Raw genomic sequence first — 72,089 nt, forward strand, 5'->3', positions numbered from 1 at the left:
CCTCTAAATAAGGGTCAGGCTTTAGAAAATGATAAATTTTGGGATAACCGGGCTTACAAGCTTGAGCTCTTAAAGATCAAGTTGTAAATATCCATTGCTTAATTATAAATGTTATTTGTAAAGTTATAAATATATAGAATTTAAAATTTGTGAGAATTTAGTGAATTTTATGGGATTTTTTGCTATTGAATTTTCATATCTGAGACTTAAGGTGTAATGTTTTCAAAGACTACAACAAGTAATCAGCAAGAAGTTGGCCGAAGCCCGTGGGCTCACGTAGTGGGAAACGCATGCATCGTCCTACGTGGAAGTTGAGGCCCTTGGGAGAGGACGTGGATGTGTGAAGTTGTCCGTGGATGAGAGAAGTGTGGATGAATTGATTTGAAATCTCTCTCTCTCTCTCTCTCTCTCTCTCTCTCTCTCTCTCTCTCTCTCTCTCTCTCTCTCTCTCTCTCTCTCTCTCTGTGTGGTCAATTGTCAATCATTTGGATTTATCTTTTTGGGGGCGGAACCAGAGTTTAATTTTGAGGGGGGCCAAATTTTTTAAGTTAATGAATATTATTAATTTAAGTAACTAATTATTACGTATATAATAGATTATATAGAATTCTTTTACCCAAATAAATTATATAGAATAAGATGCCATTGAACATTAAGATTGAAGAGAGGATAGAAACTTTTTTGGCATACGCAAGGCAATTTTAAAAATGACGTGTTATTTTAAATGATTTAATTTAAAAAGCTAAAGGAAAAATAGACTAATTTGTATATATAAATATTATGTATCATTCCTTTTTTATCAATAAAAAGTTAATACTACTTATGTCTCAAATCATAAGATATTTTAATAAAAATAAAATTTTGTTAATTATACTTTTTTAATATTATCATTCTCATATTTTTTTAATATTAATTGAAGAATATTTTTAGAAATTTATATATTTGTTTTGAAAAATAAAGTTATAAAGTATATTTAATGAATTTTATTGATATATATAATTTTATTTAAAAATATCTTATAAATTGATGTGGAAGGAGTATAATCAATAAAATATTTTAACCAACTAAAAATTTGTTTTATAATATATAAGATATACCACATATACTGGTTATGTTATATGTAAAAGGTATTATATATATATATATATATATCTATATATCCCCCTCACCACTAACGTGGTTCCGCTCGGTGCTGCAACTTTCATTACTGCATTTCTCTTAGCACTGTACGCCATTTGTGGCTAAACGTACGCATTTTGTGTGATTTGTGAAACTTTTCTATCATTTGATAATAGAAGTCTCGTGTTTTCAAATATTTTATTGTGTAACCGTGACATCAGGGCGAATAGATGGTAGTTGAATTTGAGTCACTATACTCAAAAGCAATTAAAGCCAGATGGGAATTCAATGATAACAATCGAAGGCTCACTTTCATCCATTCTGAGATAACTCAATTCAAATATGGTCATGTGTTAAATCTGGATTGATATTCATCCTCTGAGAAGTATATTAAAATGACCTATGCTATTTATTTTAAATTAAGTTTTAAATATTTTAATATTATATTTATTAAAATAAAAATATATAAATAAATTTTAATATTAAATTTGTACTGTGTAAAATATATTTAGACAATCAATTTATTAAAATTATAAAAGATTAATATTAAACTAAACTGTTCAAATTATATTTGTTTTGCCAAAACTACATATGGATAGCCAATTTGTAAGAAATAAAAAAATTAATATTAAATTGGCCATCCAGATTAAATTTGTACTTATTAGATTGATAATAAACAAATTTATGAAATATTTCTACATTTTTATTTTAATAAATATAGAATAAAATAAAAAATTGAAATCCGGATTATCCAGAATCAAATTTATCCAAAGGCAAGTCAAAGAATAACTACACCTAATATTCCTCTCGTACGTTACCACAATCAGGAATAAGTTCATTGTCTGATTTTTTTTCTCCCATACTATACTTAACAACCAATACTTGTCCGTTACCATGGTTTTTTTTTTTTTAAATACAACATAAAGTACATGAAGAAATCTTGATGAGAAAGAAAATGGAAGACAAAATACACAAAATATACAGCTTAGATAACACAATATCTGCTCTAGCACAAATATATTAAAAATCGTGTTGATTATATATAAGTAATTAACAAAATGATCATCTTAAAATCCTAGAAACATATGATATTACTTTACCACAATTAAACTTCCATTGTCCAACCATTCTCTTCTTCTCTCAGGAGGTGAAGGTAATTTTTCTGCTATAATTTTAGTGGCACTTCTGAGTTCAAGGAGAGCTGAGAGCAGAAGAGGTTGGTTGGAGTATTCTCCTAGGAGTTGCAGAGATTACAGTACTTCACGGGTTGATTTTGGAAGAACTGGGGATCAATACTCTGAATACAGAAGCGAAAGAGCAAGTTGTGGCTGATAGAACATTAAATATATGCATGAACTGAAAAGACCCAAAACAGAACACTTAATGGCAGAGAAAGGAAGAAAATGAAAACTATAATGATTAGAGGAAGGTAAATTAACAAATTAAAATTAAAAGAATAGAAGGGAGGCCATGATACTGAAACGGACTTGTGTAACCAAAAGCAAGAGTTTCCTTTTAAATGTAGGGCAATGGTTTTTCTTTCAATATCTAAACTTATATACTCCCTTCATTTAAAAATATAAAGTATTTTTTAAAAAATTAAATATTTAAAAATATAAAATATTTTTAGCTTTTTGAAGTGTAATTATTATCTTTTTTTAAAAAATGTCCCTATTGATAGTGACTTTATATTTATTATAAGATATTTAATAGAGATAAATATAAAAAGATAGAGTTAGTTTAAAAGTAAATAATTATTTTATTAAAAAATAAAATTCGATTAAATAAAAAAATAAATTTTTTTAAGATACAATAAAAGTAAAGTCAAAATATCATTTGACTTTTTCCTCCTTCCAGGAGCAACTCTAGTACTCTATTATCACCTATCCACAATATAATAGTATGTTATACATTCTTTCCCCAAAGGAGATGTAAGAGTAAGCCTTGCATTTTCATAATAACTAGCATCTATATTTTCATGCTACGTAGAAGCAGCTTTTTTCTGCTTTCACATTGCCTTTCTCTGATGTGACTACTTCATAATGTTTGAGGATCATGCTATCTCAGGCCAAAAACAAAAAAGATCATGGTATCTCTCTCCCCCTCCCTCCTAAAGATGGCAGATTGATAGACATGGTTTTGGATATCTTTTAGGCAAAAGTGCAAGAGCTTACTCTAAAAGTGTGAACATGTCTTGGGATGAGGCAAACAGTGTTTTTAGAGTTTGGAGGGTGACCACTCCCTTGTATGATTTTTTCACGGTTCGAGAAAGCATTATAAGCCTGTAGCAAAACATTATTTCTCAATTCTAGCACCCTAGATTCTCATACTGAGCCATTATCCCTAACATCTAGGTTTTGATTTCTTAGAGAAAAAAGAGAAAGCAAAAGCAGTTGAATGCTACAATAAACAAACCCAAAATTCAGAAGGACATACAAGTCTAGGAATCCAAGTGATCAGCCTAAAATCCTAAAGGCTTGTTGGACTCACTGTATACTTGAATTTGCATGTTATCAGTATACCACCTTGCAAAAGCGAAAGTAACAGCTAGCAAAGAGATATGCTCCCTCCGATCTTATTTAAAAATTATTTTTATTAATTTTATTAACATCAATATAATAAAAATATAAAGAATAAAATTTAATAAAATTACAAACATAATTCTTAAAAAATAAATAAATTATATATCTTTATTTTTTTGTTTTTCTTTTTTACTTAAGAATGATTTAAACATTTTATTTAAAATAAAATATTATTATTAATTTAATGACTTGTAAAGTAAATTACTTCATTCTTCTAAAATATAACTAATAAAGTAGACCAAAGTACCTCACTTTCAATCCCTTTTCTTGCCTGCCCTGTGTGCTCGTGCGTGGGAGGCATGCTTCTACATTACTTGAAGACTACTGCTCGACAAAAATTAAAATGACTATAAAAAACTTGCGTAACCAATTTTTTGCAGAAAAGATAATGTGCCGGCTACTTCTATTGATAGGCCAGCTTTTGATATCGTTTAAGTAATTGAGCAGAAGTTTACTCTAAATACAGGGCAATGATTTCTCTTTCAACATCTAAATTTATATTTTTTTAGTTAAAAAATATTTTGGTCAAAAAAAAGTTAAAAAATATAAAATATTTTTTAAAAAATTAAATATTTAAAAATATAAAGTATTTTTAATTTTTTAAAATATAATCATTATTTTTTAAAAAAATGCCCCTATTGATAATGACTTTGTATTTATTGTAAGGTATTTAATAGCGGTAAATATGAAAAGATAAGGTTAGTTTGAAAGTAAATAATTACTTTATTAAAGGATGATATTTGATTAAAAATATTTCATATTTTTAAACGGATATATCTTTTCTTGCTAAAAAAAAGTAAAGTCAAATCATTTTTCTTCTACTAAATATTGAAGAAGCACTGTCATTCGCATCCCAGGTTCATCTGAAGAAGAACAATAAACACCACTACCCCAGAAACATTGGAGCTCGCATTCAAGGTTTGTCAAGGATAGTATCATCTCCTTTGTGCAAAAAAAATTAATGTCATTCAGTAAAAGTCCTAAACTTTCATACAAAATATAAAAGCCTTAGATTATAACAAAGAAAAAGATGAGTAACTCCAAACCATAGCATGAACTACACAAACAGTTAGAAGTACTAATTGAGAAGGATGGACCACACAAGGAACTTTATATATCAGTTGAAGTTTTTACTGGACTACCTATTCATATCACCTCATTTTGGATGACAACCTAATGCAAATACATGAAAAAAAGTTTTGAGTGTTTCTACCAACTACAAAAAAAAAAAAAAAGTAAATAATGGAAAAAAGATATGTTCAGAGAAACAAAATAAGTAATGAGTAAAATTGTCAGTCGACATATCGACCTAACAAGGCTCCAACAGTCTAAACCAGCCTGCAGTACGTTAACCTTTCAGCTAAAAAATCTCATCAATTCCAGCAACTGTTGTATTTGATCTTGAGTTTTTATAGGCTCAAATTAATTATGTCTCATAAAATGAAATGACGTAGATGTAAAATATACCATCCTGCCGCAAATCCCATTGCTATCTCACTGAAGCTAACTTTGACACTAGCGTCACATCCGCACATGTGACGTGAACGGCATACAAGAGCAGAGATTCAACCTTCGAAACAAAAATCAATTTAAGAGAGTTATCATCAAAATTTTAAAAAAAATTTTAAAAAATTATTTAAAGGAAGTAAAAATGATTTGCAAAAACAAGATGGGTTTGGAGGTTGGCTATATATGAGAAAGATCTTAGACACCTCACAATATCTGTTTGTGAGAATAATTATCTTAAACTTATTGTGTGAAACTCATATGACCATTTATCTTAATTCCTATTTAATTGTTTATAAAATGCAAATAAATAAAATATTTATTTAATTATAAAGGGACTTAATTCAAAATTAAATTTTAAGATCTATGTATCCTTTTATAGGAAATAAAGTCCACATAATTCAAAATAAAGACTAGTGTCAATGATTTTCTTTATTTTTAATTTTCATAAAAAGAGAAAGTTAAATTAAAAATACATACCAATTGCAAATGAAACAATTTTTTAAAATGTGGATTGGTGTGTTTTAATTTGTAAAGATAATTTACCTTCACTTTCTTACTCCCATTTTATATTTTGAAAATATTTTTATTGTTATACTTTCTCTTATTTTAAAGATTCACTTTGGTAACATAGAAAAGTAAGTTTAAAAAAAGAAAGTTTCTAATGTGCCTATAGAGACTTCTTGTCACTCGTGGACATTCAAATGATCTTAATACCTTTTGAAATTCTATGTTTTCCTTACAATATGAAATCTTAAATTATTTACAAAATATTTTATTTTAATATTTTTTATATATTAAAAATTTATTCAATGTGCCAATAGGGACTTTTATTGCCCATGACAAAAAGCATGATAAAAATTATAATTATTATACCAACAGAATCTTATTAACTCACATAATAAAATGATTATCTTAAATGTGTGTGGAGATTTTTTTTTTTAAATCTCACGTGACAAGAGGATCTAACCATCTAAGTATGGTTATAATTTAAATACCTTAATTTAATTAATTAACAATTAAAAAAGCATTTATTATATTATTATTTACAATATCCATTTATTTAGTTATTATATAAATTAATAATCATGATATCTGTGAGGACTTATTATCCTACACAATGAGGCGATTAAGCTGAATATTTACAGAGATTCTTTAAATCTCTCATGATACCATTCAAATGTTTTAATTGATTATAATTATATTTGAAAAATAATAAGAACAAAATTGTTCATTTAAATAATGGACCATTGAAACTCATGTTTAATAAACAAGATTGGTTGTCACATCTACGAAATCTTATTAATTTATATAGCATGAAATTATGTCAAATGAGTTTTTTAAAAATTCTCACAAAAAATTAATAACAACTATGATACAAATGATTACATGTTTGTGAAACAATTCATTCATGAAAATCCACTAAAGGAAAGGGAACCAAACTACTTGGATATTTTATTCCTATTTTAACTTGAGGATGTGCTATATGAATTAGCACTCAAAAAAGGGAACAATAAAAGAGGAGAAAAATGGCAGCAACATCCACACATTTAAAATCTCCATATAAAAATGATGTCATTTAAAATTAAAATTATCTTCAATAATTTCTCAATTAATCTCAAATGAAAATTAAATGCAAAATAGTGTATGACTGTGAAAAATAAAGAAATAAAAATCAGACTTAGATTGATTAATACTCCTTCATGCTAAAAGAAAAACTTGAATCTAACTTATCTCCTTTGTGCTAAAAGACAAATTTGAATCTAACTTATCACTTAGGCCAACAATCTCAACAATTTTCCAAATGTTTGAACTAAAAACATTATGGGAAAGTATCATAACTAAATCAATCTCACTTGTGGAAGCAAATAAACATGCACTAGAGCATATTTAAGATGTTGAAATAAAGGATCAATCATGCAATATAACTTAGAGGAAGAAAACACTGATATAACTATAGTGCCTAGGTTCTACTCATGGATAAATAAGTTAGATATTTTGTTTCTAAATTCTGAATAGATTAACAACCCCAAACAAGATCTTGAAATAAGGCCAATCTTAGGATAGCTTTGAGTCTCTATTATGCAAACAATCACACATAATTCTCACCATCATCAAGATTAAACTGCATCATGATCTAAAACAAAATGTTCTATCATACTAAACAAAAGAAGCCTTTCAAATCTGTTTTTAAAAATAAAGCAATAAAATTTCAATATTTAATGTCAAACTACATACTGCAACGAGAACATAAATACATAGCATCTAAACCATAAATGATTTCCTCCAGACCACACATTCAAGCACACAATAACACAAGGTTAGGCAATTCTAGAAAACACTTTAATTAATAAAAAAATTGGAAGCTTTTCAACAACTTGCTAGCTATTAGATGATGAAACAATCCTTTAATCATAATCAGAAACATAATTCAAGGTTAAATTTCATCCACCACATAGCAAGGCAATCAAATCATATGAACAGAGCTTATGATCCATCCTTGTTCATACAGCCATAAGCCAGAAGTAATGCCACTTTTATGAACATTAAAAATAACTATATCAAAATGGGTGTCTTCTTCACCTTTAAACTCTTGATTCGATTAGCCTTAGGTTGCCTCCTTTGCTTCAGCCTAGATCACTCTCAATCTCAAAAGCAAATAATTTTCTCCAGACTCTTGGTCCTCTCTCATAAATCACCCTTTTGGGTCCCAGATCCTCTCAACTCTCAAACTCTCCTTAAAAATTTCTAGATCTTCCTCTCCAAAATCCTCATATTCCTAGGGAGTAGATGATTACTTACCATTATATGCTTCCATATTAGGTCGTCCTCTCTGTTATGCTTTTCCTGATCACGTGCATCTCTCTCTTTTTCTTTTTCCCCTTTCTTTTGCTGCGTTTTCTGTATGTGTGTGTGTTCTGCTTGCTTTCTTCATTTTCATTTGGGGATGGCTTTTTCTTTTTTTTTCTTTTGCTCTCTCTTTTCTTTGTGGTTTGGCTTTGAAATGATGAGCTGCTCTGCTCTCCTTCTATGTCTTTCATGTGTCTATTCTGTTGTGTGTGTGCGTCTTTGTCGTCTTTGTGCGTTTGTGTCTCTAGCTCTTTCTGAATTAGCCAAAGCATTTTTGGTCTTCCTCTTTTCTTCTTTGTGTGGCTGAATCTTCACTCTCTACTCTCTCTTGTGCGTATGCGTCCGCCTTCTCATCTTTTCTCTCTTCTGCATATGCATCTCTCTGGCCTGCTAATGAGAAGCCTTTTGAGGTTGTGATGAAAGTTTCATCCAACCTATTATTTTTTTTTTGCTTTTAATATTTTTTAATTTTAGAAATTAGATTAAGGGATTTAAAATATATGTTTTTTTTGAAAACAATAAGATTTAAGGAGAGAAGATTAAAACAAAAAAATTAATTCTTAAAAGTTGATTCCTAATATTTTTGAATGGTTGGGATAATTTGGGAGAGATTTTTAAGATTTAAGCAAGATATTTTTTTTTATTTTTGTTAGATTATTATTATTATTTTTTAAATATAATCTTAAAAAGGATTGAATTTTATTTTTGTAGAAATAAAATCTTAATTAACAAAGGATAAAATTAAAGCCTATTAATTAAAATTTTTTATTTTGAAAATATAATCCTAAAAAAGATTATATTTTGTTTTTGTATTTTTATATTTTTTGGTTGGATTTATTATTATTTTTATTAAATGTAAAATATGCCTGAATAAAATACAGTGTTCACAGTTGCCACTCTTTACTTGTTTCTTATGTATGTATATGAAAAAGTGTATTTTTAAATTCTTACATAAGTGACCAGAAAAGATAGAATATATATTTTGGTCGGCCATACAATACCTATGAAAAAATCTAATTGCCCCTGATACAACAAGATATGATTTGCGAGACTATTGGATAACAAACATGATAAAATAATTTTTTTTGTTTTAGCAATGTGATACAAATAGAAATGACCAAATAACATAGAAGGATGTTACAAACAATTGACAAAGATCCAAACAAAATGCAAGATTATTAGATAACAAATGCAAATACAATGAACTAATCCAAACAAAATACAAGATTATTGGATAACAAATACAATGAACAAAATGATTTTGTTTTGGATTTTAGCAATGTGATGCAAATGGAAATGATAACAAATACAATGAAATGATTTTGTTTTGGTTTTAGCAATGTGATGCAAATGGAAATGACCAAATAACATAGCAAAATGTTATAAGCAATTGGCAAAGATCCAAACAAAATGTGTGATGACTATATGCCCTTTTTTATTTGCTTTCTAAGTGAGGATTTTATGAGATGACATTCTCTTCTTAGAAACAAATGAAAAAGGAAACATGTATTTTGTTTGGAGGAGCAAGACTCTTAAGTAACTATATAATAAAATGAAAACTTAGATCCTTTGATTGACAAGCACATATCTTTACAAGGCTGCAAGCAGTTAGGAAGTACCTCCCCAAGTAGGACTTTTGGTAAGTATCTATCTTTACAGGGCTTCGATCAATTAGGAAGTACCTACCCAAGTAAGGCTTTTGGTAGGTGCCTGTCTTTAAAGGGCTTCAAATGGTAAAGAAGTACCTACCTACATAAGACTTTCGGTGAGTTCTTGTCTTTATAGGGCTTCATCTTATAAGTGTGATATACCTTTTGTAATAGTAATTTTCATTTTATTATGTTTCCTCCTTCTCTTGCTTCTTTCGTTCATTTTTTTTGTTAAATCTCTTGTAAATAGAAAATAAAAAAAGCACTAACATATGTCTTCATACTAGGTAGAAAATATCATTACTTTATGTAATCATTTCATTTAACCAGCACATTCTTACAATTTAGCGGCAACATAGAGGATATGTGAATAAAAGAATCTAGTGTAATTTGGATGAAGTACATGCCCCTGATTTCATCCAACACCCTAAGAGTGAACCCTTTTTGGTTGAAACTTATAGGAATAAGAGAGAAAGTGTTGTATCACATGTAAAAAGTATAATACAAAGTGTTATATTTCTAATAAGGCTGATTTTATGAATAAGAAAGAATGTAATAAGGATTATGTGACTAAAGGACAAGCGATTAAATGAAAGCTAATTTATCGACTGAATAAACCACTTAGAGTTACAAGAAAGGGAGAAATTTAACAAGAGAAATCCTAGCAAAACAAAATATTAGGATAAAGAAACCTCCTCATTGGATTATTTACAATATTTGCAATGGATTCATATGTCACTATGGATACATATGGTTTAGGCACTGATTACATGAAGCATTTGTCCACCTCATTCTAGTAAGACAACAATCTTCCCAAACCCTCAATACAATATTTCAGTTTGTCATAACTTTTTTCCAAATCTTCCCCTCCTTTGCTTAACTTTTGCTTAGGTGCCTTTTCAGGTTTTCAACCTAGTAGGTATTTTCGCTTGATCTTTTTTTTTTAATTTTTTTCTTATTTTACCTTAACTTTTGCCTAGGTTGCCTTTTCGAGTTTTCAACCTAGTAGGCAGTTTAGCTTTATGCAAAATATCTCTTCACAGCATCTGAGTTTATGGGTTTGACAATTCTTGGCCCTTTATATCTATCAAAACAAGGGCGCCTCTTGAAAAGACTTGCTTCACAATGTAAGGGCTTTATATGAAGGAGCCTATTTACCTCAGCAATCCTTTTGATTTGAAGGATCTTTTTCAAGATTAAGTCTTCTAGCTTAAATTCTCTTGGATTGTACTTATTACTAAAAGCCTTTGCCATCCTCCTTTAGTATAATTACCCATGATATATGGCTGCTAATCGCTTTTCTTCTATTATATTCAAATGGCAAATTGAGTTTTATTTAATCCATTCATCTTCTTCTGAAATAGATTCTATGAACACAATTAATGAGGGTATCTATACTTCAATTGGCATCATAGCCTCTATGTCATACACCAATGAGTAAGATGTTGCTCCAGTTGACACACGCATAGTCGCTAAGTTATGTGTTTGACTTTGAACTGTTCACACAACTTCTAAACTTCAATCCCATTTAAATTAGGTGCATTGTCTGTGATAATCCATTCTTATAGACCATATCTATAAATAATGTTCATTCGTAAAAATCTAAGAAAGGCCTTTTGGGTTATGCTAGCAAAAGAAGCAACCTCTATTTACTTTGTAAAATAATCAATAGCTACATGGACGAAACAGTGCCCATCTTAGGACTTAGGATTGATTGGACTAATAACATCAAGTCTTCATAAAAAGAAAGGCTAGGGGCCATGAGGTTGTGAAGCAGTTAAGGCGGGGCATGTATTCGGTCAGTAAAAATTTATCATTTATGGCATTTTTTGACATATTCCATGCAATCTCTTTCTATGGTTAGCCAAAAATAACCATGTCTTTGAATTTGTTTGGCCATAGTATAGCCATTAGCATGAGTTTTACATATTCCTTTATGAACCTCTTCTAAAATTTTTCATGTGTTCCCTGAGTCAACACATCAAAGCAGTGTACCATCAAAAGTTCTTTTATATAGTACTTCTCCACTAAGGAAGAAATTCATTATTATACATCCAATGGTCTTCTTGTCATTTTCCATTGCTTCTAAAGGGTATTCTCTACTTTTTATGTAACTCTTTATATCATGAAACCATGGGTGGTGTTTCATTTCATTTTCAACATTCAAGTAATATGCGAGGTAACTTTGGCCTCAATTCTAATTGGTTGAACATAAATTCCACAATCCAACTTAACCATGATAGCTAATGTCATTAAGGCATCTGCGAATTGATTCTTATCATGAGTTAAATGATAGAATCTCACCTTGTCAAATTTATTAATCAATTGAGTGAAAAATTTTTTGATATGGGATTAACTTGGAGTCTTTAGTTTGCCACTTGCTAGTTGCTTTATAAATAGTAAAATCTCTGAAAACATCAAGTTCCTTAATGCCTAATGTCACAGCAGCTTGTAAGCCATTTAAACATGCTTCATCCTTAGCCATATTGTGTGCTACAGTCAAAGCTTAATTTGATGGCCAGCGGGAATTTTTTTCTTTTGGGGATACCAACATTGCTCCTAGCCCATTTCCATAGATATTCGCTGCTCCATCATAATACATCTTCCATTTCTCTTCCCTTGTTCTTCTTCCTCTGGAACAAGAACATCCACGCTTGGAAATTAAAAATTCATAAGTTGGTACTCCTTGATAGGATTTGTTGCTAAATAATCTACAATGATACTTCCTTTAATTGACTTATAAGTCATATATTTTCATATCATATTTCGAGTGTACTACTTGCTACTTAGAAACTCAACTTGACACATGAGGACTCTCAAAAATATATTTGATTAGATCCATTCATGAAATCAACCATGGTTTATAATACATCATGTATTGCCTTAGCCGTTGAGTACCCATACTAAACCACATGTTTTTTCTATTAGTGAATATCATGATTCACAATCATTAAATTTTTCTCAAAAATAAATTACTTTTTCCTTTTTTCTAGTTTTATCAAGTTGCCCTAACATTGCACCCATAAATGTAGGTCTTATGGTTAAGTAAAGAATCAAAAGTCGACCAGGTATTGGAGGTACTAATAAGGGAGGGTCAATAAGTAGTTCTTTATCTTGTCAAAAAGCTTGTTACAATGTTTATCCTACTGATCAGTATGATTTTTTTTGTAATAATTTAAAGAGTGGCTCACAAGTGGCAGCTAACTTGGCTATAAATCTAGATATGTAATTCAAATGCCTTAAGAAGCTGCAAGGGCAGCTAACTTGGCTATAAATCTAGATATGTAATTCAAATGCCTTAAGAAGCTGCAAACCTCTTTCTTTATTTGTGTTGGCTATAAATCTAGATATGTAATTCAAATGCCTTAAGAAGCTGCAAACCTCTTTCTTTATTTGTGGTGGCCTCATGTCACAAATTGCTTTAACCTTATCAGGATCTACCACTATGCCCTTCTTACTAGTGATGAAACCTAACAATTTTTTTGATAAAGCTCCAAATATGCATGTATTAAGGTTTAACCTAAGCTTGTATTTATGCAAGCATTCAAACAATTTTTGGGGAGTTACTACATGGTTTTCCTCTTTAGCAAACTTAATTGCCCTGTCATCAACATACAACTCAATCTCTTATGCGTCATGTCATGAAATAGTGCCACCATAGCTCGTTGATAAGTTGTACCTGTATTTTTCAATCTAAAGGACATCACTTATAGCAAAGGTCCCCCAAGATGTAATGAAAGTAGTTTCTGTTTGTCCCTTACATGCATAGGAATCCCGTTGTATCCTGAATAACCATCCATAAAGGAAATCTATAACTGCATGCAAATTATCCACAACTACATTGATATGTGATAAGGGAAAGTCATCCTTGGGTAGCACGATTCAAGTTCTATAATCCACACATTCTATTTGTCCATCTTTTTTAGGCACTGGCAACAATGTTGGCAACCCCCATTGTGGATGTTTGAAAACTTCTAAGAATCTAGCTTCCTACTATTTTTTTATTTCTTCTCTAATTTTAAGTGACATATTGGGGCTCATTCTTCACAATTTTGCTTCTTAGGTTTACTATCAGGATATAAAGGTAACTTATCTCTCAAGGAATAGTCTTAGTATAATTAAAAGTTATCTAGTGGAATAAATCAACCTAAGTTGTAGGAATTTAGTCACCTAATTATCTAAACTAATTATCTAATGTGCAAGTAATTAAAATGCTTGTGAAAGTGAGTGAAATGAACCTCTCTTTTCACAATAGTAGAACCTTAGGGATTAGTTGATTCTGAACTCATTATCTTCTCATGATTAGGCAAAGTTTATCTCTCCTTTTCTATTGACTAAAGCTATTATGACTTAAGAAAATTATCTTAAGTTAATTAACCTAATTAGTTAACTTCCCTAAGTCTTAGATTAAAATCTCTAGTTTAATTAACCAACTGGTGAAGAAATTAGCCAAGTGATTCACTCAAACCTCTCCCTCAAGTGCCATAGCCAAGACAAGGAATCAAGTAACTATAAGATTATGTCAGGCTACTTAGCAACTCAAGTATTAACATCACAAGATTATGCAATAATAACACATATAATTCACTAATAAAAAACACAAGATGATGTTCCAAACAAAGAGTGGCCAAATTTAGTCATGGCTATCTAAGGAAGAAATCAAATGAAACAATCCTCTCCCTTTATATTAACATCAAATTTAAATAAAATTTACAAGCTAAGATGATTAAACCTTAGCTTAAGGAATCTAAACATCTAGTAAAAAGAAAAGAGGAAAGGAAATAAAAGAACTTAGCCAATTTAAAGCTCAAGACTCATCCTTCATCTTCATCTCTATAGGATTTCATCAAAGAAATTAGCCAATCTTTATCATCTTCAAGAACCCTAGAACATGCTTGTGAAGGCCAAACTCCATAGCTCTTAAATGATGGAAATGAGCTTCAATCCTTGTGAAAGTAGGAGGGGGTGGCACAAAATTGAGGAGAGGAGAAGAATGGTGTGAGCTTTGTGGAGGTTTGGTGGTTGAAAATGAAGGTTAGGATGCTAGAAAATGAAGAACAAAGAGAGAAAATGAAGAACACTATAAACAAGAGAGAGAAAATATGGAAGATGAATGACATGAGTATTGAATTTGAATTGGGGAGCTGAATGGCGTGCTCAAGATGTTTCCCATCAGCTGATTCTAATTAAAAAAATAAGAAAAAAATAAAAAAGAAAAATGAAAGCCTTGTCATACTTGCAAGGTAGCAACCTCTTATTGGTTGGTGGATAATTCTAATGTGTGTGTAATTTTTCATGTGTTATCCACATTTTTAGGCTAACTTAATTCTCAAATAAAGACTAATTCACATAAGAATTTTATCTCAAGGCATGTTGACTTCAATTGTCTAATTGTGTTATCCACATTTTTAGGCTAACTTAATTCTCAAATAAAGACTTTCACATGTTTTATCAAGGCCTTCAATTGTCACATAATGTCACCTTGTCACATAAATTACAATCAATAAATAGCATATGATATAATAAAATATAATTAATGTTCAAAATTAAATTATAATTAGAAGGGAGAATTTATTAAGTAAACCAAATTCTAGACTACATAAAATTATATAAAAGTTTTTACATAAAGGCAAAATGAAAACTAAGTCAAACTAAGACACATTAAAAAGTGCTAATTTTTTATTTAATTTCTCCAAAATAAAATAAATTTTAAAAATATAATTTCACTACTCATTAACTGGACATAAAATGTACTTTGTCAATTTTTTGTATATTTTCTCAAAATTTTATTTTTTTTAGACCAAAATGCCCATAGTGCACTAAACTTAAAAACTTAGGCAAAATTTCAAATCTAATGCAATGTGTGTATTTTGAGGTGATAAATCATTAAAAAAATGTCTTAATTGACACATCCAAGTATAACTATGAAAACACATTAAGATAATCACAAAACAAGCTAATCATCTCCTCTTTCTTTGGATTATCAAAATTTTCAACTCTTTTATCTTCCTCTGTCCTTAAATTTATAATTTCAATTGACTCTTCATGTGGCATGATACCTCATTCAGAAGATTCTATCATTTTTGTAAATATAGGGTCTTTTTTTTCATCTTTGTCAGTTTCATAGTCATATGTATCCATAGTGAAACATGGTTTATTCAAATTGTGCTCAGGAACCAATGGGTTTGACAGGAGTTTCAAGAATTCTAATTTTCTGGAAGATTATCATACAAGGTAAATGAGCATTTATACATATAAGATAAAAATAAGAATATGAGAAAAATATTATGGATGGAGAGAGTAAGAGTGGAGAAAGAAAGAAAGAAAGAAAAGAAAGGAAGAAAGAAGAAAAGAAAAAAATGATGAAGAGGAAAATAAAGAAAGGGCAAATGGAGAAGGCAAATAAAAAAAAATATTGCATTCATTCCTTAAATAAAATGAGGTTCAGGAGTACACAGTTTAATTAACTTAAAAAGTAAAACAACACTTTGAAGTATTACTTTAGCGACATGAGATCTGTAATCTCCTTAGATTTCCAATTGTCCAACTCTTTTCTTGGAATGTTTGGATGTATCCATACTCCAGTTGAGCTCCCTTTGTCTTCTTCACTCATCATAGCTACCAAATCATTTGGATTGATTATCTCCGTAAGTGATAATCAATCCAAATGATTTGCTTCGTCAACTTCATTTGATTCTTTCCTTTCTTCAACTTCATTTGCTTTGTCATTAATGCTTCTAAGGAAGACTCATACCCTAGATCTTGACATTTTGAATTTTTTGGGAGTATTATTGGCTCTTTCATCCCTTACAACTTGTTCCTAATCCTTTTCCCAACTTAAATCCATGGTTCTTCATAATCTTACCCACGATTTGATTCACCTCCTTACTTGATTAGTCAATCTCGACAAAATCAAAGTTTTGATATGTACTTTTAAAAGATTGCTCATTATTCTTAATATAAGGTACCACACTTGGCTTATTAATTATCAATTCCTCTTCTCCTCTTATGGTAATAAGTCTTCTGTCATCAATGTACTTAAGTCTTTGGTGTAAAGTCGAGGGTATAGCTCTAGCATCATGAATCCAAGGCCTACCAAGTAATATGGTATATGTAGCATCAATGTCCATAAGTTAAAACTCTACCATGAAAGTACTTGGTCCAATTTGTAATGGAAGGTGGACATTACCTATGACTCCTCATCTTGTCCCATCAAATGCCCTAACTATCACGTCACTATGTTTCATACAAGATGCATCAACAGGTAAAAGTTTCATAGTAGATCGAGATAAGACATTTAAGGCAGAACCTCCATTAATCAAAACTTTGGCTATTACATAACCATAACACTTCAAAGTAATGTAAAGTGCCTTTAGGCATTGAGAAGCTATCGGGAAGATTTCATCTTTAGAGAATGCAATTAATTTAGAGTTTTTCACAGCATTAATTAGGAGTTATATTTGGACACACATAAGCCTTATTTAGAACATTTTATAAAGCCTTTCAATGCTGTTCAGAATTCAAAATAAGGGACAATATAGAAATTCATGCTGGTGTTTTATTCAATTGCTCTATAACATCATATTCACTTTGTTTCATGATCTTTAAAAATTCATCAGTCCCTTCTTCTTTCCCTTTCATAATAAATTCTTTAGTGCCTGAGCTTTCTATAACTTCTAAACCCTTATTTCCTTACATATAGTTTTCATTAGCATAAATTCGACCACTTTGTGTAATTCCACTAATAGTATTGTCAACATTACTAACTTTGTTTAGTGTCCCTTGGTTGAAAGGGCCTTTAATTCTTAAGCCATAATTCTAAGGCACATCATGATTACTATGATACGAGAATGTTGCTAGTATATGGAGGAGAGCCATGGGCTTCTTATCACTGACATTATAAGACATTTTGTTGATAAGAAAAAGGGATTCTTCAATTGATTCCTTCACTTCATAAATTAGCTTGTTTGTCTTAAGGGATAAAATTTCTCTTTCTGTAGCCTGCAACTTCTTATTGATTACAAAATAGGTAACCTTCCCATCTAATGCACATATGCTTCTCATATTTTTCTTGTCAATGACTATAACCCCTAATATTATCATTCTTTGAACAAGCTCTTTAAAGAGAATACATTTTTCAATGTCATGACCTATAGCCTCTTGGTGATATTCACAAAAAACAAGCATAATTTGAATGGTTCTTTTCTTGCTCCTAAAGCTTTGCTGAATGTAGCCCAATTCTCTTAAGTGCTCATATAGCTGCTTCATGGTGCAAGTAATGTCTTCTATTGCTTGTGAGAGGCTGATGTCATTATCTATCGTGGCAACTGGCTTTCCTTTTTGATACTCAAGTAGAGGATTGGTGGTAATATTAGGATTGTTACTTGTCTTAATCCTAATATGATTATTATCTAATAAAAGAAGTACATGTCTTCTAAAAGCATCACATTTGTCAATAGAGTGGTTGATAACCCTATATGGTATTCACATGTTGCATTCAAATCATATCAAATTAGGAAAGGTAGTTGGAAAGGTTTAACAGGTTGAGGCCCCATGAGATTCTTTGCAACCAAATATTTATACAACTCTATCCGTGTAACATTACAGTTAGGTAACAAGCACTCATCCCTAGGTGGCCTTATTGATCTTGATATATTATGGTTCTAATTACCCATCTAGTGATTAAATTGAGAATTTTGAGGGGTATGATAAAATTCTACCCTTGGCCGTGATGAATCAAATCATGCAAAGTTGTTAGGTTGAGAATATGAAGGATTATAGACATAATTGAAGGATTATTGGTATGGTCCTTGCACATAATTGACATCTTCTTCTTTTTTTCTTCCCAACTTGTCCTTTCTTGATTTTTGAAGGTGTATTTTCTAATATTCCTCTTCGTATGCTTGTATCAATTCATTCACCTACCTCAATAAGATTAGAAAAATCTCGAGCCTGCATTCCTAACATAATCTTATGATAAGGATCAGCTAGAGCGTTAATAAAATAGGTTCGCAATTCAAACTCAATCAAAGGAGGTTAAACTTTAAAAGCAACTAATCTCCATCTTTAGGCGTATTCCTTAAAAGTCTCTTTAGCCTTCTTCTTTATCCCTTCTAATTGTTCCCTTGTTGGGGCTATGCTTAAGTTAAACCTATATTGTTTCATAAATGCATCAACCAAATTATCCCATTTCTTATATTTGGAGCAATCAAATTTCATAAACCACCTCAATGCACTCCCCATGAGACTTTTCTAAAAGAAATTAATGAGGAATTTGTCTTCCCTCGACCAAAGTAACATCTTTATGCAATAAGTAACCAAATGATATTCAGAATCACCATTACCATCATATTTGGTAAACTCTATTATTTTAAATTTTTTGGAACAGGCACTTCAGGTGGCAAGAAAAGTTTGTCAATCTTAAAAGATGCCTAGGTGACTAGACCTTGTAAAGCTCAAAGTTGATCTTTCATTTTTCATATCTCTTCTTTCTAGCTATCTTTGGAATTGTTTTCTATGCCCTTAAGTGATGCATTATTAAAACCTTCAGTAGGAATTATGACCGGGATGTTATATGTGTATACATCTCCCTTATTCCACTCTTAGGAAGGTTTTTTAGGAGATTTTGCTATAGGATCAATCCTTTTATCGATTATCATACTATTGATGACTACCCTTTATGGCTGTAAAGACTCATTTCCTTGAGTACCACTAGGGGGTTGAGTGTTTCAAGTATTAACTGTCCTATTTGTATTCATATTTTGCAACAATTTCATCATTTCACCCATTTGAGCTCGTATAAGGGTCATTTAGTTTTTCAAAGATGATATTTCTTCTTCCATTTTTTCCTCATGCTCAAGGTTATGAACCTCCATCGCCAAAGCCTTAACTCGTGCACGAGTCAAAAAAATTTGGGTAAGGTGATGAGTTTGGTTAAAAGAAATCTTTATCAAAATAATGTTATCTTCCCTATTTTGAAAAAAAAAGATAAATTATAAATCATTAAAAAATAAAAAAATTAACATGGAAATTAGTAGATTGTCACATGGAGTTAGCATAAAAATACTAGGTCACTTAAATGCGAATCACCACTTATTTAAAGAATTATTGTAGTTTCCTTATTCCTTTAAGATACTTATTGTATTCATGAGAAGATAAGGTTGGCAATCAATTTATAAGAATTCTAGTTTCTTTATAAATGATGTCTATTACAAAAGAAAACCTCTTGATGCAAATACAAATAACTCAAATGTTTTACAAGAATGTTTACATATAATCCCCTTGCATGACCATGATTGGGCTAATGTCCTTATTTCTCCCATGACATCATCACATAGCATAATGAAATTTGATATTTTTGCTGAAGTATTAAAAGGATGGATCATGTGCTTCGCTTGTGTGTAGACCTCTAAGAATTTTAGAATGGTTATATTTGCTAATTGGATCCAACTTTTAGCATGATCTCTCCATTTCTCTACCACTTCTGCGATTCTAGAATAAAGTGTCCTCCAATTGTCTAATGTATCAGTTTGTTAGTGTATTTGTTCCAATAGATTTTGAATTGTACCGGATGTGTCTCTTCTAACTGTTGCTAATTCATTTATTTTTGCCTCCAACTGTTTAGTAACCATCCATCTCCATCTTTTGTGATAAACTCTTTAAAGGATGAAAGGCTTGTACTTCATTTTTCAGAGCATCTCTCTCTTTAGTGACTTTCATCAACTTAATCATGTTATCCTTCATCTTTTGATCATGCTCTTTAAGTTGTATATGCATGTCACACATTGTGCATTTGAGCTTCAAATTCTATTTCTTCAATTGTTTTATTTTTGTACTCTCTTTCCATACATCTCGTCTCTTCATCCTTTCTACTTGCTCTTGAAAAGAAGCATATTCATGTTGTAAGTGGGTTAAAGCTTCTTTGTTTTCATGATTTGCTTTTGTCAACCTTTCTATTTCTTTACCCCTTTTTTTCAAATTGCTTTGTTAATTCCTTTTGTGCTTATGTTACATTATTGCTGAGCAAAGGTGTGAGCAAATGCTGGATTAATTCCCTTAATCCTTTTCATTAAGCAGGTTAGGTAACCTTCATTTGCCCTTATCAAATGCACTCCTAACTCTAACTTCCCGCTATATAAAATTTTATATCATGCACTTGCCACCTTTTGATTTAAATCCTTAGTTATGGTGTCATCATGATGGAATTGAATTCCCTGAACTGTACCTCCTAAAGGGATTTTTTATTGGAAACTCATCTATCTCAACAATAATGTGGGATTATAGTTTATTCCTCCATATAAACCCATGAGTGGAATATTAAAGAAATTCCCATATTGATAGATTAGTTTTTCCTTGTTCCACCATATCAAGTTCCAATAAACTCTTCTTTCTCAAAGTTGATTAAAAACTTCACTCTACCCTTTTCAATTTAATATTGTCTTACCTTCTTGATTTTTGAATGCAGCAAGTGGATTATAAAAATCATGCCATTTTTCTTCTTGGAATTCTTCCAAACAAGTGATTCATAATCCACACATTTAATAAGTGAAGGCAACACCTCAATCTTCCCTTTTTCTTAGTATGGCAATAGCTTAAGGTCATGTAAGTTTCTGCCAAGATTGCTGATACGAGGTTAATTTAGTGATGTTCTACCATGTAAAATACACTAATTGCATGTAAACCAATTATACCTATAACAAATGGGAATAGAATTATTTCATAAATTACCATAACGAAGACCCTATTGAAAACAATCCATCTTTTCTGCTCAACCAATGTTACCAAGTGTTTCTCCATAAATACTCTTGAAATCCCTTCCTCATTTTCTTGGCAAAAAATTTTTTTTGACTTCCTCAATGTTTAAGTCAAGAAGCTTTATAATTTGATTTTTTTAATGGTAGATATCTTGGGTACTTATAGACCTGATCCCCCTCCTCAAGAGGCATCCCCAATAAAGCACCATATTCCTCTATTGTAGGAGTGAGTTGAAAGTCTGGGAATGTGAAACATCTCAATGTATCATCCTAATACTGTCCCAAAACAACCATTGCATTAGTTTAAAATGTTTCCACTATTGCCTCCAACTTTATCTTTTTGCCTTTATACACTACTCCCATTGGAATTGCATCCATAGAGAAATGACATGGAAGAAAAATAAAGTTTTCCTTTGTCCTGTACCAAATATTATCCTTAGTCGGGATATCTTAGAAGTATTCACTAACATACTATGGGGATACTGGTAGGTTTGTTTTATTATGTGCAAAGTTTTTGGGTTGATCTAATTATCTTAGCATGGGCAACCAAGCTATTTACACCATGAAGATGAAAACCCCATTTAATAAATTTATTCCTTCGAGAGCTTTTCAACCCTTGAGGGATTAAATTTAATAAATAAGTAGCAACTCATGCAAAATTTTCATAATAACCTCTGGAAATATGAACATTCCTCAGGAAAACCATTACCAACTTTTGCTAACCTAAGGCACCCTTAGACTTGGGTATAGGGACCATTATATGTGTGAGGGTAAATGTGTAAGTGTTCAATATGTGAAGAGAGTACACAAATCTGTAGACCTAATTATTACCCAAATTTCCATATGTAAACAAAACAAACATATAAGCAAATAAAAATCATCTTCAACCACATGTTATTCAAACAATAAATAGAGGATTATGTAGATTGTCAAAAAGAAAAGCAAATTATCTACTAATGCACCCATAAAACATATAAAATAGTATGTAAAATAAAAATTGGCCATGACATGTAACACAATAAGCTTAGATTGGCTTGACCCTCTAGGAAGGTTCCTCAGTGGAGTCGCCAACTGTTACATTTGAAAATGCAATGCGGATGGCTTATGAGAGCAGAGATTTGGCCTTCAAAACAAAAACTGATTTTAGAGAGTTGCCACCAAAATTTTGAGAAAAATATTAGGAATCCATTTAAAAAAGTAAGGATGGTCTACAAAAACAAGATGGATTCAGGGGTTGATTATGTGTGAGGAAGGTGTTAGGCACCCCACAGCATCCGTTTATAAGAATGGTTACCTTAAACTTATTGTGCAAAACTCATATGGCCATCTATCTTAATTCCTATTCAATTGTGTATAAAATTCAAATAAATAAAACATTACTTTAATTACAAAAGGACTTGATTCAAAATTAACTTTTGAAGCCTACGTATCCTTTTATAAGGATTAAAATCCACGTAGTTTTGGATAAAGACTAGTGTTAATGGTTTTCTTTATTTATAATTTTCATAAAAAAAAAAGAAAGTTAAATGAAAATAACTTACCAATTGCAAACAAAACAATTTTTAAAATGTGGGTTAGTGTGTTTTAATTTGTAAAGATAATTTAGCTTCACTTTCTTACTCCCATTTTATATTTTGAAAATATTTTTGTTATTATACTTTCTCTTATTTTGAAAATTCACTTTGTCAACATAGAAAAGTAATATAATTTTATAAAAAGAAAGCTTCTAGTATGCCTACGAAAATTTATTGTCACTTGTTGACATTCAAATGACCGTAATACCTTTTAAAATTCTATATTTTCTTTACAATATAAAATATTATATTATTTACAAAATATTTTATTTTAATAGTTTTTATATATTGAAAATTTATTCAATATGCCAACAAGGACTTTTATCACCCATGACAAAAAGTATGATAAAATTTATAATCGTTATACCAGCAAACTCTTATTAACTCACATGATAAAATTATTATCTTGAATATTTGTGAAGATTTTTTTTTAAATCTCACGTGACAAGAGGATCTACCCATCTAAGTATCGTTATAATTTAAATACCATAATTTGATTAATTAATAATTAAAAAAGCATTTATTATATTATTATTTACAATATCCATTTATTTACTTATTATATAAATTAATAATCACAACATCTACGATGACTTATCCGACACAATGAGATAATTAAGCTAAATATCTATGAAAATTCTTTAAATCTCTCATAATGCCATTCAAATATTTTAATTGATTATAATTATATTTGAAAAATAAAAAGAACAAAATTGTTCATTTAAACAACGGGCTATTGGAACCCATGTTTAATAAACAAGATTGGTTGTCACACTTACGAAATATTATTGATTTATATGAAATAAAATTATGTCAAATGAGGTTTTTAAAAATTCTTGCAAAAAATTAATAACAATTATGATACAAATGATTACATTTTTTGTGAAGCAATTCATTCATGAAAAATCCACTAAAGGAAAGGGAACCAAACGACTTGGATATTTTATTCCTATTTTAACTTGAGGATGTGCTATATGAATTAGCACTCGAAAAAGGGAACAATAAAAGAGGAGAAAAATGGCAGCAACATCCACACATTTGACATCTCTATATGATAATGATGTCATTTAAAATCAAAATTATCTTCAACAATTACTCAATTAATCTCAAATGAAAATTAAACACAAAATAGTGTATGATTTTGAGAAACAAAGAAAGAGAAATCAAACTTTGGCTAATTAATACTCCTTTATGCTAAAAGACAAACTTGAATTTGTAACATCCGAAAACTTTAAATCTGAAAAAATTTAATTAATTAAGGGATAAATTAGTTAAAAATGTGATTAATTTATTTAATTATGTTTTTGGGTTGCTAATTGGATTTTTGGGTCATATTTGGCTTTAAATTGAGTTAGGATGAAAGTCGGATCAAGTTGGGAGGCATCGGGGGGAGCAAAATCCACTTGTTGCTTGCTGTGTATTGAGTCATGACTTGTGTGGCGTGCGCTGCGGCGCATGGCATAGCAGGCAACTTAAAATTTTGCAAATCATCAAAAATTGACAACTTTTAGGGCAGAAAACCTAAAACACAAAAGGAAAAATTTTGGGCACTGCTAGGGCATCAATTTGGGAGGATTCTGAAGACAAATTGAGCCTTCAAACTCTTGAGTAAGTTTTCTACCCTTCTCCTTTACCTTTTTATCTCATTTTCCATGGGATTTGGAAGAGTGAGAATTTGGTCTGATTGAATTAAGCCACGAGTCTATGTTTTAAAGGTTTCTATTGACTCTAAAGGTTTGATTTAGGTTTTATTAATCTTAGATATGTGATAATATGAAGCTACTTTCTTGTTTGGTGAAATTTAGATCAAGCCCTAACTTGATCATGAGATTTTGAAGTGTGATAAGTTGAGATATTAAGTGTTATGTTGTGAGAGAGTTAGAGGGAGGCTTAAAGGGATTGTGTGAACAAATTCTAATCTTAACAAGCCTCTTTGTTGAGAATATGAGTGAGAAGTGGGAGAATTAAGAGGTTATTGGTAGCTAATAGTGCTTGTGTTAATTGAAAATTAACGTATGGTACTTGTTGATGTAGATTATGATGTGGGAAGACTTACCTTGATACAAGAAGAAATTTAGTACCACGAGTAACCCTTTTAGTAACAAAAAGGTTGAGATAACTAGATAATTTACATTATTTATTAACTTGTGTAAGTTATTCTCAAGTTGGTTTTCTATGATTTGTTAAGTATATATGTATAAATTCTTTAAAGGTTAACTATTTTAGAAAATGAGTGGAGTATTGGTTTGTGAAATTCTATATTTTTGAAGTAAATGGTAAGATTTTGTTATATTTGTTTGGAAAGTTATTTATGCATGGTCAAGTGGGGATATATAGTGAAATGTGGCATATTAGAGGGTGGGAGGTCACTCTAGTAGAGTTTAGTGAAGATTAAGTTCATATGGCATTGCTGGCACCTCCGGACGTCAGGTGCAGCATTTACTCTTCTTAGTGCCCGAAAATGGATGCGGTTTTAGAGACTCACTCTCCTTAAGTACCTAAAGGGTACAGAGTTGGAGATTATGCTCCTTAGCATCTGTAGGATGTGGTGTTGGAGTAACGACACCCCAATTACTTGTAATAGGGGGAACCAGTATTCCAGAAGTAGTTTAGGACACCTTGATCAGGTAGTTCTACCATGGATGGTGAGCTTAGGGACCATACATAGGGTTTGGTTCTGTAAAATTTCCTACCGGTTTGGTCAAGAATATTGGAGGACCGGATGGTTAGGGATCATGCACGTAACTTATGGTGATTTTATATGTTGTGCTTATTTTACTTGATTTAAGGCTTGTCTATAACTTGGCATGTTAATCAATAATGTAGATTATCTTAGTTATTGAGATTTTTATCTCACCCCGTGGTTATCATTTTACAGGTTCTACTACTGAGACTAAGTAAGGCAAGGAATCAGGCAAGGATTAGTAGATTTGCTACATCGAATAGTAATGCCCGATTTTGGTTTGAGTGGTATACATAAACTTGTTATATGATATTATATGTTGCCAACTAGAAATGCATATCATTTTGTTTAGTTGCACTTGTTCCATACTATGTTGTTTTGTATTTTAGCCCAATATTATATATGATGTGAATATATGAGAATTTTTATAGTGATGTACTAAAATACTAATACAAGTGCAAGGAATGTTTTATCTATGTGGTGACAATGTATATGTAGTGTAATATGTGGCAATAGAGGCCAAATAGCATATATGATGTTGATTTGGTGTTTTGACCATATTAGGCAAAATGGCCATTGAGTGGCCTAATTTTGTGTTTGGTATATTTTTGTATGTTTGAATATTCACTCAAGTGTATTTTGATCTATTGGACTTGGTTCAAGCCTGACAATGGGTTAATGGTATAAGTTATGAGTTTTGAGTACTTGGATGCTTAAAAATCACTTTAAAAACTGACTTTTACATCTGAGCATCTAAAATTCTCGTACGGTGTTAGATTGTAATAAAACTTGTACCATTAGTTAGCTTATCAAATAAACTTTGTGTGGGTACTTGAATCACTCCAATCGGACATCAGATGCAAAAATGGCAGGCGCTCAAAGTTCATCCAGAAAAGCTATCATGATAGCATTGCTGTTATGGACACGTGCGCCGCGGCACATGGTACAACGAGTGAATTTGCCTTTCTGTGCCACATGCTGCGGCGCATGGACCACGAGCCATGACACAAGGACCAAAACACTCAAAAATGACATTTTCGGCTTTGTTTTGAAGTGTTTTGCTTCCCAAAACTTTTCCATGCTTCCAATTCCCTTATAAATCATTAAGTTTGAGCTCAAACTATCAATTTGAAGGGTTTTTGTGGGATCCCAAATATTCCACAATTATTTTTAAAGGATTATTAGTTTTAACCCTTATATTTATAATGTGACCTTATGAGCAATCCTTGCTCCTAATTATAATTATTTGTTGTGATTTTGTGGTAAATTTTGGTAATGTCAAGGTGGACATTACATTTTGGTATTAATTTCTTGGGTTATGAGATCTGGTTGTGCTAATGTCTCCACTGCATTTATTCTCATTAGTTGGCAACTTTATGCACACAACTCTTTCCCTTTATCTCATTTCCTTTATTTTCCACTAATTCTCCTTTTTCTACTTGGTTTCTTCCTTAGGAGGGGAGAAAAATGTTTAGAAGAAGCATCCAAAATGCTAGTAATTTACCAGAGAATGATGGGCCTATACCAAAGATACAACCAGAGATACAAGTGGAACAACAACAAAGGCCCCAAGGTAATGATGCAATTCTTGAAGAATTGTGAGATATGATGAGGAATATTTAGAGAACTATACAAGACCATGACACTTTGCTTCGTAATAGAGGTCATGAGGAGGAACAAAGGAGATAAGAGGAAGCTCATGAGAGTAGATTAGAATCATCTCATGGTTCTGGTAGTAGACCTGGATCGTCTGGGATGAGAATGGATGGAGATGTTCAAGGGATGGCTATTGATCGAGCATAGAGGACTTTCTCTCGATTTAACCCTTCAACCTTTAATGGAACTATGAAGGAAGGAGAAGTAGAAAAATGGATAGAAAGAGTTGAAACCATCTTTGAGGCGGTATCGTGCTCTACGAAATAGAAAGTAATTATAGCCACAGTGTATCTTGTTGAAGATGCTAAACACTGGTGGAATTCTGGAAGATCAGTGGATGGACGTCAGCTGATATGGGTACAATTCAAGGAAATGTTCTTTGATCATCATTTTCCTCTAGCATTTAGAGATGAGAAGGAGGTCGAGTTTCATGCATTTCTGTAGGGAGATCTTGACGAGGAAGCATTTATTCAAAAGTTTAATTAGCTATCAAAATTTTTTACTTATTTGAATGAGACAAATGATAGTGAGTGAAAGGCTAAGAGGCTTTTTGGAAAAGAGGAGGCCTGAATATAGACAACAAATTGCTCTGCTAGAAGTAACCACATATGCTTACATGTGTAATCGGCTTTGAATTACAGCAAGAAGGGGTTCGGAAGTAGAAGCAGAAAAGAGACGAGATAGTTATGGGAGGTTCTCGTCTTCCCTAGGCCCTTCTAGTAGAGTCTCCAAGAAGATGGGTTATGGCCTGAGTAGTTCTGTAGCACCAGGAAAGAAGAGTTTTGTTAGAGGATCGCAGACTCGAGGAACATTTTAAAGGGGTGGATTTAGGAGTTCTAATGTTTCACAACTACCCGATAGGCTTCTAATATGCCTGCCCTGACCTTGAGTACAGCTCGACCACCACCGTGTGCTAAGTATGGGCGGTCACATCCTGGGAGGTGCTGGGCATGTTTTCAATGTGGGAAACCTAGCCATCTAACAAGACAATGGCTCGAGGGAAGAGTGGAGATGGCAGAGTAGAGATCTACCATTCCAGGACGAGTCTACACACTATCTTAGGAGGAGGCAAGAACGTCGACGAACTTGATAAAAGGTATTATTTTTATCTGCAAGCCAAAAATTGAAGCATTATTCGATTCTGGTGCTACATATTCATTTATTTCATATGAATGTGTAGAAAGGTTGGGACTTCCTTTACATGAATTGCTTTATGTGATTAAAGTGTCTACGCCATCTGGGTCATCTAATATAACTAGTAAAGCATGTTTGAATATAGAAGTGAGGTTTGAAAATCATTTGACCACTCTTGATTTGATCCTGATTCCTATGAAGGATTTGGACGTGATTATCGGTATGGACTGGTTGATGGCAAATAATGCCACCTTGGATTGTGCTAGGAAGACAATTTTGTTACCGGTACATACTACACCTTTCTGACTAAAAATTAAAAAATAATTAGCTATAATATTTATTAACAATAAGTAAATATTTAGTTAGTAATAGATATATGTATATAATTAAACTACTAATAAAATACTTATAAGAATATTATTATAGTTATTGCTATTAATAATTACTTGTATTACTTAATAATTATAATCAAACAAATATTAAACATTAGTATGAATAACAACTAAATATTTAATTAATAATTATTTATTAACATTTTGTATATTATTTTTTTAATAAATTATATAGAGAGGCTGACTAAAAATAAAAAAATAGCTATAATATTTATTAATTATAAGTAAAGATTTAGTTAAAAATAGATATATGTATATAATTAAAGTATTAATGAAGTACTTATAAAACTATTAATGTACTCATTGCTATTAATAATTACCTATATTGCTTAATAATTATAATCAAATAAATATTAAATAATAATAAAAATAATAATTAAATATTTAATTAATATATATTAATATTAATAATTATAATCAATAAATACTAAATAATAATAAAAATAATAATTAAATATTTAATTAATATTTATTTATTAATATTATTTTTTAATAAATGATAAAGAGAGGTGGCGTTTGTTTAAGAACAAACGCCACCTCTTTTACTAAAAATTAAAAAATAATTGGCTATAATATTTATTAATAATAAGCAAATATTTAGTTAATAACAAACAAATGCAACCTCTCTTACTAAAAATAAAAAATATTTGACTGTAATATTTATTAATAATGAGCAAATATTTAGTTAATAATATATATATATATATATATATGTATATAATTGAAGTACTCATAAAATACTATTAAAAATATTATTATAATTATTGTTATTAATAATTACTTATATTACTTAATAATTATAACCAAGTAAATAATAAATATTAGTAAAAATAATAATTAAAGATTGAATTAATCTTTATTTATTAATATTTAGTATATTTTTTTAATAAATAATGTAAAGAAGTGGCGTTTGTTGGAAGAATGAACGCCACTTCTCTAACTAAAAATTTAAAAATAATTAGCTAAAATTTTTTAAAAAAATTAGTAAATATTTAATTAATAATCAATATATGTATATAATTAAAACATTAATAAAATACTTATAAAGATAGTAATATAGATATTGCTTAATAATTATATTCAAACAAATGCTAAATAATAGTAAAAATAATAATTAAATATTAAATTAATATTTATTTATTAATATTTAATATATTATTTTTTTAATAAATGATATAGAGAGGTGGCGTTTGTTCACACCACCTCTGACTAAAAATTTAAAAATAATTGAATATAACATTTATTCAAAACAAATAAATATTTAGTTAATAATAGATATATGTATATAATTAAAATTCTAATAAAATAATTATAAAAATATTAGTATAATTATTGCTATTAACAGTTAGCTATATCACTTAATAATTATAATCAAACAAATATTAAATATTATTACAAGTAATAATTAAATATTAAATTAATCTTTATTTATTAATATTTATTATATTATTTTTTTAATAAATGTTGTATAGAGATGATGTTTGTTTATAGTATAAACACCACCTCTCTCCTTAACACAAAAAAAGAATTTATAACATTTACTAACAATAAATTAAAAAAATAATTGATTAATAAATAAGAGAAGTGATGTTTAAAAGGCCTACAAACGCCACCTCTTTCCTCAAATATAAAAATATTAAAATTAATTTTTAATATTATATAATAAATAATCTAAGTTTATTATAAAAATATTAAGAGCAAAAATATTTGTTTAATAGTTTAAAGATAGAGGTGGTGTTTTATTTTCAAACAAATGCCACCTATTTCAATAACGGTAAATAAAATATTATGATCGATTAAATATCAACAAAAATTATAACACAATAAAATTAATTTATTATTATGTAATAAAATGATCAATATTAGAATTTACATTATTTAAGAATATATGTATATTAATAGTGATAATTATTATATATTTTATTTAGTAATTTTTTTAAGATTGGTAGCATTTGAAGTTTTTAGAAATGCCACTTCTTTAATTTAGTTATTAACTTTCTTAATAAATCAGAGAGGTGACATTTTCATATAAAAGAAATGCCACCTATATTATTTTCAATTATTAAAAAATTGTTCATACAGATTATTTATATTTATTGTGTATTTATAAAAAAATAATTATATAATATTACAAAGCAAAATAATTACTTACAACGAAGTAAAGAGGTGGCATTTAAATACTAAAATGCCACCTAGTTGTTAATTAACATAAATCTATGACATTTCATTTTAAAAATGTCACCTGTAAATTTTACTATAATTATAAAATAAAAAAATAATTTAAAAGCTGTGACATATGATGAAACAAATGTCATCTTTTTTTTTTTTAATCTGATATTGATAGCATTTAATTTTTTATTGTTTTTTTGTAGTAGTGATGGCACATAATTTAAAAAGAAATTGGGAGCTCAATGTAAGTTCAAAGTGGAAGTAGTGGTCCAGTAGTTTTTTAAACTTCCTATTGGTATTTTGAAGGAGCATCTGAAACTTCCCATCAGGAACATTAAAGATGGCCATATTTTCTTTCTAAATTAAGGACCAAGGTAACCGGTGCTTCTCGAATGATCTAAGAAAAGGTAAGAACATGAAGATACATAGTTTGACAATTTTCCTTTCATTGTATTTATGACTTAAGTCGGAATCTAAACACCTTTTAATTACAAAAGAATATCATCAAATCACCCCTCCACGTCTCAAAGGGCTACACCTTGAGTAAGCTGCAACCTATGCATCACATAGAAAGCAAAGAAAATAACTATATTCTCAAATATTATTGCATTAAGCTTCAGCGCAAGGTCCTAAGAAAACTTCATAGAAATTAACAATTAACTTGCAAAATAACATAGAGAAAGACATTTGAAATCTTGTGATCTTCAACCCAGAAGAAAGCAGGCAAAACCACACTACCGCAGGTAAGAATCTGTAGTGAAGAATTTTAGAAATACGTACTATACCAGAATCTTTATATCCAAGGTTATAATTTAGAAACCTGGCCCTCTTCAAACACAATATCAAACACAAATCAGTACTAGCTAGCAATGGTTAATGAGATGCTGCGTGAGGCTGGGATGATATGACTAAGAAACAAAGAGCCAGAGCAGTGAAACCCACAAGAGCCATGGAGGTTAATTTGGCGGATGATGAGATGGGAAGTCAGGAGGAGGATTCCTGAATGCAAAAAACCAAAGGAAAAGGAGGATACTCACCGTCGCCTGAATACGATTGTAGTATACATGGAGATGAATAGCAACGACATAACTATCATGGTCGCATCCTCGTCGCTGACTCCTTACGGTCATGGCCATTGTCACATCGTTTTCCTTGGCTTGTTTCTCCATCATCACCGTGTTCTCCAGATCTCCCCACCATTTTCCCACTTCTACACAATGAACAAAGCAGGGGAGTCAAGAAGATGAATAGAAGAAAATGGACTGCACTGAAATAGGGTCACATATCTCACAAGTTGCGGACGGAATCCATGGAGTGCGTCGCCGGCTAGTCGAAAACAGTGGATCGATGATTCCCGTATTGTTGCGGTCATCAACAGAGAAGAAATTTGGTTGCGCCAAGGAGGAGGTTTGTGTGAGAGAAGGATGCGGAGGGAATTGGCTCCCCTGAACGAAGATGGGATGCAGACGGCGGAGCTGAAGGAGAGAGAATAAGGTCAGATGAGGGAGAGGTTGGTGAATAATCTGACAAAAACAATGAGAAAAAAGGAGGGGGGTGGGGAGAGGCGGAGTTTAAGAATAGTATCATGAGTGTAAAGCCAACATGAGCCATGCAGCGTGAACATAACGATGTTGCGTTTTGACATTCCCATCCACGCCTTCCTTGTTGGACTCCACCAAACACCTTTCCCTTTTACGAGAAGCACATGCTCACGTATACTCTCTCTGACTCCTCATACCAATCTCTTCGTCCCCCACTGTCATCCCCTCCCATCCTCTGATGCTTTAATGCAAGAGAAATAAACAAGCCGGAATGTGGGTCCTCTCATCCAATGATTTTAATTAAATGCAGCTGGGATGGTAGGGGCGAGTGGCGAGGTTAAGGGCACGTGCGAGGATGCGTCTCCCAAAGTCAGTGCTGACATCACTATTCCCCGCCTCGTCCCTCCCAGATTCGCTTCTCTCCTTTAGGTACTCCGTCTATTGCCCTTCCATGATACTGCCATAACAATATCTAAGCAGAGCCAGGCCTAAAAAAATTTTGTGATGGAGACAATATCTATATTTTAAAAATATAATTTTAAATACTTTTTCATTTAGAAATATAAGTTTTTTTGAGAGATTGAATATTAAAAAGTATAAAATATTTTTAATATTTTAAAAAATAATCATTGCATTTTTTTTAAAATGCCCTTAATGAATAAATAACTAATATTTTTTTAGTGTTAAATACTCTGTTAAATAAGGTTAAATAAAAAAAATATAATGTTAATTTGAAAATAAATAACTATTTTTTTGAGAGTAAGATTTAGTTAAAAATACTTTGTATTTTTTAACGAAGTGACAATAATTAAAATAATATAAAATAAATTATATAAGAAATTTAAAAATATATCATAACTAATTTAAATCATAAATTTCCTTTTATTATAAATAAAAAGGTAAACAATAGTTTTTAAATATCCATGCTTGATAGTTTTAAAAAAATGTGGGATAATTAATTTTTTATGAGGGCAATTACAATTTTAAAGAAGGGGCATCATAATTTTAACAAAAAAGTAAATGTACCTTTTGCAAACAATTAGCCCCTCTTTTTCCAACGTGGTTATGTCCTTAGATTTGTGTTATTCAAATTAAATTTAAACCATCTAAATTTAAATTTTTTTATTTTTATTTTATGCTTTTTAAAATAAAATTTGGACCAGAGACCGTATTTTAATGAGAGCGTTTCATTTATTCATTGTGATACGCTCTGCTCAATTCCTTTCTTTTACAAGGCATTTATTTATAAAACACAAGGCATTTATTTATAAAAGATTGAGCTAAACACCAAGTCAATATAAATTTTTGGATTTTGTCTGGGAGTGTGATATGATTAAGAATAATAAGCACAAGGTCAAAATCTTTTTTTCTTCCCCAATTACAACCGGTGTAAAACGTAACATTTTTTTTTTAAAAAAAAAGAGACACCTTTTGGATTGGAGGTTATTTAATCAAGTCCAATACAAAAAATCTCATTTTTTATCATTGCATATATTTTAATATATCTCATAATAAATAATAAGAAAAACATAATTTTAAAAACCCCTATATTTTGTTTGCGTTTTGCTACTAATCTTTGTACTTTTTATTTTTGGTGTTTTTGGCTCTTGTAATTTTGTTTCTCATTATTTTTGATTCCTCTAATATTCCTATACTTTGTTTACAGAAAGACCTAAAACAATGAAAAACAATAACACAAGGACCAAAAATATCAAAACAAAATTATAGAGACTAATAGCAAAACACAAAAAAAGTAGTGACCTCAAGTTACATTTTTCCTAAATAATAAATTACATAAATTCTGACAATTACGTAATTTTAATAACATTCAGAATACAATAAATTTTATAACTATACACAAAAAGAGTATGCATATAAACATAAAATTTTTCCTCTATTGAAACTCCAAATACACTAATTTTTAAATGGTAGAAGATAAAAACAAACATCAAATTGTAAGGTTCATAGCTCGTAGCGAAACTCAAAAACAATGCCATATGCTTTCCCCTTTTTGCATCAACTGTTGAAACTTTTTTTTTTTTTGCGGGTAAAACACTGTTGAAACTTGAAGGCGAGGGAGGGCTATGGTCACAAGATCATCATCACATTCCTGTAAAAGCATACAATTTTCAATAACATATTTGCAAGCTATAATTTTTAAATCATTCATATATAAAAGAAACTCATGATAATTTTTAAATCCATGCATATCATGCTATTCTGCAAAAAGAACAAGCACAAGCTACCACAAAATCACAAGTCACCTATTACTATAATCATTTTGGTCCAGCCACAAAATCAGTCCAATTAAATTTATCTTTCCACAAGCTACCACAAGATTCTAATTGCATCCATAGCCAAGGTTCGCTAAGTAAGTCTCTTATGGCTTCAACACATTGCTAACCAACAATGATGCCTCATCCTATTAGGTGGAAGGAAAGTAATGAGTCAAGTATTATTATCAACCATTGTAGGTACCTGTCAGAGGTAAAGCAGAATGGATATATGAAAGTCATATGCACATTCAAGAACTCCAAATCTCATCAGTAAATTCAAGCCCTTGAGTACTTGTTGCTTTATCAAGTTTCCTAACTGCTTTTCACTTTGAGATGATGCATATAAGCAGTCTCACCATATACTATATATGTTGGGATAGAAATCTTTTCCTTTATATTTACATTTAATAATTATTTATTATATAAATAAACTCGAGTCAATGTGATTCCGTACTAGTGATAAATGTGGATAAGAAATTCACCTATCAAGGGGACATTAACTGGATATTTTTTTCACTATCTGGATTATTCTATCATAATAATAAAGCAGTAAATGACACACTTCACAAGGTTTGAGAAAACCCCAGAAATTGGAAGGCAATAAACCAACCACACAATTTAGTCCCATGGCCCTACAAACCCATTAATAATAATTCAGAAATCTTTTTCTTCATATTTCAATCTCTCTTATTATAATGTATGAGTGGTGGGATTCTTTTGCTAGGCTGTAGAGGGGCAACATTAATAAAAGACAAGGTCTCCTCCACCGCACCACACACGCATCATCATAGATATCCCACTTTCAAAAATAATACATGAACAATAGGAATATATATTGTGAATCAGATTGTACCATAAAAAAATTATACTTATAAACATATATCAAAAATTAGAAACCATAAATTTATAAATATGCTTCACGGACAGATAACACGTATCAAACACTACTTGTACGAGTGTATAAAGCTATATAAAAGATATAAGATATTTCATCAATCTTGAAAGTTGTAACTGGGCTTATTTCCCCTGATATTTTGCTATTTTCATTATTTTCTCTTCTCCCACCCCCATTCTAAATTAGGAGATATCTATTATCTAAGATGGCTTTCTTATTAAAAAAGAAAAAAACTACATTCTCATATCCAATCAACAAGACAAGAGGAGGAAGCCAAGATCAGCATCGTCATTTTTTTAGTACAGATCATCAAAAAAAAAAAAAACGTTGTGGAAAACACAACTCTACAGATTTGAACACAAGAGAGAGTGGCAGATTCAGATTTCATTAGCAAAGATGCCTGGATGCATTAGACAAATTTCACAGACAAAACAAGTTGCAGTGATAGATAATAAATTCCATGGCATATTATTAATTAATAAAAAATAAAAAGAAAATAAACTCAAAGATAAGATTAAATTGACCTGGCCATATACTTGGCCTTCTCTGCATCCTCCCATGTTGCTGCACGTGTTTCAATGACACTTTTTGGTGCTGTTCAGCTGCTTTCGTTTTAAGTAAAGTGGAGCATCTTTGTCCTCCTTCTCTTTGCTAGCCCATGCCGCAATGTTCAAAGCATTAATAAATTGATAAAAGAAGATTGTATCTTAAGCCCATGCAGAACTTGATAAAAGAAGATTATTGAAACATTAGCATTTACTATAAGCATTCTACTGGACATACAGAGAGTACTTAAAGAAACCCCATACTCTGAACGCATAAACAGCGAGAAATCGAAATTGATCTTTCTGTCTAATCACTCAAGTAAAGCTGAAACCCCAACAACTTTCAGTCATCAGCCTTGAATTCTTATCCTCAATCCTCAATGTATCCCCAATCATTTGCTTTTCAAGGACAAAGATAATTTAGCTTAATAAGTCTAGCCTTTTACATAACATAATGCAAACACCTAGTGTTAGCTCAGCCAATTTTACTGTACAGGGGTAATGTATTCATGTAGCAAGATCTATAAAGAGATGCTAAATTTACGACTCCATGTTTCACTACAACTATAGGGTTAGTTTCAATCAAGCTTACAAAGCTACACCAGAACTTTACTATAGTGAAAATGTCATGCTTATTTGAGGTAGAATATACCATGGGCTGCAACTGTAATTAAAAGAATTACTACCAAATAGTCAAATACATTCTTGGATACATAGGGGCTACCTGCTTCAGTAAACAACTCAGCCATAACAGCATTCTGGCATGTAAACTCACCAAATAGAGGAATAGACAGGAAAGAAATAGAGTTAACATAATACTTAGCTTAGTTCTCAATCTCCATCAGCAAAAAAATGCACGCACATGTACACTTGACTTAAAACATTTTCTTTTATGCATACTTGCTTAAGATTGATGTATTAATCAGTGACTCATGAAATCATAAGGTCTTTAAGCGATTTTTATTGTTAGCAATACCTATTGGAAGGAAATAAAGGGCTTACAAGACGTTTATAACATTACTATGGGTAAGAACAAAGAGAAATATCTAATAAACTGAAGTACAGATTCAGTCAAGATTTTATACATAAGCATTTGAAATATCACATAACTTAAAAAGAAATTGGGAGCTCAACGTAAGTTCAAAGTGGATGTAGTGGTGCAGTAGTTTTTTCAAACTTCCTATTGGTAATTTGAAGGAGCATCTGAAGCTTCCCATCGGGAACATTAAAGATGGCCATATTTCTTTCTAATTGACCAAGGTAACATGTGCTTCTCAAATGATCTAAGAAAAGGTAAGGCCATGAAGATACATAGTTTGACAATTTTCCTTTCGTTGTATTTATGACTTAAGTCATAATTTAAATTGCATAGAAACTAACAATTAACTTGCAAAATAACATAAAGAAAAACATTTGAAAACTTGCGATCTTCAACCCAGAAGAAAGCTAGAAAAACCACAGTACCGCAGATAAGAATCTGTAGTGGAGAATTTAGAAATACGTACTTTACCAGAACCTTTATTTCCAAGGTTATAATTTAGAAACCTGGCCCTCTTCAAACACAATATCAAACACAAATCAGTACCAGCTATCAACGCTATGACTAAGAAACAAAGCGTCAGAGCAGTGAAACCCAGAAGAGCCATGGAGGTTAATTTGGCGTATGATGAGATGGGAAGTCAGGAGGAGGATTCCTGAATGCAAAAATCCAAAGGAAAGGAGGATACTCACCGTCGCCTGAATTCAATTGTAGCAGATATGGATATGAATAGCAACGACATCACCATCACCGTCGCATCCTCGTTGCTGACTCCCTACGGTCATGGCCGTTGCCACGTCGTCGTCGTTGGCTTGCTTCTACGTCATCACCGTGTTATCCAAATCTCCCCCGCCATTTTCACACTTCTAGACAATGAACAAAACAGGGGAGTCAAGAAGATGAGTAGAAGAAAATGGACTGAACTGAAACAGGGCCGCATACCTCGCCAGCTGCGAACGGAATCCATGGCGTTCGTCGCCGGCTAGTCGAAAACAGTGGATCGATGAGTCCCGTATAGCTGCGGTCATCGACAGAGAAGAAATTTGGTTGTGCCAAGGAGGAGGTTTGTGTGAGAGAAGGATGAGGAGGGAATTGGCTCCGATGAACGAAGATGGGATGCAGACGGCGGAGCTGAAGGAGAGAGAATAAGGTAAGATGAGAGAGATTGGGGCCAACATGAGCCATGGAGGGTGAAGCTGGCGGAGGTTTTGCTTTACAGGATATATTGATGGGAAAATTTCAGTCAGAGACCCTCAACAGAACTGAATCAAAAGGAGAATTTCAAAATTTTTAAAACTTCACTAAAGAACTCATTCGGAATTTTCTTGAATTTATGATGAAAATAGTAGATTATTTTCATTTAAATGAATAATATAAATAATTTATTTATTTTCATAATGTATGTTATTCATTTATTTATAGAATGTTATTTATTTTTTTATTTCACTTATTTATAAACCTAGTTTCACTTAATTTCATTCTGTATTAGTTTTATGATAAGATGACTTGTTCATTCGTATACTATATGTTATTCATTTATTTACCAAATGTTATTCATTTCTTTACTTTACTTGTTTATGGTTCTTAAAATAAATCAAGTGAAAATAAGCTTAAAAACAAGTAAAGTAGGTTAAGATTTCGTTACATGTACAAATTCATGTATTACCCTTCCTCTTTTTATAATTAATTTCTATCTCTTCTCTTTTCAATATATTCAATGATGAGTATTTTTAAAAATTTATGTTTTCATTTTAAAAAAAATAAGGTTGTTAAATGTATTTAATAAGGTTCATTGGTATGTGAAATTTTGTCTAAAAGTATCATATAATTTGAGATGGAGAGAATAAATATTAAAAATTTTAAAAATATAATTTTAAATACTCCTTCCCTTTAAAAATATAAAATATTTTTTGAGAGATTGAATATTAAAAACATAAAATATTTTTAGTGTTTCAAAGTATAATTATTTGATTTTTTTAAAATGTCTCAAATGAATAATAATTTTATATTTATTTTAAAGTGAAATGTTTTATTAAACAAGGGTAGATAGAAAAAAGATGGAGTTAATTTAAAGATAAATAATTATTTTATTGGGGTGAGATTCATTAAAAATATCTTATATTTTTAATGTTGGGAGTAATAATTAAAATAATATATAATAAATTATATGAGAATTTTAAAATATATCTTAATTAATTTAAATCATAAATTTATTTTTTTATGAATAAAAGGGTAAAAGATATTTTAAATATTTATGCTTGATAGTTTTAAAAAGAATGTTAGGCAATTGATTTTTTACGAGGGCAATTTCAATTTGGAAGAAGGAGCATCATAATTTTAACAAAAACATGAATGCAATTTTTGCAAATAATTGCCCCATCTTTCTCTAACGTGGTTATGTTCTTAGATATGAGTTACTTACTCCATTTAAAAATATAAAATATATTTAATTTTTTAAGATATAATTATTATCTTTTTTTAAAATACTTTATAATGACTTCACATTTATTATAAGATGTTTAATAGAGATAAATATAAAAAGATAGGGTTAGTTTGAAAATAAGTAACTATTTTATTAAAAAATTAAATTTAATTAATAATATTTTATATTTTTAAATGGAGGGAGTATTCAAATAAAATTTAAACGATTTAAATTTAAAATTTTTTATTTTTATTTTATACTTTTTAAAATAAAATTTGGACCAGAGACAGTATTTTAATGAGAGAGAGCACTTTTATTTATTCATTGTCATCGACGGCGATACACTCTGTTCAGTTCCCTTCTTTCACAAGGCCTTTATTTATGAAAGTTTGTGCTAAACACCAAGTTGCAATGTAAATTTTTGGATTTTGCATGGGAGAGTGAGATAATTAAAAATAGTAGTATAAGTCCAAGGTTAAAATCCTTTTTTCTTCCCTAATTAAGGGGGAAAAAATAGTGTCATGAGCATGAAAACTCTTGTACTCACTTTATTTAAAAATATAAAATATTTTTAAAAGTTAGATGTTAAAAATATAAGATATTTTTAATCTTTCAAAATATAATTATTATTTTTTTAAAAGTACCTCTATTGATAATAATTTTATATTTATTATAAAATATTTAATAAAAATAAATATAAAAATATAAAATTAATTTAAAAAAAAAATTATTTTATTAGGGGGTGAGATTTAATTAAAAATCTTTCTTGTGTATTAGTCTCCCATGTGTAAGCTTTTTTCTTCCGAAAATTCCAACGTTTCAAACTTAATGATGATGATGATGATCTGTTCTTTAGATCATGATCTGTTCTATTGTCGTCATTGGCGTTCAAATAAAGCCTTATAGAGGTTTGATCTCACTTTGCCAGGATGGCCTTGATCAGCAAACTTCCATTTACATTGGGCAAAAGGGGAGAAATGTAACTTCCTCTGCTAACATGGTTTAGTTTGGTAAGAATTTTTTTTTTTATTGTCTATAGTTATTTGTATTACTATTACTATTACTACTTAGATTTATCTACGAATTAAAAGAAACTGTGCATTTTTCTTGCCTTTAAATAGTAACATATTTAAAGAAACAAAACAATTAAATTACAGCATAGATCATAAAGAATTTCCACTACATGTATTTAGACAAGATCATATATATATATATATATATATCGTTTTACATACATCAAAATATAGCTGGTTTGCATGTGAGAGAAGAGGACTTTGTACTTTACTTCACCAAAAATATGCCAAAGTAACCCTTAATATAATACGTAAAAAAGGGTTCCACATATACACATGCACATTCCTAACTTTTTATGATATCTAAATATGCCCATTGGGCATGTTAGGGGGTGGAGGCATCATCAGGATTAGGGCTAACTACATATAGTAAGGTGTTGGTGGCCAGTGGTGGCATGAAACGAGGTGATAGCTGCATGAATGATGGTGGTGGCTACATAAAAAGTTGTAAAAGTCTGTTCTAAACTTGGAAATACTAGTTTGTGATTTTTCAATTAGATATGATATGATGTAAATTTAACTGCTTGGAATCTGCATATGTCTTGTGAGAGCATGGTCAATTAATATGTGGTTTTTTAATAAACATGATCAATTTGTGAGAGGGTGGGAGTTTCACTCTAAGGGAGGAGAATTTTATAAATCTATATGGTATTTACTGGTATCTTGGGTGGCCCCAATGCTCAGTCATTATTGTTTGAAAGTCCTAGTATTACCCTTATGGTAGATTAGGCATACGACACACTGAGTATTTGTAAAAGGGAGAATTGTTATTCAAGAATGGATGAAGATGGTTTTGGTCGGGTTGCTTACCTTAATTAGTGGGCTTAAGCTAGTCCAATCATATAGGCTTGGTTTCATTCAATTAATAGCCCACAGATTTAGTTGGAGGTAACATGAAGGATACAAGGTGATTGTGAGAGATCATGCGTTATCTGGATGTGCAATATGTTGTCATACTCTTTAATTGATTACTTGTGTTATGCCCACTTTACATGCTCATTTACTTTCCTAGTTGGCATGTAGATAGATTAGATTATTTGGTTATTGAGACATTATTCTTACTTCTATAGTTACAATTTTATAGGTGAAGGCTCCATTGGGAGCAAAAGGAAGGAAGAAGCGGCCAATGAATAGGACAGTTATTAATTGTATTCCACTTTTCTTTTAATTATATGTAATGAATATATATATTCGTCATTGCCAACTTACGACATGCATTATTTTGGCTGTACTTACATGAAGATTATGATATTCTTTTGGTGTATTTCAGTCTAGGATAATGTGTATGAATTGATTGTATGATGAGAGATCGAAATGCTAATGCAAGTATATGCTTGTTTTGGCTAGAATGTTGCGATTGTTCATTGTGGTATATTTTATGAATTATGATTTTATGCCCCATTATAATCATTAAATGGGGTTTGGTGGCCAAAATGTGATTAGTATGTTGATTTGATTGTATGATTTCTTTATTAGGTGTATTTTAGTACATTTGAATTGGTATAAGAGGTTTAAGGGCTTTTGGCACTTGTTGGGAAAGATTGGACACCTTTGGAATTGCTTTAAAAAGGAAAAGTAGTTGTTTTATACCCCAGCTGTCCAACTCTTAATCAGTGTAGTATTTTCTTGTGAAAATAGTGCCATTAGCTAGGTGGCTTAGTTAGCTACATGTGGATGCTTGAATGCTCAAATCGAAGGTTAGATGGTGAAATGGCTCACTCCTAAAATTTGTCCCTTGGTGTTATCACATATTATGCTTGTCGCAGCAAGAAGTGTGTGTCCTCATGTTGATCAAGTCATGAAGGTTAGCCACACCAACCTGTGCATTGGCCATGGCATGCACCAACTGTGTTATTTGTCGCAGTGAATGATGTAGCTTTGCCCATTTTGTCCTTGTTGTGCCATTTATTGACTGTTTTTCTTGATTGCCAAGCTTTCACAACTTCTTATTTAATATTGTAAAAACATGTTTGAGCTCAAATGCTTTTAAAAAGGGTATTCCCTAGAATCCCAATCTTTAAACTATTTTTTCTTAATTTTAAATTCTAACCATTTTCTATCATAGTAACTTAATATAAGGATTTATTTAATCATAATTACCATGTTAGAGTATTTTGTGGTTTGTTTTGATAATGCCAAGACAAACATTATAAGGGTAGTACTATTTGGTTTGGAGTAGATGGTAGCAAAGTATCCTAAATAGTCTCAGAGTGAGTGCGAGTATTCACTATCACTTGGGCTAGTCCATAATCTAGAACTATGATTCCTGTCCAGTCAATCTCCATGACTATCCCCTCTGTTGGCATCTAAACACATTATGAAAATAAACATTAAAAATTCCCAGGAAGATCTTATATTTTGAACTAATAATGGCCTAGCTGCTTAAGTACGGAAAACTCTATTTTTTAATACAAAAATTGAATAATTGAGTGCATAATAAACAACAGTATGAATAAGTAATGACATCAGCCTATAATACTAAAACTAATAAACATTTCCATATTAAACTTTTTTTTATAATAAACCATACTTAAGTGTCCCCTAGGGTACATCCACAAAAATTATTTCTTTTACCGAATTTTCTTTTTCCTGTTTAGGAATTCCATTGAGTTATCTTGAATGTTCTTCCACAAAAGGAATTCCTTTGAAAAAATAGGCTCCCCTTTCTAATAGGGGCATAGAAGCGGAATCATGTTATTTTAGGGATAGAATCTTGAAACATAACAAAAACACAAGAACAAAAAAAAATGGACAAAATTTATAATGAAAACAAAGAAAGAAATAAAATAAACAAAGGAAAAGTGATCAAGGAGAAGATCTTCTAGAGCACATACCTTAGGAACCTTAACCTTTGAAGACATCATAAGAGTTGATCATGCTCCTGATCAAAACTGTTTCTCACACAGGATACCACCATAAAGTATTAATGCTTACAAGAGTTATAAACTCTAAAATAAATAATTTCATTCAATTTCTCTTTTCTTTACAACAAGGAGCACGCCTAATATATATAGGTTTATAAAGAAAACTATTTCCTAAAATAAAAGCCCTAATTTCCTAATACGAAAAGGAGAATGAAAATAATACAAAATTAAAAAAATATTCAACTACATAATTTAGGATATGTGATCCTAAAATTATGGGATTACAAACCTTAGAAAAATAATATGATTAATCCTAATCTTTGACTATATTCAAAATAGAAAATTATGACTAATCATGCTCCTTAAGAAAAGGAGTCAAGTCAAAGGACCATTAAGATAGAAAAAAATAAGGAGACAATCAAGGGATTAAAAAGGACTCAAAATCATGCCATCTTTGATCTCTTCACTTAGGTTTCATGCCTCCTTGCTTGCAAGAGGCTCTACTTATAGTCTTCTTTACATTAGGTTAGGGTTTGCACCTTTTGGGCTTGATTCTTCATGAATTTAGATCTTAAGTACATTATACATGCCTAGATGCTCTCCTTTAGGCTTGAGAGTAGTGCCCTAATGTTCTCTAAGCTCTTAGACTTCTTACACAAGACTAAACAAGGCTTGCTTCATGGCTTTAATTTGAGCTCTTATCATTAGATCTCCAATATATTGTAAAGGGTCTTTAGGCATGTTAGATTGAAAGTGTTAGGCTTCTTGATCCTTGCCTTGGGATTCTTTCATGCCATCATGCTCATGCTTGCTGTCCTCAAGCTTCGTTGCTATTAATGCCATGTCATACGTGCTATAGGATCCATCACTTTCTATTTTTGTTATTAAAGGATTGAGCATTGAAAATATAATAGATGTTCTATATATATGTCATAGTGTGTTGCACATGTGTCTTTTAGTCTATTAAATGTGGTTTAGGGTCAAGTTTAGGCTTTTGGCATAGGAATTGAAAGTTTGGGGACCCAAGTTGTGTTCTTGTTATAAACGGAGTGAGTTTGGGGATAGGAGTCTAACTTTTGATTGAGAAATAATTTAAATGTAAAATCAATGTCATTAGTTAGAGTTAGGAGAAAGATTTCAGTAGACACCTACACTAGTACAAAAATAACTTTTTATAGTAGTTAAAAATGACTTTTTACTGCGGTTAAAGAGTCGATGTTATTCCAAGGGGTGTAGAAAGTCCATCTTTCTACATCAGTTATAAACCCGATGTAAAAGCTAAAATTTTTATATCGGTTATAAAGTCAATGTTGAAAAATATATACAAGAAAATAAAAAAAATTTACTTTAACTTTTAACACCGGTTGGACTTCCAACCGGTGTTAAAAGTGGATTTTTAACACCAGTTGGCACGTTTAATCAATGTAAAAAATATTATATTCTATAACAGTTATGTAATAACCATGTAAAAAGTATTTAATTTTTTTATACTATATTTATTTTATCAATTTTACCCATTCCTGTGCATAAAAATTGCCAAATTAGACAACTTAATTCATTTACAATTATTTATCAAGTATTTATTAACTATGCAAAACTATTTAACTATTAAAAAAACTAACAATTGTCTAAATTGTCAAAATTGCCATTCTTGTGCATAAAAATTGTCAAATCAAACAACTCAATTCATTTACAATTGTTTATCAAGTATTTATCAACTATATAGAATTATTTAACTATTAGAAAAACTAACAATTGTCTAAATTGTGTCAACTATCAAAATTAAAACATGTCTAAAAGTAACAAAAAACCTCACAAGTTCTCCACAAAATAGGTTGCTCAACGTATGCGGATGTCTTCAATTTTAGATTCAGGAAATGCATCCAAATTGTCGAACATCTAAAATTTGATTCATAAAATAGGCGTATTAATCAATCTCAAATAATATAATAAAACAAAATTTTTAAAAATATATTTACCTTTTTTGTAAATTTGGTCATGCCTAATGTGATGATATTGAGCATATGTCTCATGATATATAGACCGCACAAGTTCGTCCTCACCGGTTGTCTATGACTCTGTATAAGAACAAATCATAAAAAATTAGTAAGAAATCTTAACCGATCTTCCCTAACATCACGGATCATGTCCTCTAACCGTACAAGTTCAAAAGCCTCTCCCCCAACATCACATATCATGTCCTCTAACTAATCTTCATTCATTTCTACTTTATCATCAAGATTATCAACTTCCATATATTAAGATGTGTTACTATAATTTTTCAATCTTCGCCATGCCAAATCCATATGGTAGAATTTTTACAAATCCCATCACAAACCAAGTGCTCTCTTATTTCGACAACACTTAGTCTTCTCTCATTCAAACAATTAACATAAGGACAATAAAACCTTTCACTATTGTCAACTGCATTTTTCTTAGCAAATTTCAAAAATTCTTTCACCCTATTATCATACTCGTCACTCGTTCGTCTAGCATTTATCTAACTACGATCTTTGTGACACCTCCTAAAGAATATAACTAATGTTATTACCTTCGAAATATTTCAAGAAACTAAATTCCTAATTAACTTAAGATTTAAAAAAATTTTGGCAGAGTCTCCCCTGAAAATTGAATCTCCTAAGACTTTTAAAAAAATGTACAAGAGAAAATTGATAATTTTAAACCAAATAAATGATCACATGCAACAACCTAATGCCTTATGAAGTCACTAACAGTACTCCCAACAACAATCAATATCATTAAAAACTAAATTTAAGCAATTTAGAGGAAAGAATGAATTCAAAAAAAAATTTGACAGAGTCTTCCCTAAAAATTGGACTTTTCAAAAGTTTTAGAAAATTTTACATGAGAAAATTAATAATTTTAAACTAAATAAATGATCACATGCAACAACCTGAGGCCTTATGAAGCCTCTAATAGCACTCCTAGCAACAGTCAATATAATTAAAAACTAAATTTAAGAATTATAAAATCTAAAAATTTATATTTAAGACATACTTGGGTGGCAACAGCTATAGTAATGGCTCAGCACTAAGAGAGTGAGAAGGGGAGAAGGAGTGGTGGCAAGGCAGAGGCACTAAGGAGGGAGGGGGAGGGGGAGGGGGAGGGGGTGGCGATGGGGAGAGGGAGGAGGGGAAGGAAATGAGAGATATTAAAGCAGAGCAAATGAAGAGCAGGAAAGAGGAAAGAGACTATGCAAAGGAATGGAGGGTAATTTAAAAAATTTTCTACACTGGGTGGAGGTCCACCCAGTGTAAAAAACCAACTTTTTACATCAGGTGAGTCCACCAGGTGTAAAAAGTCCAGACTTTTTACACCGAGTGGACTTACCTAGTGTAAAAAGTGTCAAATACTTTAACATAATTACAAAAATGCCTCTGCTTTAATTTTTTACACCATTTGCCTTCCAACTGATGTAAAAAGTAACTCATAAATTTCATACTTTGTACTAGTGCTATATGATCTCAATTGAATGTCAAACAAAAAATGGGGCTCTTTGAAAGTTCACCCTTATTGCTGTTAAATGACAGCAACAAAATCCATCATTCTATGCAATGCACCATGGCACATAGTCAGACAATGAAAAGCCATGACGCACAAGAAATAAATTGCGATATATAATCTTTTTTGTACTGAAATGCTATTTTCAACTTATATGCAAATGTTTAGATACAAATTGGTGTTCCATACTTCTAAAGTTATACTCTACTTTAATTTTACTTTAGTCAATGATAATTAAGAGGTTTGAAATCTTGAAGAAGTCTTTGATGAGTTGGTGATAAAAACTAGCATGCCCTATAGAGCTCCTCACAACCTTCACATTAGTGGGTAGTGGCAACTGCTCAATAATTAAAGTCTTTGCTCTATCAACTTTAAGACCCTTATTTGAGACTTTATGACCTAAAACTATACCTTCAATCACAATAAAATGGCATTTTTCTCAATTAAGCACCAAATTAGTCTCCTCACATCTTTTCAAGACTCTTAGCAAGTTGGACAAGCAATTTTCAAATGATTCTCCAAATACAAAGAAATCATCAATAAACACTTTTATAATCTCTTCAATCAAATTAGAAAAGATGCTTATCATGCACCTTTAGAAAGTGGCAAGTGAATTGCAAAGACCGAATGGCATTCTTTTAAAGGCAAATGTACCATAAGGTCAAGTAAATATAGTTTTCTCTTGGTCCTCAGAAGCTATAGCAATTTGATTGTAACCTAAATAACCGTCCAAAAAGTAAAACAACTCCTTACCAATTAGTTTGTCTAATGTTTGATCATTGAACGAAAGAGAAAAATGATATTTCCTTGTGACATTATTTAACTTCATATAATCCATGCAAATACACCACCCAGTAACTATTTGAGTCAGAATTAACTCATTTTGCTCATTGGTAATTACTATCATTCCTCCTTTCTTAGGAACACATTACACCAAGCTAACTCATGCATTATTAAAAATGGGATAGTTTATCCCAGCATCTAGCCACTTAATAATTTCTTTTTTGACAACTTTCATTATAGGATTCAGCCTTCTCTGATTTTGAACAAATTTCTTATGGTCATCTTCTAATAAAATTTTATGCATCACAATAGAAGGACTGATACCTTTAATGTTTGCAATTGTCCATTCTAAAGCTTGCTTGTGATCTTGAAGAACTTTGAGTAACTCTCCTTTTAATCATCATACAAAGCAGAAGAAATGATAATAGGCAATGTCTCAAATTCACCTAAATAAGCATAAGTAAAATACGGTAGTAAGGGTTTAACCTTTAAAGTTGGTGCTTATTTACTTGAAGGTTTTAAAGAAGGAGCTTGCCTAGATTCTAACTCTAGAGATTTAAATACTCTTCTTGAATTAAGAAACTGAGGAGTTGCTTGAAGTAATTTCTTACATTCACTTTCAACCACATCATCTCCCAATAATATAACATGTAATGAGTCCTTCACAACAGAGGACTCTAAAGTCTCTTGAACTACCTCATCTAGAATATCCACTCTAGAATAAATTTTAAATTCCTTAGGATACTTTATTGCTTTATGCATGTTGAAACTAACTTCTTTATCATTTACTCTATGCTTAAGTCTCCTCTTTCAACATCAATGAGAGCTTGTGCTGTAGCTAAAAAAGGTCTACCTATAGTAAGTGGGAGATTTCTATCTTCATCACAATCCAAGATAATGAAATCAGTAGGAAAGATAAATTTATCAACTTTGACCAACACATCATCAATTTTTCCTTTAGGAAATGCCAAACTTCTATAAGCTAATTGAAGAGTTACCAAAGTAGGACTAGCTTCACCAAGTTGCAAATTTTAAACACAGAAAGTGGCATCAAGTTGATATTTGAGCCTAAATTACATAATGGCCCACCTTAAAATTTATCTCCAATCACACAAGGAATTGAGAAACTACTTAGATCATGGCATTTTGGAGGTAATTTGTTTAAGAGAATGGCACTGCACTCTTTAATAAGCGCAACTATTTCACATTCACTCAACCTCCTCTTCATACTAAACATCTCCTTCAAGAATTTAGCATGTTGAGCATTTGTTTTAAAACTTCAATGAGAGGCATGTTGATGTGCAATAACTAAGATTCCTAAGAATTTCTTGTATTAATCCTATAATGCCTTCTTTTAAAATCTTTGAGGGAATGGTAATGGTGGCACCTAAGAAAAATGATCACTAGTCGATCCTTTTTTCTTAAATGCTGTCACTACCTCTTTTGGAGACTCTTTTTCAATGTCATCTTCAACAATCATAAATTTAGCTTTAGTAGGTGTAGAAGATACCTCTTGCTCAATTTAATCAACTTTTAGCTTTAGTGTAGACTTAGATGTAGGAGGGGAAATTTCAGATAATTTCTTTCTACTCTTTAAGGTAATTGCTTTGTACTCCTCATTTCCTTTTCTATGAGGATTAATCTCTGTATTATTTGGCAATCCCCTTTTGTGAAGTGCAATCATTGCAGTTGTAATTTACCCCATTTGAACCTCAAGATTCTTCAAAGATGAATCAACTCTTGCATTAATAGCAGTTTGTTCTTGACTATTCTTGATTTAAGATTTTGCCAATTTTTCTATCACTTCTTCCAACTTAACTCTTGACTCTTGAGTTGGCATAACTTGCTTTCTAACTTGTGAGAAACCAGGAGGATTAGTTGGTCTTACATTAGAAGATAAAGCTTGATTAAGAGTTACACTATTTAGGATTTTGACGCCACCCACTTAATTATTATCACGATAATTTCTAGCATAATTTACCATCTCAACTTGTTAAGAAAGATGGTAATGTTCAGTAGCATGTGCATTTCCACAATAATCACACTAAGCATATATGGCATGAGCTCCCATAGGCCTACCATTGTTTCGATCAACACGTGCTTTTAGATGGTCAAATCTCTTACTGAGAGTCTGAAGTAAAGCTACCACTTGGGAAGATTAAGAGCCATTAGTAACTCTTTCTTGTGGTCTCCCAGGTCTTCTCTCATTTTTAGATGTAATCAGCAATAAGATCATCTAAACAATTCCAAACATAGTTTATTAGTTTCTTTATAATCCTACCATTAGTGATTAAATTCATTTCAAACTTAGATTCAGATGTCAATTGTCTACTAAAAAGTTAAATCAAAACTCATTTCTCTTGATTATGCCTAAGACTGCTTTACTAATTACTTAAACCTTTCCCAAGCTTCATACAAATGTTCACCAAACTATTGTTTAAAATTGAGAATGTTGTCTCTAGAATTAACCATCTTGTTGTGTGAGAAAAATCTAGATTTGAACTTGCTTTCCATTTCCTCCCATGATGAGACACTACCCTCATTCAAATTGTTGAGCCAATCATTAGCTTTCCCTTGTAGAGAGTAAGGGAAGAGACAAAAACAAATGACATCTTGAGGAACCCCATTTTGCTTGAATGAGTCACATATGTCAAGGAAGTTCACCAAATGTCTATTAGGATCTTCATCTTGATTTCTTGCAAATTGCCCCTTCATCTCAATCATCTTAAGCATGGTTTGCTTAATCTCAAAGTTGTTCACTTGAAAGTCAAGCCCTTTAATTCTAGACTGGTATCCTCTAGCTTGTCTACCCAAGAAATTAGTAACACACAACCTATCATTCTCATCCTCAGCCATCTCTTTATTTGTAACTTTTTCACCGGTCAATGGTTGAGCTTGAGGTGAAATAGTTTCCAAGATTTTTTTAAAATTCCTTATTTTCACAAGTGTCTTTTTTGACTTAGCCTTACATGGCATACAAAATAGACCTACAAGACTAAAGAAGAAGATCAAGGATCTAACTGAACAAACAAGGAAAAAAATGACAAAATAAATGCTCAAGCTAAAACTACTCAAGTCCTTTATTTCTAATCACTAATTACCTAAAATTCCCGGCAATGGCACCAAAAACTTGATGCACACAATTTTGTAATGAATTTCACAAGTGTATGGGTCATAAAAATAGTATGTGATAAATCAAGGTTGGTTCCATAAAGAATCAAGTTAATTGGTAATTAGGCAATAAATTCCCTACTTTCATTTAAGTCAAGCAAAAAAAAATTGAATTTGATATTGTAAAATAACAAATTGAAATTATATGAATACACTAAGATTAAAATCTCAACAACTACAAATAGTCAAGACAACCTACGGTGGCTAATCCCTTCTTTAATTCATAGAACATGTAATTACCTAAATAAATTCACTTAATATTAATTTGTTAATCTAGAGTATTAAGAGGAATAATTATCTTCCAATTAATTACACTCCTTTCTTGAATTAATATGCTATTCCTAACACAATTACCTAAGAGGCAAAATTGTATAAATTCACTCTAATGTGATTATATTTGTCCAATAGGTATATTCTTATCTTATTGGCAAATTAAAAATAATTCTAATCTCGCATTACTTAATCTAATTGTCAAATTCAAATTTTCCTCTTTTAAGGCAAAACTTAAACCCCTAAATTCACATTCAATGGTGATCAAGAATTAAGTAGACAAATAAGCACAAGATTACGTAAATAAAATTAATATTAAGCTTAAATAAATGGTTCAAACATGCTCTAATTGAAGAATTAGTTCATAGCTACCCTAGGTTGAAAGAAAATCAGCCACACATGGCTTCTATGATAGCAAAATCAGTAATATATATGGCAAAGTAAAGAGAAGAAGGAAAAGAAAAGCTTAATTGGAGAAATCTTAAGTGAAATCCTTGATTTTCCACTAAACCTAAGCTTTTCTAAGGTGAGGGATAAATTCCATCTTAACTGCTCATATTCCTCTGCATAAATATTACTAAACTCAATCATAACCTTTATGATCACCCGGTCAAAGGTAACTTTTAACTAGGTCAAAGTTCAGTAGTCATCATGTAGGAATTCATGATGATCTCAAGTCAAAGGGCTTGGTGATATAGTTACATATGACATAAGCTTTCTTATAGCAGATCGGTCCAACACCTTCTACTCTTTCAAGTTCCTATGACTTTGATTTGTATCTCTATAATTAATTAAAGTCATACTAGTCTTGTTTTATCTATGATCCCTCATAGATGACCGATCAGGGACATTTAGGATAATCACTATAGTTTGTCCAAAGATACAGTTATGATATTGAACATGTAATTATATAATAATAAAAGAGAAATTCATTAAATAACAATGTGTATAATACAATAATTGGCCCTAGGGCACAATTTCCAACAACCACATCATATATAGTCTTCACTAACAAGAAGTGTGCTGATTTCATTGATCAATCTTCAATTACCCACACAAAGTTATATCCTAAGTGAGTCATCGATAAACTAGATATGAAAATCCATTGATATGCTATCCCAATCAATTTTTGGTGTTCAATCTTTACTTTCTGACTGTAAGACAACATCATACAAACTTAACAACATCCTACTTCATACCTTACTACCACCAATGCTTCTTCTTATCATGATACATTTTGGTAATACCAGGGTGCATCATATATATACTTCGATGAGCTTCTTCTAAAAGTCTCCTTCTGATTCCCTCATTTACAAGTATACAAATTTTGTCTTCATACAAGATAAACTTGTCATTGTTAAACTAGAAAAGAGTAGTATGACCCTCTTCAACATCTTCTTGAATGCTTAACAAGAACTTGTCTTTCAACTAAGCTTCTCGTATTTCTTTCCAAAACTTATTAGAACCTACTATTGAGTGAATTATAGTTAGAGAATAATTTGATGCCTTGAGCTGCACCTCTGGTACAGATAACAACAATTGGTGCTCTTTAACCATCAAACCAGCCATATTTAGTAACTTATGATTCAATGTATCTGCCACTACGTTAGCTTTTGCTAGATATTTTAAACTTAAAATTGCAATCATTTAAAAACTCTATCCACTGCCTTTACCACATATTAAGCTCCTTTTAGTCCACAAGATATTTTAAACTCTTGCGATCCTTGTATACATTAAACCCTATACTATAGAGATAATTATGTCAAATCTTAAGGGCAAATACCATAGCTGCTAACTCTGGGTCATGAGTCAGATAACTCTTCTTATAAGGTCATAATTTTCTAGATGCATATGCCACTACTCAGTCTCCTTACATCAACATGCATCTTAAGCCTTTCAAAGAAGCATCAGTATAAACCTCATAAGGCATTCACAGATTAGGAATAATCAACACTAACATCGAGGTTACCTTTTCCTTAAGTTTCATGAAAGCAGCTTCATATTTATCATCCTGAAGGAAAGGCTGATCTTTCTTTATTAACCAAGTTAAAGGAATAACAATATGTAAAAAATCTTGAATAAACTTTCTATAATACCTAACTAGACCTAAAAAACTTTGCACATCAATTATTGAATCCTATCGTTCCTATTGCAATATTGCATCCACTTTTTGAGGATCCATTGAGATACCCTCAGTTGACACTATATGTCCAAGAAATTATAGTTCTCACAGCCAAAACTTGCATTTACTTAACTTGGTATATAAGTGGTTGTCTCTTAAAATTCTTAGTATAGTCCTCAAATGCATTGTTTGCTCCTCTTCATCCTTAGAATATATTAGTATGTCATCTAGAAAGATGATAACAAATTGATCCAAGAAGAGATAGAATATACAATTCATATAATCTATGAAAATCGCAACTACATTCATCAATCCAAATGGTATCACTAAGAACTTAAAATGGCCATATTGAGTATGAAACACTGTTTTAGGTACATCTTCATCATTCACCCTAAATTGATGGTACTCAAATCATAGGTCAATTTTAGAAAACATTAGCTCCTACTAACTAATCTAGCAAACCATTAATCCTTAGAAGTGAATATTTGTTCTTTACAGTCACCCTATTTAATTGTCTATAGTCAATGCACAAATATAGGCTACCATCCTTTTTCTTCACAAACAAGACTGGTGATCCCAAGATGAAACATTAGGGCATATAAAACCCTTCTCTAGTAACTCTTCCAATAGTTTCTTGAGTTCTACCAGTTTAGAAAGAGCCATTCAATATAGGGCTTTCAAAATAAGTTTAGTACTAGGTACCAAATCATTAGAAAACTCCACTTGCCACTTCAGTAGTAAACCTGAGATCTCATATGCAAATACTTCTAGAAACTCACCCACAACTTGAATTTTGCCAATATTATTACCATCACTGCTTTCTACCAAAAAGAAAAATGCATAAGCCTGACAACCCTTGGAGACCAATCTGTCAACTTGGAGTATTGAGAGTAACCTTAGCTAACTAGTACTTGCCGTGAAAGTCATAGTAGGATTCACTTGAACTGGCAACAACATCATCATTCTAGCACAATTTAAAGTAATATTATTAACTATCAACTAGTCCATCCTAATGATTACATTTAACCCTTGTATAGGGATTAGGATCAAATCTATTATAGAAGTCCTACCCTCAAAGCACTTATCTAGTAACCCATATGGCGTAGATACTTTAACTATAAAAGGAAGTTAATGCACAAGCAAACTTAGCTTCTTCACATACTCCTGCAACACAAATGAATGAGTGGCTCCAAAATTAAATAAAGCCTCAACCTCTTATTTACAAATAGCAATTTTACTTGCAATTAAATTATGTGCTGTCTAAGCCTTTTCCTAAGAAATTGTATAAACTTAACTTGGTATTGTCGATCACTACTCAAAAGCTCCTTCATTATTCTTTAGGAAATCCTCCATAAAGTGACCTATATCACGACATATGTAATAGGCCCAACATCTCCTAGCATGATTTAGCCCACAGATTGCACACATGGGTAAGCGTGCAGTGCTCACACGAGACATAATGATAGTAATGGCCTAACTCAACTATTATAGAACCCTAGAATCTCTAGCTCCATCAGTCCTTCTACTCTGGCCAATCACTCCTTGAGACTATGATCCTCTACTTAAAAACCCTCCTGCTCGAGGATCTAAAACCATTGGCACCAGAATTGTTCCTCTTTGATATTCTTCTTGACGAACCTAAAAGTTGAAAATCATCTAAAACTATCTCTTTTCTTCTTAGACTCTACCTTTTGACCTTACCTTGCAGTTATACAGAGCTTGTTGCATGTTTCTTAATAAGTAATGTCACCCAATAAGGCTATCTACCTTCTGTACTCTAGGCATATTTTCTCAATTAATCTCCTTGGCTTCCACTTGCTGCCATCTTGATCATATAGGTAGGTCATAAATTTTGAAAGATGGTTAAATTTCTTCATAAATGATTCCTTATCCATATCTCCTCATTAGAAAGCATAGAATTTAACTTCCTTTTCATCATTAAATGTTGTAGAATGATAATCAAAGAACTTCTCCTTAAATTGCTTCCAGCTAAGCCGACTACCATCAGAAGGCTTTACAAAATGCCATCAATGCTTAGCATCTTTTGTTAACTGGATTGTGGTGAACACCACCTTTTGTTTAGAGGAATATGGGATGACCTAAAAAATTGTCTCCATCCTCTCAATCTAGTTCCCTGCATCTCCTTCCTTCATACTTCTATTAAAGGTCAACGGACTCAATTGCGAGAAGGTCCTATAGACCCAGTCTATTAAAATCTCTTAAGCTTCCTTATCGATAACTGGCCTACTCTATGAAGTATAGAAGGTTGTTAGCCTACTTAAGTATGCCTTAAGATGTTGCTTAGGTTCCACCTTTACTTTAGCCTCAAGCTATATCTCTTGCTCTAGTCATGGCTCATTGTGATCCCTGTTATGATTTAGAGCATCATGGCTAGCTAGACTCTACTAAATATCTAGCATTACTTTCAGCATTTGTGCTATTATTAGGTCATTTCCCTAAGGTTGTTCTAGTGGCACCTCTAAATTTTACACATCTTGGCCCCAAGAATACTGTAGATTCCTACCACGCCCCTTCATGGCTACTATAGTTCTTTGTGCCTTTATCCCCTCCTAAGGAGTAAAGTTAGAAAATAGAAGAAATAGATAATTAGAGGCCAAAAAGAAACCAATGCAAAAGCAAATCAAAACTAAATAAGACTAATACTAAACTATAAAGCCTCAATTTTTACCTCGAGCTTTCCTTACACATCTACACCTGAGCTTGCAATAACAATACAATATCAAAGATAGCCCTTTTTATTGAATATATTTTCTATGAAGTTGGGATTCTATGTTTTAAAAATAAACAAATAATGTTTCAAAAAACAGGCTATGCATTGCAACATATACCAGTAAGCACCACGACATGTTGTATAGACCTATGTGCTTTACTTTTATGACATGTGACATGGCTTGCACACCATGTACCACGGTGCATGTATTAGATTCTACTGTCATGGTAGATTTCTGATACGAACTTCAGCCGCATACCATTTTCACATTTGATTGGAGTGATTCAAATGCCCACACGAAGCTTATAATATAATTTATCTAATGACATAAGTTTGGATATAATGCAATGGTAATTATAAATTGGATAGCTCAATGCAAAAAGCTACATTTTCTTTTAAAGTTAAGCACCCTAAGTGTTCAATTCTCATATATTGTTTCATTATACTACTTTGAGTCTTGAACTAAGTCCAAATACACCTGATTAACACATCGTATCACATATATCACATCATATTCACAATTTAACCTCTCAATGTCATATTATACACTTGTAGTCTTATATGAGGCACACATATAACACATGAACAACAACACACTTGTTCCACTTTTGTACCTCTAACTTTCACATATGGGGCTATGCCTCACCATATAGTCAGGAATAACAAATATACTTAACTCATACAATTGAGGCCAAGCCTTACTATTTAGTCATGTTTCACATAGATACACTACAATTCATACGACAATTCATATTCATATTCAATATTAGTGGAAAAGTTATACAACATAACATATACTTACTTGAATAGTATTTAGGGTTATCCACATATTCATTGTAGTGACATACTTGGTGAGATACAACCTCATTTACACAAGCAAGTCATCACAACTCAAAATTAACACACACACACACACACATACACACACACACACACACACACACACATGCATTAATACTTATATGTATCCTATTTAGCAACCTAAAACTCTTTAAACACAAATATATGTTCATTACATATAAAGGTAGTTATACCACTACCAAATGAAGCTAATCTTTCCTCGCTTTCTCTCCCGACCTTCATGTCCTCTCTTTACTTGTATACAAAAGTAATAGTATGTGACATATGTCCCAGTAACTTAGATAAACCTAAATTATTGATTAGTAAGAAAAATTAAATACAAGAGAAAAAGTAGCATCAATTTCAATAGAGTAGTATAAATAGATATACACTTAATAACATGCTCATTCATCTACTATGCTTATATACTCTTGATTCCTATTAGTGAAGCAAGCCTAATGCTCGAACCAAGACTTCAGCCTTACACAAAATAGGGCCCACCAAACCACCACCTTAAACTAAGTATTACAAATATTGGTGGTCTCTTGAGTTCTTACTAGTAGAGCAAGCTTAAGGCTTGGACTATCAAAACTTCCTAGCCTTATACAAAGTAGGGCCATGACCCTCTACCCTAGTCTAGGGTATACTTATGGATGTATATATTCCTAGCTCCTCCTTAATGGATCATTATCAATGCTTAGGACCTTTCAAGACTTTCTAGCCTTACATAGTGTAGAGCCGCAACCCCTACCTTAGTCCAGGGTATGCTCGCTGATGCAAATGCACATGTTACTTCACATACCTTGCAAGTATTACTCACACACACATGCACATATAGTTCTTTTGTAATACTTCTACTCTATCAGTTCATTAAAGACAATGCATACAATTAATATAAAATACTCATTAGTCATTTTATAAACTAATAAATAAAAAGGTTATTTTAGTTACCTTTTACTCTTATTACTAAAAGTTACCATTTATACTACTTCACTTAAAGCATGTAGATTTCCATTAATGGTTACTCAATTGCTCAAACTGCACAATAAGGTGTCCTTGATTAGTTTTCATACTTAAGATAAAACAAAAATTAACTAAATTACACCACTTAGCACTTATAACAATTCTAATGGTACTTCTTGGATTTAGCTACCTTATTTATTGCAATTACATGTTCTTAGGCTATGAAATGACCAAAACACTCTCTTAATTCATTTAACTAGCATTTCCACCCTTAACAACTTAACCACTTAAGCTAAATTGAGCATATAACTTAAAGCTTCAACTATCAAATCCTAGACAATTTGGAAAACCCTAGTTTCACACCCAAGAGCTTTTCTAAAACATTTTTCTAGATTTTAACCCCTTAAAACTCCTTGATTTAATTTTTTATTAATCAAACTTAGAGAAATTAGGGCAGAAATGTAGTATAGGGTGGCATGAAACTTATCTAAAAATTCACTGGTCGAAGTAAACTCCCTAGCTTATACAAATTGATGCCCTATCACATGTTTTTCTTGCCTTCTCTTATCTAAAACATGGGTTGAGCACATTAGCTTTAAGCAAAGTTTATGCCATGCACCATGGCACATGTAGCACATGCAGCAGTATGTGGCACATCAAGACAAATCTTATTAGTGCTTGCGTGTTATGTCTCGAATTGCAATTCTACTATCCGATCCTGTAATCACACCTACCAACCAATACCACACATTAACCCACTATCCAAAACCACATTCAATCCACTAACTACTAATTTATCTCTAATTAGCAATTAATTTTATATATTGAAGTTCAGGATATTATAAAAATAATATATTGGAGTGATATAGTGCATGTGATGTGTTGAACAAGTAGTCCTAGGTCCATTGAGTGTGTTCTAAGTGATGGTTATAGTTTTTTGGCACAAGTGTTGGGTTTTTGACATCTTATGTATTTTGAAAGTGTGAAAATGGATTTGGATGTCCAACTTCCTTGTGTGCAATTATTTAAGAGTAAAACTTGTGCCAGCAGCTAGTACATTTAAGGTTGCAAAACTCCATTTAAACCCTTAGTTTCTCTTCTCTTCACTTTTACCTATCTCTTCGACTTTCCTTCCTTTTTTTATAGCAATTTTCAAAACTCTTAACTCATGATGGCTTTGTCATCTTCTACTATTGCTACTGAGGTAACTAACTTTGTCATTCTTATTGCTTAAGGTCTAGGAGGTGCGTGCTCTCTCTTCCCTTCGCTTATACATTCAATTCGAGTGAGTATTCATAATTTCTCGAAGGCTTTCTTTATCTTTTTTGACTAGTGGCATAAGCCATCAATTTTATAGTTAAAGTTAGATTTCTCACCTAGTCCTATTGATCCTTTAATTCAAGTCAACTCTCCTTATACCTATACTTAGGTAACATTATGGGTATTTTTGCTCTTTTTCCTATTTTAGGCTACTGGATGGTTTTGGCCGAGAATTTCATGAGTATTTTTTCCCCTTTGTCTATAGGAAAATGGCAATGCCATGGTCCTTTGAATTGTAATTTTAGCACTATAAGGATCAAATAACTGTTTAGTCATTAAATCACTAAGGATATGCTTTGTCATGTGAGCGGTGAGAGTGAATGCACTAAGAAACTCATGAATTGAGCAGAGTCATTAAGACTGCATTATTGGCTTTCCAAATATGATGTTCTGCTTACACCTATGAGGTCGGTCTGCTATTAGGTTGAGTCTTGCTTCAAATTGGATTGGGCTTTGGTTATTTTCCTCTTTAGATCCAATACGACAGTTTTTGTTCCAACAATTGCCCCTTTCGTGTGTGACATTTCTATGCTAAGGGAGAGAAATGACTGTGTATGCTTTAGTTTTTACGTACTCCATAAACCATGTGTCAAGCTTGGATATGGGTAACTGTTACTTCATGCATGTTCCTAGAGCACTACCATCATTTCCCTGCTTGCTCTACACATTTAGGGTTGCAGAACTCCATTTAAACCCTTGGTTTTCTCTTCTCTTTACTTTTTCCCATCTCTTCAGCTTTCCTTGCTTTTTCAATGATTTTTAGAACTCTTAGCTCACAATGGTTTCATCATCTTCCCTTATTGCTACCGAGGTAACTAATTTTGTCATCCTTATTGCCTAACATCCAAGGCGTGAGTGTTCCCTCACTCATATGTTCAATGCAAGTGAGTATTCATAATTTCTCTAGGGCTTTCTTTATCTTTTTTGATTGTAGCATAAGCCATTAGCTTTCTGGCTAAAGTTAGATTTCTCACCTATTCTTGTTGATCATTTGTTTGATTCAAGTTGGCGCCCCACTCTTTTTTCCCCATGAATCCGAGGGGTTCCCTATCTATGCCCACATTCAAAGCCAAGTCTTCCAATGTATCCGTTTCCTCTATCCAGGCTTGGCGAATGTTTCTTCTTATGTTAATTTTGTTTTAGGTTATTGGCAACATCCTTACTTCACTTTGATGTTGCTGCAAAAAAGGATGCTTTATTTTTATTGTCTGAATTTTCTATAGTGCATGTAGAGCACCGTTTATATTTGTAATACTTGTTCTATTATCAAAAATATTGATAAAAATGTAACTTGCACACTTAAAATTTTTAATTAGAGCAAGTCTGCGTTTTTCTACTATATTTACATTAGTGTTTCGCCCACCACGGTGTGGATCGATGATGATGTTTCGTGGTTTGCTGCCTAACTTGCCTTTATTTACTTTATATATTCAAGTTGGTGGAAAAAGGGATTGTCTTGGGGACGATGAGATTTGTATTTTTCGTATTTCTAATTAGTCTTAAATTATTTCTTTTTTATTATTATTATTTTTGAAGATTCACGCTCGTCCTTAATATCAATTGTCTTCATTATCATATCCCTTAATTTTATTTATTTCATTCTAATAATTTTGTCCATAAATAAATTCATATTTTTTTTATTTCCTTCTGTACGCGTGGGACCTGTATCTGGAATGTTAATTATGAGAATGCTGGCTGACCGAGTGGCTCATATTTGAAAAGATGCATGCTTTATTAATTGCCATTTGAACCATCCTCGAGGTGAATTATGGCGCTCTCTCTCTCTCTCTCCTCTCCATAGCTGGAAGGATTCAACAAGCTAGAGCATTCAGAATCTGGGTTTGTAAAAGGACGTTGTGATCAGAATCAGTTCATGTTCATCTTCATTTGTAGGGATCTAATTTGGAGCTTAATTAGTGGTCACGATTGATGATCTTATGGAACGATGTACACAGAATTATGTCGTGATATTGAAGCTTGCTATGCTTTATGCATGAAGTCTGAAGCCATGGATAGGAGAAAGAAGGGATTGAAAGGGCTTGCCAGTGAGATGGAAACGGAAGAAGGACGAAGGAGGAAGTTTTCAGGTGAAGAACTAAAGCTTCTTTTAATTTCTTGCTTATATTTCCTTGTTCACGAGATGTGCTTTAGCTTATGTGCAGAAGACAGGACTTTAGTTTTATCTAGCTAGCTTGAAGGGATCTATTTTCTCTTTACTTGCTGTTGCTGTTTTTGTTTCCTGTTCTGTGTTTTCCAGAGAGCACAGAAACTTCAAAAGCGTTGAAGGAATATATTGTGATGCTAATTATAATTCAAAAGTTTAGTTAATTGCTCTTTCAAAATAAAATCTTAACAATGCTATTTTCAAAACTTTTAGGAAAATAATGCACGAATAAAAAAAATCAAAGTATCAATTACACATATTTAAATCCTTTGAAGTTGGGATTGATAAATTTAAGTTAAGTTTTTTTTAGTATTTTCACTCATTTTTTATTTTTTATAAAATATAAAATTTTCTCTCTCTTTCTTGAAAAGGGAAACTTCACGAAAATTTGCTAATCTTAATTTCAAAAGATTTAAATCTCAATTATATGCCTAGCAAAAACTTCACGGGTAGGTTCAATTTCCTTTTAACCTCATGTTGAGTAGGTATGTATGAAACTAGGTTCCTTCAATTTTTCAGTTTTAAAGAGATGGAGTACACTTATACATACATTATATTGAGAAAAAGTGATGCATTTCATATTTAGTAGTTTAATTTCGTTTACTCTGTATTGAGTGATGTTGTCGTTTATTCAGGTTTATGTTCTATAAATACTGATGTACAAATATTTATTGGTTTAACGCAAATACGTATTGTTCAGTCTATTCTAGTAGTATTGCATTCAGGTCATGTTATATGGATTTGTAAATCCATTAGTTTCAACGATTACCAAGCCAGTGTCTCGCACACATGATAATAATCACTATTGTGTACGCTGGCTTGTGCTTCTTATCCATAGTATCAAAATTTGAATTAACTCGTTTGGTTGAAATAGCTAGTAAACTACTATTAAATTACTATATTAACCAATTTAATAAAATATTTTGTTTGTGACTGAACTAACCATAGTTATATATGATTTTGATTATTAACTCTTAAAACAGTATCTTGATCAGTTCAATGACAAGTACAATTTTTATTACATTGCTTTTATACACACACATTCTTCATCTTCTTCTTGCTGTTTTTTTTTTTTTGTCCAGATAAAAGATTTCCCTTTTGTATTTCTAGTTTAAAAAAATTCATGAAAGTATATGAATTGAAAAGAAATTAGAAATTAGTAATCACTAAGAAAATTCCAAATGTATATCTAACCTAACCTGCATCCTACGTGGCCAACCATGAACATTTGGCAGCCATAGAGAGAAAAAGAAAAAGTTTCTCCTTTACTTTTTTTTTTTTTTAAAGCACCTGCACGTACGTGATGAGACCCAGCAAAACCTTACCTCCTTTGCTTGAGTGCGCAGCAGCAGAGAATTAATCCAGCTAGCTATGAGTGAATGTGTATCTGGAACATCTCAAAAATAACATTAAGATTACTCAGGTTTTGAGCTACGACGTCGTATTATAATTTACTTTCCCGTTGCCTGAATTTTACCTGTATAAAAGTTTCTGAGGCTCCTTGTTCAATCACTTCACGTGTACACTTCCTCTTAATCAATCTTCTTTGTTCGACCCACAATGGCATCATCGTTTGCGTCTCTTGCCCTTTCCGGCCGCCTTGAGATCAAACGTGCCTAGGCGAGATTGCCGGCGATCATGAATTTCCGCAGCAATCACATCTCCACCCAACCGTACAAGGGCAAAAGGATAACATTCATGCTTAACATAACTGCTGCAACAGCTGTTGTAATCGAAACCTTCACCATGCTTGGCGCCAGTGTACGCGTCTGTTCATCAACCACGCTCTCTATAAGGGACAATATTGCTGCTGCGATCGCCTACTACGGCATTCCCATCTTCGTTAAACAAGACCAGACGCTTGAAGAACGCATAAGCTTTATGAAGCAAGCGCTAGATTGGGGCTCTTATTCTCCTGATGCAATCATCTGCAACAGGGCTCTCGATTTTGATGAGTATGAGACAACAGGTTCTGATAACAGGCTCTGCAAAATTGCTGAAAATTTTACTCTTAAGAACGAGAACAAGAAGATAGTAGCTGATTTTGAGTCGCTATACTCAATCGCAATGGAACCCATGCGGGGGCTTGGATTAAGGGATCTCGATGACCCTGATCAGGTAACTCTTTCAACTCAAACATGCCATTTTTCGAGTCGTCGTTCCTTCCTTGTTGAACTTGGCTGTTAGATTTAATCACGATTGTTACCTCGTTTGGAAATGGATTTGCCTTTTTTATTTCTATTTTTTCCTTCCGTTTTTTAATTTTCCTTTTGATCTTCGAGGTTAAATAATGCCTGTTCTGTTCTATCCGCTCGTTAAACAGATCCCTCTGTTGCCAAGCTATCGCTACTTTCTGCCTGAGATTTTGAAGAGAGCAACCAACGGCAACATTGTGGGAAAGAAAGTTGCCGTTTTGGGTTATGGTGATGCCGGAAAGGAATGTGCTGTTACTTTGATGAACGCCGGAGCTTGTGTGGCGGTGTTCCACGGTGGTAAGATCCATTATTGTGGTATGGGGCCACCGGTTCAAATGATCCACAATGAGGATGCTTTCTCCGATTTTGACATAATTGTTTCCTCCGGTGCCGGCCACGGCGAGGATACTGTCATCCAGGTTGACCATATGAAGTGTATGAAGAACGGTACTATCGTGTGGAGCATTGGTGATGGCTCCGTCGGCAATGGAATCGACATGCAAGGACTTCGTGATTTTCCTGGCGTGAAGTGCTTCGCCGAGGAGCCAGAAATGGAAAAGTGGGTGTTCGATCATGGAACGAGCATCGTCGTATTAAACCATGGACGACCCTTGAAGTTGGGTTGTGTCTCAAAACGTATCGAGACAATGAACTACTACATCTCAAAGATAAGGGGTCTCGATAAATGCACGTGGCTGATCATTTTCTTCGTCATATTCTGCGGCATCGCAGTTGAGAGAATGGATTTCATGTCCTAGTTTCGTGCTCCTTTTCTTTTCTTTTCTTTTTTCTTTTTTAAGTTCTGTGTGTTAATGGTGAGTCTGTTGATTTTTGGAGCTATATTGATGTACACAAGTGAAGGAAAAAAATACAAGAGGAGAGATTGTTATTCTTCCGGGCCGATCTCGAAAATCAATGTAAAAACCTCTATTTGCCTTAGTACCTCCTTTGTTATTTTGATAGAAATAAAATGTTTTTACTTATTTAATCTCTTTATTTATTTCCTTTTGTCATGAATTATATTATGCCATGAGTGACTATTCAAGTGAGCTGTGCGCACTTTCATTGAACTCCATCACTTTCAGGCAGAGGCAGCATGCCTAAAATAATAGCTATATTAATTTTCTTTCTCACAAAAAAACATGATGGCGATCGCGGATCGTGGGCATATTTGATATATAGGTCTCGAAGATAATTATAGGAAGTGTATCTCCGCCCTTTGACTGAAATTTGTAATTTAGTTTCATTTTCGTCCCTTCAAATATTGCGGCTTCATGATCTTGGCCCACCTGTAATGAACTTTATTTCTAATAATATGTGGATACTAGTACTTTTTTTTTTTTTTTAAGACCGAAGCGGATACTAGTACTTTACAACCCTAAAAAATAATAAGGGACAACGTCAACGAACCGATATGTGGAGGGTCACAAGATTCTAAATATTCCTCTATTTAATCATATTCTTAAAGAAGGCTGCATTAAAAAAACACATCAGCTCACCACCATGCACCACCTAGCTAGATTCATCAGCAATAACATTAATTGTTTTTCAATTTGTCAATATCATCATCACATCACTCCCATTGCCAACCGCACACGTGCATAAAGACACGATAAAGGCTACCATAATTTGTTTTTGATATGAAGAGAGAAAGAAAGATGAGCAAGAAGAAGTTGAAGAGATTTAACACAACCCAAACGCACAGAAGAATAAATTAAATCAATATAATATATGCAATACAACAACAACAACAACAACAAGCCTTTATCCCACTAGGTGGGGTCGGCTACATGGATTGCAAGACGCCATTGTGCTCTATCATTTATTAAGCTTTTAGAAATATTATTAATTAAGAGATCACGTTCAACAACTTCCAAGAGTGTTCTCTTAAGCCTTCCTCTACCTCTCTTAATCGGACTCAAAATTATATGTTCCACTCTTCTCACTGGTGCCTCCCTTGGTCTTCTTTGTACAAATTAAATTAAAATGTGAGCGAGAAAAAGGAAAATGAAAAATGAACATATCCAAACACACACAGACTCTGAAGAACAAGGCTTGACAGAGTATGAGCTTTGCACACGATAAGTCAGAGAGCCACGAGGGTAAGGGGAACATGGACACTACTACTAATAGATAAAACAAACAAGTCTTGTTTTACTAAGTGGAGTGTGCTACATTGATTACACGACGTCATTGTACTATATCATTTTCCAAACTTTCAGAAATGTTGTTAATTGAGAGGTCTTAATCAACAACTTTTATAAATATTCTCTTTAACAACATCCTAATCAATTTTTCCATTATGTTAAATAATAACTCACAAATATCTAAACTTGTCCACTTGAGATATAATCTGATATTCCAATTTCACTTCCAAACTATCATGAACTGACCTCTTATTGAAATTACAATGCAAATATTACATCTTACTCCTACCTAGGTGAAAACTATTTGATTCCAATGTCTTCCTCCATAATTCAAATTTGCTGTTAATCTCTTCTCTTGTCTTCGTAATAAGAATTGTATCATTAACAAAAAACATGCATTTAGGGATTTTCTCTTAAATATGCTCAATCAAAATATCTAAGATCAAGTCAAACAAATAAGGCCTCAAAGATGATCCCTGATATAGTCCAATCTTTATAAAAAAAAATCCTTTATTGCACAACTAGGCATTCTTATACTAGTTGTTGCACCCTCATACATATATTGTATAGCTCTAATATAAGTAACTCAAACTCCTTTCTTTTCCGTGGCTTTTCAAAGTACTTTTCTTGATACACTATCATGAGCTTTTTTTAAAATCAATAAAAATCATGTGTAAATCTTTACTTTTACATCGATACTTTTTCATTAATCCCTTTAGTAGATAAATCGCTTATATAGTTACCCAACCTAGCATGAAGCCAAATTAATTCTCAAAAAGACCAATCTTCAATCTCAACTTATGTTCAATCATTCTTTCCCATAATTTTATTGTATGACTTATAAGTTTAATCTTTATATAGTTTGCACAATTCTAAATATTCCCTTTATTTTTGTAAATAGGGACTAAGGTGCTTCTCTTCCATGCATCATGCATTTTCTTGGATCATAAGATTTCATTAAATAACTTAGTTGACCACCACATCCTCTCTTCACCTAAACATTTTCACACTTTAATAGGAATACAATTAGGTCTATTGGCTCTACCATTTATCATTTTTTTAAGAGCTTCTTTTACCTTAATGTCACGTATCCTTCAATAGAATGACAAATATTGTTTTTCTTCATGAGTTACTAAATCCTCCAAGTTATTAGACGAGCCCTCTCCATTATTGAAAAGTTTAAAAAGTAGGTTTCTCATTTGTCTTTAATATCACCATTAGTAACCAAAACTCTTTATTCTTCATCCTTTATTCACCTTACCTGTTCCAGATCTTTTAATTTCTTTCCCTACTCTTAGAAATCTTATAAGTTTCACATTCTCTATTCTTTGTTCCAAGATGTAACATCCCAAAAATATTGACCTCAACTAATGAAGTTAATCGAGATTAAGTTAGTAATTAAGGGTAATTGGGTAAATTGACATGGTGTATAGTTTAAAAGGGCTTACGAGCCTATCAAGCTATAGTTGCAGTCCTAGGATTAGGTTTGGAATGATAGTATGTCACTTAGGCCCTAAAAAAGGAAGAAAATGTGTGAAAGAGGTCTCTGTGCCACATGCTGCAGCATATGTGCCATATGCTGCAGTGCAAAGGCTAAAAAAACAAAGAAGGCAACTCTCTGTACCACATGCCTCAGTGCATGATTCAATATACACAAGGCAGTGCTCACTATACCACTCAATATACACAAGTTAGTGCTAACTGTGCCACTAGATGTATCACTCAATATATATCCAATGTATGCCATGGCGTGTGGCTAAAAAATCTTGACTTATCTTGCATGAGTTAGGTCAAAAAATAGAAAGAAAATAGAGAAAGTTGATAGAGAGGGATGAAAAACTTAAGGTTTTCTCTACTACGACATGGAGTTTTGAAGTATTAGGAGTATCTTAAAACTTCTAAACACTAGAGGTTTCCTAAGCCTTAATCTTCTTTCTTCATCTTTTGAGAATTATTGAGTTAGGGTTTAAAGAGGAGAGTTGATTTTTAGACTCTAGAGTTTATAGGTTCGAACTCATTGACTTAAAATAAAATTAATGGGAGTTGTTCAAGTTATTTAAACCCTATAATGAGCAATAAATGCATTTTTGGTGGTTGAGGACCAATAATGCCTGACAATCCAAAATAAATTTGGTGGTTGGAAGTTATTGATGTCATTAATGGTTCTTTGAGAATTTAATGAAGTTAATGTGAACTAATGGGCATGTTTAAAAGTGAAGAGGTTGTGATTGGGAGTTTTAAAGTGTTGAGTTAAGGAGTAAGAGTTGTTAAATCATGATGTTGATGATTATGGTATCATAATTTGTAGATTAAATTACATATTAGCACTATTCAAGCTTTGTAAAACTTTGAAAGGGATTTATTTTAATGAGTAAACCTTTAACCTCTCAAAGTTTTGAGATAATCAGGAGAAGTCTTGCCTGTAATTATGTATGTTGACTTGTTATATGGTTTTATTATTATTTTGAAATGTGTGAAAGTGTTAAATGCAAGTGTGGCATGTGATAAAGAATTAGTTAATATGATACAATGAATAATTATTACTATGGCAAATTTGTAAATTGTGAAATGACATGTATAAAGACATGCGCATGTGCTATGAATAAGGAGAGAAATATTTAATAGAAGAGTTTCATGATTACACAATAATGTGTAAACATATAACAATGTGGAGTGCTATGATAATTTGTGATGTGGAGTGCTATAATAATTTGTGATGTGAAAATATCATGATTGCAAAATGAAATGAGTAGGATGATATTGTTAAGTATGCTTATATTGTGGATACTTATGCATACTATGAAATATTATACTTGTACATTACATAATCATATGAGATGAGACTTAATCTAGGAAGAGGAGTAGTGAGTTAAAATCCATATGATATAACCGCTATTCGAAGCTTGAAGACTTGCCACATATATTTATACATATTATCCTAGTTATTCAACGAGGGACTATCCCATAATTTATTTAGAGAATTGAACCTAATCTAGTTTATACTAGTTTGACGAGGAAGTTATTTTAGAAAGAATGACACCCCATAGTATAAGATTTGGAGGGAAATCATGACCCACAAGTGAGTTAAGTAATCTTGGCCAAGTAGCTTTTCACGTATGAAAGGGTAGGGTAGTCTCATGACATGGACGAGCCTAATATATAATGGCTCACAATTTCATGTTGGAGGCATAAAGAGGATATAAGGGACATGTGATCATACATGTTATTGTTAACGACACATGGTTATTTGTATTGTGACTCTTGTAATGAAATTGGATGAACTCACATTATTAGCAATGTGAAATGTGAAATAAATCTTGCAAATGGTAAATTAATCTGTGTGTGGGAATGTTATGCCACTTGCATTTTGAAAACTAATTGACATGAATTAGTATAGGTTAGATGTAACCTTAGTTGTTGAATGGTTGTACTCACCCCTATCTCTTCAATATTACATGTACTAGCTTATCGGGATAAGAACAAGGGATATTGCTTAAGGCTTAGTATATTCATTCTAAATTTATAGGCTTCATTTATTTTGAGATTTATGTGTATCATGATATTGCCAACTAGGATATTACATGTTTTGCATACTTGTACTATTTTATTTTTAAGCTGAGTTGTGTATTTTGGGCCCTAAGTTATATGTATGTTTAATGTGATATCTAAAAAAAAAGCCAAAATACTAGTAGAAGTTGAAAGTTCACTTGGATGCTATTATTTGACAACATCTTTGGTATCATAACTGTGTAATGTGCCATGGTATATGGCACAATGTGAGAAGCCATAGCATGTCCTCATATGCCATGATGTATCCTCTGTTTCTTGCACTACAATGCTATTTTCACCTTTAATGCAAATGTTTTGAAACAATTTGCTATCCTATACTTTCATAAATATATTATACTCTAATTTTAGTCTATCAAAGTATATTATAAGGTTTCAAAAGGCCAAAAACTTGGGATCTCATTTAGATGATTTTACAACTTAGACAAATAGCTTGCAAATGATTGGTAATCCTCTTAGGTTAACCCCACAATCACCAAGATTTTAGAGTTAAGTGTGGATTAATAAGGGTAACCTTACACAAGACCCTTGTAAAAGTCTTGAAATGCTTTACAACAATCTTCACTCATAGCTTTTTTTTTTCCTTCTTAGCCAAATGATACCTTTCTCAATTTTCATCATTATTGTTCAAATGGATGGCTTTAAAACAATCCTTCATATATTTGACTTACTCTTGTACATTATCATTCCACCACCAAGACTTTTTTTCTCTTAGACCAAAACCTTTTGACTCTCTCAAAACTTTTTTAGTAACCTTCCTTACTTTTTTAGCCATATTCTCCCACAAGATGCTACAACACTTCCCCTAGGATTCCTAAACTCCTTTAGCTAAAAGATTTAGCTTGAAAATATCCTACTTCTCACCTTTTAACTGCCACCACCTAATCCTTGAATTTATCACTTGTTAGCACTTTTGATTTTTACTCATAATATGCACATCAAGAATTGAAAATTGTGCCCTAGAGTCAATCATTGTACTATACACATTGTTATTTAATAATTTTTTTGTCATTATATCAATTGCATGTTCACTATGATAATTGTATACTTAGACAACCCATAATGATTGTCCTAAATGTGCCTGGTCAGTCATTTATAAGGAATTATAGATGAAATAAGACTAGTCTCACTTTGATTAATTAGATATATAAATCAAAGTTGTAGGCACTTGAAAGAGTACAAGGTGCTGGACCGACCTATTATGAAAAAGCTGCATGGTACAAGTCATAAGCTTCTTTCATATGTAACCATATTTCTAAGTCTTTTGACTTGTAATCATCATGGATTCCTATATAATGACCATTGAACTTTTGACCTGGTCAAAAGTTACCTTTAACCAGGTGATCATAAAGGCTATGATTGAGTTTAGTAATATTCATGCAAACGAATATGAGTGGTCAAGATGAAATTTGTCCCTCATATTAATGGAGAGATATTACTTGGCCCCTCAATGAGTAAGATTAAAAAAATATATGGCCATACTATAGTTAAAAGGGTTTTTCTATTGTTATGTTAGTCCACTCAAAGATTGAGAAAGTAATGGTCAGGTAAAAGACAATGACAATTTTATGTCTCACACTTGATCAAAATATTGTGTGAGAAAAGGAATGTGATATGGTTATATGATAGGTTGCATCGAATCATCGATCCCTATATGAATAGGGTAGTGGTAATGTTTTGCTAGAGGCCATTTATGACCTGTGAGCTAATAATGTAATTAGCCTACCACCACCTTCATATGGGCCTACAGGGTTGTGCATAATAGCAGCTCAACTCAAGCTATAATGTTCAAGTTCATTGAACCTTAAATATATCTAAATTTAATGAATGTAATATAAGGTAAATGAATTATATATATATTGAATATTTATTTGATAAATATATATATATATATATTTATCTGAATTATAAAATTTAAAATATAATTTCATATATATATATATATATTTGTGTGTATGTGTGTCTGATATATATATATATATATATATGTATGTATGTATGTATGTATGTATGTATGTATGTATGTATGTATGTATGTATTTGATATATGAAATTAAATATATATAACATAATATATATATATATATATATATATATTTGAAATGTGTGTGTGTGTGTGTGTATTCGTGTATATATATAATATAATATGTATATGTGATATATTATATTATATTGTGTTAGTTTTAAATTTAATCTATATTTAACACTAACATAATATGAGAGAATATCATATCAGTACTATAGTTTGAATTTATAAGATAAATTCAAATTAAATATGATATTATAAATTTTATTTATAAGATAAATGTATACTAATATTTTGTTGGCTCATTAAAGAAAGACTAAAACCCTATTCTATATATATGATATAGGAAGGGGCGTGCTCATTAGAGAGAATTAGAAAATTTTGATGACCAAACACTTTGAGAACCACGAAACACTTTAAAGAAAAGAAAATCAACATTCACAGATGAACAAATGTTGAGAGAGTTTGCACACTATTTGAGTTAGAGAGCTATTTGTGTGGATATTAGTAGAGAGAGCATATCTACATTGTCAACTCCTAAGATCC

General features: G+C 31.7%; 1 protein-coding gene and 1 long non-coding RNA gene across 4 annotated transcripts; one reads left to right on the forward strand and one right to left on the reverse strand.

Moving 5' to 3' along the window:
* Nucleotides 1-34,374: 34,374 nt before the first annotated feature.
* LOC129319966 (uncharacterized) lies at nucleotides 34,375-38,569 on the reverse strand. 3 transcript variants are annotated; one of them, XR_008595570.1, is made up of 4 exons: nucleotides 38,306-38,569; nucleotides 38,056-38,229; nucleotides 36,304-36,502; nucleotides 34,375-34,718 (listed from the first exon to the last, which is right to left on the reverse strand). It is a non-coding gene; the product is annotated as an uncharacterized LOC129319966 (long non-coding RNA). The 3 variants fall into 3 exon arrangements; XR_008595571.1 differs by having other exon boundaries at nucleotides 36,304-36,430; nucleotides 38,056-38,226; nucleotides 38,306-38,564; XR_008595569.1 differs by having other exon boundaries at nucleotides 36,304-36,430; nucleotides 38,306-38,564.
* Nucleotides 38,570-61,208: 22,639 nt separating this feature from the next.
* LOC129320054 (adenosylhomocysteinase-like) lies at nucleotides 61,209-64,803 on the forward strand. Its single transcript, XM_054965203.1, has 2 exons — nucleotides 61,209-63,726; nucleotides 63,932-64,803. Exons 1-2 carry the CDS (start codon nucleotides 63,247-63,249, stop codon nucleotides 64,559-64,561), a joined length of 1,110 nt encoding a protein of 369 aa, XP_054821178.1. The 5' UTR covers nucleotides 61,209-63,246; the 3' UTR covers nucleotides 64,562-64,803.
* The last annotated feature ends 7,286 nt before the right edge of the window (nucleotides 64,804-72,089 follow it).

This window comes from Prosopis cineraria, unplaced genomic scaffold (assembly GCF_029017545.1).
Source record: "Prosopis cineraria cultivar Desert tree isolate PC_DT_omini unplaced genomic scaffold, ASM2901754v1 PC9, whole genome shotgun sequence".
NCBI classification, from domain to species: domain Eukaryota; kingdom Viridiplantae; phylum Streptophyta; class Magnoliopsida; order Fabales; family Fabaceae; genus Prosopis; species Prosopis cineraria.

Excerpts from the sequence above, each read along its gene's own strand:
- LOC129320054 (XM_054965203.1), top strand. The coding sequence starts at position 63,247 with ATGAATTTCCGCAGCAATCACATCTCCACCCAACCGTACAAGGGCAAA. Across the intron at positions 63,727-63,931 it reads ATCTCGATGACCCTGATCAG|ATCCCTCTGTTGCCAAGCTA; the intron begins GTAACTCTTTCA and ends CTCGTTAAACAG.